The following is a 71,345-nucleotide window of genomic DNA, read 5'->3' on the forward strand; positions in this document are numbered from 1 at the left end:
GTATAGGCAAAGCGGTGGTGTATTCTCATTATTGGAGTTTAGGAGTTCCATGCGCAGGTAGTAGACCCGATAGTCTAATCCCGAATTTATACTTATACTTGATGCAAATATATTGATAACTAGAGGCGAAGTTCAAACTTTTTCCAACGCTCTGCGTACATTTAAATACCCTATGGGTCTATGGCTTCTACGAATATTTGAATTTTGTGTGGTTGGACAAAATTGATATTTCCGTACAAATACCTTTTTTTTTGTCGCGTTGCACTTGGACACTCGACAGTTATATCCAGGGATCTGTAAACTATCAGGATGCAGGGATCAGTCGACAAACTTTTAACATTGCCAATTTCTTCTGCGTGTTCAAATCGATTATGTTCAGACTTACTATAGCTTAGTTCACGTGTTACTCATGAGTGCCGACCTGTCTTAATTGCTCCGATTAGAGCAGTGGTTCCCAACGTGGGCGATATCGCCCCCCAGGAGGCGATTTGGCGGCCTAGGGGGGCGAAAATGACGAAGGGGGCGATAGGAGGGCGAAAATGCACAAAGGGGGCGAACATAGCGAAGGGGGCGATGACGCGTTAAAATGGCTATTTTGGAGTCAATTCAATTTTTTTTTTCAGTCAACCCGCCGATGACTACAGATTGTATACCGATTTTTCGGTTCACAAAATCTGGGGGGCGATGATCGGCCTTGAGCTTGAAAAGGGGGCGATGAGTCGAATAAGGTTGGGAACCACTGGACTAGAAGTAAATTCTTTCGATTGTCAGATACAATAATCTACTTAGAAACCCCCAATGCAAAATATGAAAATGCTTTATCCAAATAGAAGCCCCTTGAAAACATAGGCAGAATGAGATATCTACCTATGTATTTATTTATGCATTCATACGTATAAAATTATAATCATTTAAAAACAACACAAATGCGACAAAATGACAGTGAGCAATGCGTCATAATAATATTTAAAAGCGCCAGTTAGGCCTATACCCTGCACCTAGATCACTGAAATAATCTGAAATCTAAAGGTGATCACTGCAGGAACAAGATATTTCTATACTTTCTTTGAGACTCACGCATGTTTTTCTATAGGTAACCTATTACTATACCTATACAGAAATGGTTGGGTTTTATAGGTTATACCTAGGCCTACATCCAATATTCTTATAGCAGATTTTCAGTCTGACTACTTATTCTAGATATTATAGTCACTTGTATGGGTGCTATTTCCGCAACATCCACATTATATAAAATGTAGCATGTGCATTGTGCAACAATAGGGGAGACCGGGAACAAATGTAACACGGGGCAAATGTAATAATCGACCTCGCCGCTAGTAGGGTGATATTTTCATTGCGCGTGCGGTATAGTTATGTCTCCAATATACTTGCAGTTAGGTTGAGCTACGACGCGAAACCCCGGAATAATTTGAAAAAAACAAACTAAATGTTGGACACTCGAGTAAATATTTTATGGTTTGGAATAATTTGTTCGGAACCAGTATTATTGACCTAATTCATTCAAATCATGTAACGACTAGATGCATATAGTAACCCCCCAGAAGTTGCATCAATTACCCTACGGCGGGCCCAAGATCAGTGTTTATTTGGGGATAAGGGGACTGAAAAAATGTGGCTTCGGCCCTTGTAACAACCTAAAACACACAACCACATACTCCTGAACCGGATCGTGACTAGGGCTGGGCACAATGATTCGAGTACTCGAATCTGAATCGAGTATTAATTTTAATGATTCGAGTCGAGTAGTAAAAGACGATATTTTAGAGCACTGAAATTATGCGGTCCTCGCTACTGTAAGTTAATTTAATAACGAAAGTTAAAGTTATGATACTATTTTCCACTGAGGCGCAGCCTTGAAACCTTGATTGGCCGTGTCGCAGCATACGATTACGAGACATAGTACAAAGCTACAAACATTACTGGAAATAACATATCTCTGAAGTCATGATCATCCTACGACATTTTCAAGAAGTGCAATGAAATCGGTATGGTCGAAAATACACCAAAGTATCTTTAATGTGACGGATAACAGGAATTATGTTCTTTGTTGTGGTATAAAAGGTACATATTTGAACTTTTGTCGTAGTACATTCTGTTGAGACGTCATAATGAGCGATATACGAATACTCGACTCGACTCGAAGCGTAATACGTGATTCAGAATCGAATCACTCAGGTACTCGATTTTGCCCAGCCCGAATCGTGACCACCTCTAGTCGATAGACAAAGCTTTGCTGATGTGACGTCATATTGATCAACAATGTGATCATACCTCATTTTGAAATCCTCTAGTGGGCACGAAAGAGCGTCCAGAATTTGTGTTACAAAAATATTTTAATCTCTATTTAGACTTGTAAATAAGTGTCTTCACAATATGACCATAGGCTATGATATGACTATAATGAAAACTTCTGCAGAAATCACCATTCGTTTTTATCTTTTTATCGTGATAAAAGTGTCGTGGGCATTCCGGTGTAATGTTTGATCATAGCAATTTACAACGGTAGCTGCGTAGCTACGTTGCAAATTGCTATGGTTTGATTAAGATATAAATTTGGTGTAACTATAACGTATTGGTCGTTGATATCAACGGCATCGATTCGAAGCTTGAATTGAAAGTTGTATTTCGAAATCAGACTTGGACAACCATAGTTAAAAGTAGTTGTCTAATAAACTGGAGCCACTTACGCGGGCCGCCCAGGTTCAATTCCCGCTGTTGGAGGCTACTCTGGACTCCTCGACCCCCTTGTAACCACTGGTCCTACGGCGACCAAAAAAAGTCAGGAAAAAAGACCCGCTGAAAAATGAAAGGAAGACAAGAGCAAGAAAGAACAACTAAAAATGGGCCGACGAATAAATATTAACATCGGAAAGACTGACATCGTGCGCTAGGAACAGGTGGAAGCCAGATCGAGAGACCGCAACCGGTCGTTTCGAGACATCTGTTCATTACATATCGTATTGTGTCTTTTACATTGTACTGTGAGTGTCTTGAAAATAGAAACTGACGATTGATGATAGTGCGAAATGAGTGAGTATCCCAGTGCGAAAAATGAGCCAGGCTTGCTGAAGGGACATTTGTCGTTCTCATGGTCATGTATGATGAACTTTGATTTGATATGAACTGGACTTGATTTTTGAATGAATACTAGTCAGACCCAAAGATTACCAGACCACAATCTCGTCCAAGTTATAAACAAAATGCGTATCTATAATTCTAATTCCAATATAATATGGAAAAGCTGAAAATTTTCTCGTTGTCCAGCCAGCCTTCAGGATTACCGGACCACGACCTAACATCGACCTCCGCCACATGACACCTCATTTTGTCGCTCGCGTCTTATATTCTCTCCATTACTTCTCATTCAATGTGCATGCCTCTTCTTTACTTCGCGAAGGCCAGTGGGTCTCAACCTGCGGGGCGTGCCCCCCTTGGGAGGGCGTGAAAGCATCTGAAGGGGGGCGCGAGGAAGCGGTCAACTGAAAAAAATTTCGCGCGATTTACCACCAATTCACGCGTGTTTCTCTATATATAAACCGAATTTCATATTTTTGAATTCTCTCATCCACAGTCATAACCTTCCATGCCATCAAACAATCTGTTGGGGTTGCTATAGCGTCCCGGTTGGAATTTGTGATATGGCGATAAGGGGGGGGGGCGAAATTGCGAACAATGCCGATTTTCAGACTTTAAGGGATGTTTTGACGTGGTTCCATTTCCCTGACAAGATTTTAATTTGTATTCTCAGAATCAGTGCAACAGTAGCTCTCGATTAAGACCAGTTTCATTAAATTTCACCCCTCGGGTCGCAAGTTATAACACTACCAATTATGCTGCTTTTAGATTGCTCAGCAGTAAGTGTAACTGCTTGCCGGAGCGTCACGACGGGACCTGCGTATCTATCCGTAGGTTAGTAATCTATAGACTGACTGACTGACTGACTGAATATTATGATGTTTTGTGTGGACAGACGGCATAAATGATGCGTGACACGAATCAGTCATGCGTTTGCTTCAATTTATGCCATCGTCAGCGTCACCTGCTGCTCCTTATTGTGATTCGCGAGGCGCAATTATTTAGAAGTTATTGAAAGTTGAAATGCCGCCAAAGAAAAAGCAAGAAGAAGAGAAAAAGCCTCTGTTACTGGGTCGGCTTGGCACATCTCTGAAAATAGGCATTGTCGGTTTACCAAATGTGGGCAAATCGACGTTTTTCAATGTATTAACGAAGAGTCAGGTAACGTAATAAATAATTATTAGCCGACATGTCGGATATATAACATCGTTTTCGTTGTAAAATGTGAGATCCCTGGCCAGGCCATATTTTGAGGCTGCTGGTCCCTGAAAATGGTTCTTCAACTGTTGGAATTTTCCATTTCTGATGTCGACACCAATGTTATTTGGCATCATAGAGAATAATGCAGATTTCGAACGATTCGTAATTCTATTCCAGATATAGGGAATGTCAATTTCCCTTCACTAACCATTTCATTTCTAGCAATATACAGTTTCGATACTGTGTGGTTTTAACAAATTGCGTGACTTGAAAGAAATCTTGATGTTTCTAGGCGGCCGCTGAAAATTTCCCCTTCTGTACCATTGACCCGAACGAAAGCAGAGTGCCGGTGCCAGATGAAAGATGGGAATTTCTCTGTGAACATCACAAACCAGCAAGCAAAGTGCGGACTCGTCTTTGATATTTCATCGTTCACTACGCTAAATACCTTCTGTATATAGGTGCCTGCGTTCCTCTCTGTAGTGGATATTGCTGGCTTGGTGAAAGGAGCCAATGAAGGCCAAGGATTAGGAAATGCATTTTTATCTCACATCAGCGGATGCGATGCGATATTTCATATGACACGTGCGTTCGATGACGATGATGTAAGTCTATCTTGGTATTCTTTTAGCAAAAAACATTGAAAAAGAACTGTAGTCACTGAAACTCTGCAATGAACACTCGTGCTCTCCTGGCTTTGAAAACTATCATGGATTGTAGGTTGTAGCTAATTAGGTTTTGGCTCCAGAGTTGTAACCAAGTCACAAGTCAATTTGACTTTTACACTTTTGACTCGAGTCAAGTCGGGGAGCCACGGGCCGAGTCCAAGTCATAGTGTTTCAGTTCAGTATCGAGTTCAAGTCAGCTACAAATCGCTTTGTGAAACTCTTGGGTGATATTGAAGGCCTCTGATTCATAATCTACTCATTTTTTCACATTCCCAACAGGTTTATTCGAGCTGATAAAAGACAGTTTCTGGTCCGTTTTTGCAATTGTGGGTCCTAAAAATGAGACTTGAACAAGTCATATAGAATGTGCCGAGTTATGCGCAATGACTCGAGTCAATGCATAACAGACAGACATATAATTATTGATTAGTCGAACATAAAATTTGACTGGAGGTGACGATATGACCTATAAAGGCCTTATCACTCATCACTACGGCGATTTTTTTTTACCTAATAAAACGGAGATTCTGACCTAAAAAATCAAAATTTTGACATTTTTTTACCTTAAAAAACTTACTTTTGACCTAACGTAATTAGGTGTTTTCCCACATAATGTTAGAATTGTAGCCTACTACTTATCTTCATTTCTGATTGAAACTGTCTCTCATTGGGCAAACATTGGACAATCTGCAACATAGAAGAAAGTAATGAACACAAATATATAATAAAGACCTAAAAGACGGTAGCCATGGTAACATATGAAAACAATAAATAGATGTGCGATATATAAATTAAACGCCTACAAACTCTCAATTCATATTGTAATATGCAAAAAGGTAATCCAGGTATTGGCTTTAAAATTCATGTTGAGGCAGTTCTTTGAAATTGAGTCGATTCGAGTCCTGACACTCCTGTTTGGCTCTTAATTAATATCTCACTTGATTCTATTTCCCACTATTTCTCACCAGACAATGAGCTAGTACAGTGGTTCTCAACCTTTTTGTGTTCGCGGACCCCTTTTGAACCGTCACAGACCCGCGGACCCCCTCAAGTTTTCGTTCGAAATTAGCTCAATTATCGTGCAACCGTCATCTGTCTTGTGCAAATATTAATTGTAGGCTAGTGAGAAATAGCCACAAAATGACCTTTCTTGAAAATAACTCCATACTATATGTGAAAATTGGCTAGGCTTTTATTATTTCGAAAGGAATTTTCCTTGGAAATCCGTGTCTTTGATTTGATATGCATGAGTGCCAAAATCCATTTTCACCAAGATATATTGGTGGCGAATGTAATATTACCGCGTAAAGCCTCCGACGACAGCTTTTGTTGTGAGTTTTGAATGAACATATCATGTCCAGCCTAGTCATTTCTATCTAGCATCTTATTGGAGTTATTTAGTGATTATTTCACAGGAGAAAATGGATTTCGTGGCGAGGTTTCAATTCCTTCATTGGGGCAGATTAGGAAAAAAATTCAGGAATTTATATTTCAGACGACTGGTGACCAATTTCCTGAGACTGATAACTCCAAATCCAAAATGTCTTGCAAACATTTAGAAGTCACCCTGTTTGACCTTGCTATCTCCAACACTTCATTTTTCCACAAACCCCAACAAAAATCTCTAAACAGCAATATATTTGCATCAGCAGGCTATTGGCAATTTGACAATTAAAATGAATTTGCACATTCGGATATTTTATCCCAGACGACCATTTCGATGATGCGAGTCCTAAAGTCTGAGCAATTATGAAGCGAAACTGGCTCATGCTTTTCCTAATTAAAATAAATAAAAAGTAGGTTGTCGATCATTTTAAAAATTTAGAGGCTTCGCGGACCCCCTGAAAATGCTTCACGGACCCCCAGGGGTCCGCGGACCCCCGGTTGAGAACCACTGAGCTAGTGTGTTCACTTGGATTGCTAGCGATTTGGGGGCTTTGAAGTTATAGGAGTCTAATCCTTTCAAGTTATAACAAATCCCGTAACCCTTTCTGAAAGAGATAGTTTCATCCAAGCTTCACTTAGCTTTAAGAGCTATTATTATCGTAACATGCATATGAAGCGTTTGTCTTGGAGTCATTTTATGCTTTCCTTTTAGGTAACTCATGTGGAGGGTGACGTGAACCCTGTTCGCGATATGGAAATTATTCACGAAGAGTTGCGTTTGAAAGATCTGGAATACTTGAACAAGAGACTGGCGGAATTGGAAAAAGTTTTCGTAAGAGGTGGTGAGAAGAAGGTACTCCAGACTCTGCTTGATGTGCTGTGTAGGCTAGATTATGCAACTAGTATTCTTGGATTGTGTCATTGACAGCTATGACGACCCACATTACCCATCGTTATTTTTTGTGACCTGTGTAGTAGGCCTATCCATTGTTAAGTATCTAGGATTATTTTTTCGCGACTAACTTTTTATTGTTGTTACGTGCAGTACAAGGTGGAGTATGACACCTTTGTCAGAATCCAAAAGATGCTAGAAGATGAAAAGAAACCGGTTCGATTTGCGGAATGGAATGAAAAAGAAGTGGAAGTGTTGAACAAGCATTTATTCCTCACGTCAAAACCACAAGTGAGTCAGATGGTTCATTTATCTTAGTGAATGTTAAAAAACTTAATGTGACACACACATTTGTAAAGGAACTAAGATGAATGATGATGTCTGTAGATTTTGTATTGTCAGCGTCCCGCCGTTTGTGATGCTTTGTGCAGTGGTGATCAGTAACGAAGTATTTCTACTGTTTTGCGGTACTCGTGTAGGTTTTAGCTACTTGCACTGCTTGCTCGAGTAATTTCCACTGATATTTTTTAGGCTAGACTACTTACTTTGTAGACTTTGGATTTTGTTAAGTAGAAAGCAGTTCTGGAATATGTTTCCATCACGTTTCTGAGTGAAATTGTCAATGTACGGTAACTAAATATGTTTTTGAAAATTGCACAAATTTGTTGTGGCATTAGTAATTTGCCCTTGGTAATGATGCACCTTGCAATTTCGAAAATGGAAAGGAAAGGAAAGAACGTAGTTTATTTTTGTCCTTGATTAGGCACCTTCGATTGGCTACTGAAAGTCTACCCGAAAAATATGATTTTTTTAAAGTACTGAGTACTTTTGAAACCTTCATATTGTAGTTCTACTTGAAGAAATTATGACATATTTCTGAATTGACGACTGCTTTTAATTGAATATAAATTTACAGCATTAATTCTAGTTCTAGGTGAGTAGCCACGCTGACCACTTTTACCACATCTGGCTATACTGTACTTTACCTTCACAATAGATGAAAATGTCCAAATAATGCCCGTCCTATCATGCTGTGGTTTGATAAATGAAGGTAGGCCTCATCGAGAAACAAAAATTGTAGACTCTGAACCTGCCGAGGTATGGAAAACCTGTCTTGCAGCCCACATCAACTACCATGATGGGTTCGCGATAGGTAGATGCTGAACTGAGCGGCAGCTCATTTGAGTGACAAATAGAAGTTGCGTTCATTTGTGTGACAAATGTTTCTAGTTCTGTTAGGGTCGATTTCATTTGCGTGACACGACCAATGATGGTCATCTGAAAAGCAAATAGTTTGAGGTAGGTTGAGGCATGGCCTACTACTGTTTTTAGTTGGCCATGGTTGGGGTCAGTGATTAGATGGGGCAATGTGTCGCTTTCTGACACTTGGAAATATTAAAACTGGACTTTGAAATGTGTCAGTCAAAATCAAACAATTCTGTCACTGAAAATTATTTGTCCCTCGAACGATATGATTGTATGTATGTTATGTAGGGATATGTATAATCTTCAGACTTAGCCCTTGGCCATGATTTTTTGAGTGGCACCTCAAAAATTTGCAATGCATAACTATGAATTGATCGCTTGTTGTTCTCTTTAGATTTACCTGATCAACCTCAGCAAGAAGGATTATTTGCGGAAGAAAAACAAGTGGTTGCTGAAAATCCACGAGTGGGTGAAGGAACATGACTCGGGGAGTACGATGATTCCGTTTTCTGGAGCTCTCGAGACTGAGGTACGGCACTTGAGTCCGCACTGTTCGTGTCACTCGACCTGTGTAACGTATCATCGATTTGGCGACAGCTCTTGGATATGGGTGAGGAGAAGGCCGCTGAACACCTGAAGGAGTTGAACGCGACGCCTGCCTTGAACAAGATCGTAATCACTGGTTTCAAAGCCTTGGGTCTTCAGTACTTTTTTACGGCCGGTCCCGATGAGGTGAGATTGTGGGAACTTTAACGGAAAGATTTTACGAGACCACGTAAGGCGTCTAGTGATGTCATTATGGGATGTAAACACAGCAACGACCTATTTTTCCGCTTCGCTGAGGCTGGAAACTGGATTGATTCGTGGCAGCGACTAGGATTTCTGGCAGCTGTCGTCCGGAGCGCAGAATTTACTGAATCCGATCTTGATCGAAAGCTGCTGTCGCACCGATTCCGAAAATGTAAAATAAAATATGATCAATGTGCACTTTTGATACCCACAGCCACAGTCGCTGCAGCAAGACATTTCAGGTTCCAGCCTCAACGAAGCTGCAAAATTGGCCGACTAGTGAGTGGAAGTAATATTTTGATGCGGAGATGCAAAACACCCGGCGATAATGTCAGATGTCGAAAGATTGCAGAAAATATGATGATTTTGTCATTTGCCGAGTATTCTCGTTACGTTATTGTTGTTAATCAGCTCGTTTCCCCTATAATTCATGATTTACTCAATACTTTTTGCCTAAATTTCAAAACTAGTGTTATTTAGGTGTAAAATCCAGTGTTTTTTCACGAACCTTGAGTGGCAACACCTTGTCGTTGCCATTCTATGTTAACATTGGATGGTGTCATGTTTCAGTCCAACCCCGCTCTCGGGCCTCATTCCCTTACTGTTCTGCACTAACACGTACACCAGTACAGACGACGGCGCTTTATTTACGATATCGATACACGCTCACAACAGGTTAAAGCTTGGACTATCAAGCTGCATACGAAAGCCCCGCAAGCGGCCGGACGAATCCATAGCGACATGGAGAAAGGTTTCATCATGGCGGAAGTAATGAAGTTCGCCGATTTCAAGGAGCTTGGTTCGGAGAGCGCGTGCAAGGTGAGGCGATTTGTCCATGATCTAACCACTGATCAGTGTTGCGCTGCAAGAAATAGATTTGCGTGAAGGCTGAGACGTTTTGTGTCATTGAGAGTCCACACGTAGAAACGGTCATTGATCCCATTAAACAACGTAATGTTATGTTGGTGTTGAAGATTGCGGGTGTGTTGGGTTAGGCCACTCCCCCTGTGTTCACCGCCAACCGTAAAGAATAATTGAGATCACGTCATGGTCAATTTTTCGATATTGAAATGTGACCCGGTGATGTCATAATTGGTTATACGATTCTTGATGTAGATTGTTCTTTTTAATTGTCTACTAGTTTGTTGACGATTGCCCCTGACGGGTGTGATTCGAAAATATTCAGGTTTGTTTTGGTATGATTATATTATTCGATTGTGTATCAAATTCCTGTGCCTTCAAGGGTCTCTGGAACATTATTAAGCCGTGCGACATTGTTTCAGGCCGGTGGCAAATACAGGCAGCAAGGCAAACAGTACGTTGTGGACGACGGAGATATTTTATTCATTAAATTCAACACCCCGTCGCAAAACAAGAAGAAATGAGAACCGCCGACGTTGTACTCGTGTCGACTGCCGGATGCAGCCTGACGACGTAGTCGTGTTTAAACGGTTTCGAGTTTTTGGTTGGCAATGTTCTTGTGGAACGCCCCGGAAATATTGTGCATGCCTGCTGTTCGTGGAATAAATACGACGATTTTCATCAGGCTCGTGAATTGTTAAGTGAACGCGGTCGACGTAGCGTGCGCTACTATTTGTTGGCATGCGGATTCGGTTATATTTGACAATATCTTTAATTGCCATTCGGCTACTGTTATGCCAGTGGGTATTAGGCTAGTAGCGATAATACATGGACCCCCTCCCCGTGATTAGTAATCGATTACGACGATTATAGCATTTTTCAGTAATCGCAATCGATTACACGCGAAAAAATCGTAATCGACTATGTCACAGAGCTAAGCGATTTCTTTGTGAAAGAGCGATTACTTTTCATTTGTACGAGGACGTTGACCTGGGCTGAACAGCGAACATTCTTGAACAATGAAGAGTGCGATATTATGTCGGGTTATTGATGGCAGAAATCTCGGATTTTCAAATGCCGCTGACAATTATTATGCCACGGGTATTGGCCTTGCTCGTCATTGCGTAACGAATTATCCATGTGGTAGCGTGATTGTTAGGGCTGGGCACAGTGATTAGAGTACTCGAATCTGAATCGAGTAATTTTTTTAATGATTTGAGTCTAGTAACAAATAACAATTTTTTCGAGTTCTCAAATTATAAACTCCTCGCTACTGAAAGTTATTTTTTCAACGAGAGTTATGGTTTCGATACTATTTTCCACCGTGGAAGCCTTGAAACCTTTATTGACCGTATCGCAGCAGACGAAACATGATACAAAGCTATGACCGTTACTGAAAAAAAAAAAATTTCCGAAGTTCTGAACCTCCCACAACATTGTCCCAAAGTGCTATGAAATCGGTAAGATCGGAAAAATACCGAAGTATCTTTAATGTGATGGATAGCAGGCATTATATTTATAGTCGTGGACTCGCGGCACAAAAGGTACTTATTTGAACTTCGACACATTACATTTTGTTATGACGTCATAATGAGTGATGCTCGACTCGAAGCATTGATTCAGAATCGAGTCACTCAGGTACTCGATTTTGCCCAGCCCTAGCGATTGTAAGAACAACCGCGGGCCGAGTTCACTGGTAATCGCCACTATACCTCGCAACAGGATAACAATCACAAGTTTTGAAAGAATGTATTGATGTTTGGATGTCAGGGAGTTATAGATATCCCCGTTGAATATGCTTAGTTAAATGTAGTTTGACCGGTGCGGCTTGACGAGCAGTAGGCCTATTTACGAACACCGGACAAAGATTTGAAATTCTGTACTCGTCAAATTGAACAAAACGATTTCCACATCGCAGCATTAAAAATCAATGATCAATAGATAAGTTATAAGAAGCAAACTAAAAGTAATCGTGATTACGTGTAATCGACTACTTCCTGATTTTGCTGTAATCGCAATCGAATACATTCATGAAGTAATCACCTCATGTCTGGTAGTGATTTTCATTTGTGACGTCACTATTTTGCACCGGCCTCAATTCGACCCACCGGCGAAAAGTGAATTGGGTCCAACGATGTCTTTATCCGACTCTGTGTCTTATGCCAAGTATGAAACCGATCTGCTGCTTCCATCATGCGGTCTGCACACCAGTGACAAATCCGCTTATAGAATGCTTTGTATTTTCGATATTTATTCAAACAACAGTGACAGATATAATTTGGAATATGCAAAACAAGACTGCGTTGCGTAAGGTAAACGGCAACAAAACATAATAATGTTAGCAACTAGCGATGGCCCGTTTCGCGACATTCAGTACTCCATTTGCTTCACTCTCGCGATGTCAGTTCTACCGACCTTTCTGGGCTTGAAAACTAACTGCATCAGTTAACCGGATGGCTCATTTCCAACATGCTTGCTGCGCGTTGAAAATTCTGCAACGGAGCAACGCCCCTTCGAGCCGCAGCCGAGTCGAAGGAAGGACTTCGGAATGGTCGGTCAAGACTTGCATTGCTATTCAAGGTATTTCGTATTACCAAGTCGCTTCCGAATGAGTACCACGAGGAGGATAAATATCGCGGATAATACAATGGCACAGATGAAAGCAATTATCACATACAGATAAGTCTTGAGACCACCATATTCGAATTTTTGTATAAGTTTCACCGTCGCTTCGGCGGTCACTCCATACATGTCGTACTTGACGTGATATGTACCGTAGTCTTCCAACGTCATTTGGCTGAAAAAATATAAACAGCGATGGTGTACAGATAATTTTTTTGCTTCCTTTACAGCTTTGCATAAAATCTGTTCCTTTGCATGGCAATGTCTCTGTCTCATGAAATCCTTGGAACCTCCGCAGTGATTGCATAGAAAGCGCCACTAACAGGCGCTGTCGTCGTATTTCAGACACGTGACATCCTTCGTTTTGGTGGAAGATCATAACTAAATGAATCTGGAACATTCCTTAATAGCTGAGAAGTTTACTCTATTCTAGGGATGGTGTGAACCTCTGAAAGGTTCAGGTTCGTGTGAACGCGAACCTTTGCAAATATATCATTAGTTCTGTGTGAACGCGAACGTGAACGTCATGACGTCATATTGCTAATTTCAACCCTATATTTCAGTGAAGTGATAGCCACTATTAATGTACACGATACCTACCGACGACTCGGGCCACATAGTGCCACAATGCTGAAGTATACGACGTTTCAAACGTCGCCAAATGTATCAGCTGGGGCAATCAAATGACATAATAATCCCATAAAATCAATATCTTCCGTCGCTTTGCCAACAATTTCGACGAGGACTTGCAAGGGAATATAAGCTTACACCAGGGTTACACGTTAGACGTTAGACGTTAGACACGGTCCAGACTGGACAGTGTATTTGGCGTCTAACTATTGCTACGTTGATATTGAACAGAGTGTAAAACGGGTTACTATACCTGCTACCGTTATTACCCCATTAACAAGTTATACAGCAGTAGCCAACACCCCAATCGCACGGATTTGGTTTCTATGATACAATTAACATATACATTTGAAATCAAGATTGACCCTGTACGCCTGCTAGATTTTTTACATCAGACAAAGATATCAACTTGAGTGAGTGGTTGACTAATAAGCATCATTCGCTGACTACCTACAGCTACATGTAGTGTATTTCGCTCTTCATGTTGTGTGATTGCGGGTCAAGCTCGCAGCAGCGAGTTTCTAAATACTTGAGCAAACTGTTGTAACAAAACAAGTAAAATTTTTGAGATTGTCAAGGTGCATGCTCGTTTAGTGTTGATTTTTCTTATGCTACGAGCGCCATGCATATAGTAGCCCGCAGTTGAAATACAATTAATTTCAACCAAATATGTTATAATCAAGTGAACGTTGTAATATGTGAAAAAGGTTCACAGTGCAGAACCTACCAAGGTTCGTTTGTGAACGCGAACCTCTAAAATTCAGAGGTTCACACACAGAACGCGAACGTGAACCTCACGTTCACAGCATCTCAATCTTAATTTAACTATGATGTTGGGCGGAAATTTTCGCCGGACGGTTACGGACCCAGCTGTATAAGTTACGATTCTATGGAGCTTTAACATGTTGTCACTCCTTACCTTAGGGAAAATGTAATGTTTTGTTTTATCCCGCGGGGAAGCTTTTCGTCTTCTGTAGGTTCATATAAATAGCATCTTTCATTATGCGCTTCTTCTGCTTGCGAAAAATTCCTGTACAGAACAATACATTAAAAAACATAACGATGTGAAGAGCACGAAATATATCGGGTATAATCAACGCGGAGTATATAGCGCGGGTTGAGTTTATGTATCATATTTGAAATGTAGGCCAAGTGCCGGTATTCTAATTAACATCAGACCAGCTGTGTCGTAACTATTGATACTTCGATAATTTATTCAGTTATTACAAAGCTTACATGTAGCAATGTCCTTTGCCTTCGAAATCGCCGTATACCAACGTCCTTGAAGTTCCAGTGGTTATGCATCTGGACGAACGACTCTTATTACCTATCTGTAAGGTATATTTTTTCCTTTTATTTTCACAATCAAAATTAGCCTATTCATTGCCTATTGCTTACCCGTGTCCAATAAACTGTCGTAAAGCTCGATTCCGAAGTGGGGCCGACATTCACGTGACATGTGATTGTTGCGTTGCGGCCAAGGGCGATCGGTATTTCCGTTGGACAACTGATCGAAGGCGTGCTGATTGAAGTCGCAGCTACAGAAGAAGAAAATTGTCAACTCTGCGTCGTTGATTATGATCGGAATTTACAGCCTAATCCGGGTACGTATATCACGATTTATGACTCGACATAAGCAGAGTGCGCGCGGGATTTTGCCGTATGCTTCAGGTCATAAAATATTGAGAGAACCAATGGTCCAGCTATTCTCGTATAGTTAATCAGTGCATCTATATCGCGATTTTTGACTCGGCAGAGACGGATCAAGGATTCACATGCGGTATTTTCGCGATTATTTCTCCTCCACCGATGCATGTGCTTCTGGTCACAATCTATTGGGGGAAATACTCGCTTAGACTCTAGAGAACAAGCCAATGAATTGGGTAAAGTATTCATCTACTTCGATACTTGCTAACCAAATAGACCAGTGGTTCCAAACCTTTTTCGACTAATTGCCCCCTTATCAAGCTCGACGCAAATTTTGACCCCCAAATTTTCGTAACCGAAAAAGAGGACGTATAAACGGGGAAGTTTATAAAACTAAACTCTGATCGCTGGTGAAGTGACTAAAAAGGGTCAGTAATTCGACATGACTTCCGAAATACCCGTCTTCACATCAAATTGGAGGGAGTCTAGCCTGCCTTTTATATTTAACATTCGAGGCAGATCCAGAACAACCAGTTTTTCACGTGCATTTCGTGCCGATTAGTTAAATATAGCTATTCTAACATTTCGCCCCCCCCCTATCGCCCCCTTTGTACGCTGTCGCCCGCCTTCGCTATTCGCGCCCCTACTTCTTAAAATCACCCACTCTGGTGATTTCGCCCACGTTGGGAACCACTGGAGTAGACAGTAAATATGGTTTCTTTCCCACTCCAAACATACGAAAATATTCTGGATCGTTAAATATTGCAACTTACGTTTCACGCAGAGTCTAAAATGCTGTATGAATCTCTTTCGGTTCTTGTATTTGATCACGCAACTATAAGTCCCCGATAGACTGAAATCGACCGATGCAATAAGGAGCTGTAGTATATGAAATATCGAAGACATTCTAACACGGGGAACAAGCCATTGTCGAATAGGCTACCTTATTTTCTTTCATACTGTATATCTTGTTGTTGCCTTGTATTCTTTCTGAACAATTCCTGTACCATTCGATTGCGTGATTGTAAGATCCTCTCGAAGGTACTAGCTTGTCTGAAAATACGGGGCTATGATTGGCTCTTTCACGCATCCGGGTAAACAGAATTTATGTTTTTTTCTGGTCAGCTATTAGCATTTCATGCTCAGTCCAGCAAGATGAAGTCTAGTCTTGATTCGTGAACACTTGGCGGCATCTCATCTATTGAATATCCTGGAACCGAAATGGCCGTCTTCGGAATAGCGACGCTAAATGGCCCAGCAGATAAACAGAGAAAGCTTTGAGACTCAAATAGTTCATACATAGAGGGAAGACGCAGCGTTAGAAAATCAATCCATACCATTGTCACAGAGTACAATAAAATAGATAGAAGCCTTTACTCGATTCCGAATCGAATCATTTCGGTACCTTCACAGGTTAGTTGTGACATTCTGTTCGCACGAGTCGTAAGATCCAAAATGCCGTCAGCGCTCATATTACACTTTTCCGTAGTATCTTCAGCGACCAGTAACGTAATATGTTCGTAATAGCAAGCTGAATCTCCTTTCTAAATTTGTGAACACTTTGAATACGTAATACATCACCCAGTACTGACGAGGTGATTCAATGTATGGCTGCGTTGCAATGATCTTGGTGTAGTAATCAGTTTTCCATTTTAAAACCGGAAGTTTTGATAGCAGCAGAAACTTACCGCGATCACTAGATATTGCGTGGAGGAACTGTTATCAATATCAGGTGTGAGGTACTTTGGTTTTGGACTTGAATAGAATCTGCTCATATCCACGTCTCCAGTCGCGAGCGTAATGTTACGCATCGCATCCACAATCGAGCACTGCAAGAAACGTAAAGCTGCATGATTATAAGGTTAAAGATTACATTATCCCCGAGAGGACCTAACGGACTTATCAACCATTTCATTAGGGTTAGTTCGTGATGGCATCGTGACTGTCGCGTCACATTGGAAGACTGGGGGCTTATAGAATATTGAAACATTTTGTGCCAAAATTCCCAGATGACCCACTGATGCTGCAGCTGTAAGCACATTCCATCCTGCGTCAGAAAAGTTTTTCACGGTGCTTATATACGGACAATGCATCGATAAAATCGTGTACAGAGGCTTGACAGTGTCCGAAAGCGTGATGCAACGTATCTATTTCGCACCGAATAATTCCAAGGTGAAAGAATTTGGATAGCTTTTTCTGCAATACGGCGATCCAGCTATAATATGCAGTATATGATCGCCATATTTCGTTTAGAGAGGGTGGGATCACTGTTCTCTATGCCAAATTGAGAATGCATTTGGCAACAGCATTTTCGCTCGATTTGAGAGTTAATTGTCACTTACATCAATCATTTATGCGCAAGACTAGATTATACACAAACCGTTGTATTATCTCCTTGTCCGTACTTGCCATTGGACGCTAAAAACCATCTGTACGTCTGCAGTACTCTAGAACAACTGATTTCAATCGGCCAGCCTTGATATGCGGGTGCTGTCGTGTTGCGATCTAGTGTGCACGCTGAAAGTCCTGAGAAATAATTTGTATATACATGCTCTCATATTCAACTGTCAAGCTGGATATCTCCTGCACATAGAATACACGATAACTTAATTAAGTTCATAGATTATATAATGACTCGATATCATATACCAGGATAAAGGTTGAGGAAACTGAGACAAACAGCCTTGTTTTCAGATAGAGGATATAGGATCATTTAACAATTAATGTAAAGCAACGCATGCATGCATAAATTACATCACAAATCCACGATTCAAGCATTCACGAAATTTATCCATTTAGGAACTGGCTATATGTCTGAAAAAGATATCCATCAAACCATTTTCCGTGAGCTGACAATTGGTTGTTACGTTAATCGCTCATCTCACAACAGAAAAGACAAAGTATATGATATACTAGACACACTTCGTTTCGCAGTAATTTTTTGGCAACCATGTAAAATTCCAAAGGTAACAATTTCCGAACGTGTAGTTACCACCGAAAAACTATGCCTATATCAATTTAACCTGATTCGTTAAAATCTCCCACATTATAAGTCCAGCGCAATGTGACAGTTATGCATAACATAGGACATCACTTTACTCATGGCAAATCGAACTGAGAGTATGGAAATCCATTACAAATGTATTTTTATTACTGTGAAAGTAATTCCTTGGATTATAACAGATTTACGCAATGACCGCATTTCTTGAAATATTTGAAATGTTTCGATCTGAATTTAAAATCCAATCACGTAAGAAATGTGCAGATATATAGTTTAGAAAACTGTTTACAGTTTGAACTGATTGCGACATCTCGAAAATTATTTTAATCACCAGCAAATCAAACGGCCAACTGAATTTTGAAGCGTATATAATTACAAAAATTAATGAAAAAAGAGGCGAGTTTTTAAATTGCCAGAAATTCTGGGTTAAAAAATAACCGCAAGATAAATTTATTACCAACCATCTGTAGCGGCGCATCCAAGGTCTATAGCCAACATTAAGACGAAATAGATCTTCATATTGAGCAATGAATAATGAACATGTACGAAATAGCTACCGGTGCAGTAATGACGGTCAGTACTTGCTTTCTCTTCAATTTATATAAATTTCTTCCCACATGTGTCACATGGCCCACACGTTTGCATACATTAGATTGGAAGTCCCCACCCTTTTAAAAAAAGTCTCTGCATGACATTGTCATACGGGCGGTATCTCCTATATCTCGCGAGCTCATGTCCCGCATCCTTCGATTGTTCCTTGTACCGGTCGTTGCTATTGTATTTCACATGTTTCACCTATTGAGATATTCAATAACCCATTGATGTTATCTCCGATGTCCCGTCGTTTATCTACAATCTTCGGATTGCTTCATTGGTTCAATTGGTGGTCGAGAGGGTGGAATTTTGCCTTCAATATCGCGTGATGATTTATATTAAGTTGCAGTAAAAATTGAAGGTTAAAATTGCAATACGACATCGATTGACGACTCGCTGTATTGATACAACTGATACTACAACTACAACAGTTACGCCGGATGATATGAATTCCTCCAGTGAATTAATTGATAGATGAATAAACTGCTTTAGTCTGTAACACATCGGGGCTTACGATACTTACTACTGAAAATAAATAATATATGTATAGGCCTACTACAACTTTACAGTTCTTAAATCCCGATAAACGTGGATGGATTTAATCATCGTTGAGCAATTAAAATTGATTACCGAAAGCTTTTTATGTTGAATTGAGAATAAAACCGCCTACTGAATGAATACTAAAAGTCTAGCTGATCCATTTTAGTTACTTTTTACCTGATATTTTCTTGCGCATTACAGGATTTACACGTGATTGCATCCATGCAATATGTTGTTCTGCACCTTGTGGGTATACTGGATTCTTAGAAAACTTTCGTAATTCATTTCTTCTAAACTTGAAGATGTGATTTGATGTACTTACACCCGAAGTACACATAGTCAGTCGTAATTCTGCTGTGTCACTTTTGTGCTCGCGACGCAGCCTCGATGTGTCACCACAAACTCATTTTAGGATTAATTATGATGAAAACGTGTAATCATAGTGGCTTTAAATTACGATTGGAAATTTTCAAAGATTGACACAATTTCACCACGACTGCTAATTTCTATAATTGGTTCAGACATGTGGACTTTCGCAGTATCTTGAAATCCCACGCCATTACGAAAAGACTTCTGCGGTACATACCCGTGACAGGAAATTCTCCTTACATTATATGCGTTAATCTCGGAAAATGAGCTGAATAATGATAACACGTAGATGCAGAATAACGCGGTAAGAACTATTTTAATGTTATTGTGACGTGCGACGTGTACGTGTGGGATTTGTGGGCGTCACGTAATATACTTCGCTTTCGCGGTGATTGTAAGCAAATGAATTTTGACTTGAGCCAATCGCTCAATTTTTTCCAAATTATTTAACGTTTGCTGATGAAAAAAGGGAAGAACACACATGAAAAACTATGACTAATAATATGATTTAAAATAGAAATTGTAGAATGCCAAGAGACTTTCGTGTCTTGGTCACTTTTAGTCATGCAATCGTGGATATATTTAGGGTTGCACTTAAAACAAATGGTTGTTTAAAACACTTTGTTTAAAAAATGTTTTAAACAGTGTTTTAAACAAATGCCTTTAAAAGAAATTGTGTATTTTTCAAGTTGTAAGAATATGCCTTAATTGTGTAAATACTTTCTAAGAATATGTTGTATTAATCTGTGGACAGTTACCACCCAATATAGCCGACGTATATTGATATGGGTTGGTTGGAACCATCAAAACAGTCGGTTCAACATCTAGTAAAGATATTTCATTAGGAGCTATATTCACCCTATATTTTCAATTAGCAATGACAATCCACTATGACGTCACAATTCAATATTAGTGACGTCATGGCCGAAAAATAAATAAAAAACATGCTTTAAACAAGGGATTTGTTTTAAACATGCATGTTTTAAATTGATTTTTGCTTTAAATGCAACCCTAGATATATTTAAGTATGAAGCGGGGCCTACGATACTTACGATACTAAGTATCGTAGGCCCCGTATGAAGCAATAGATATTCAAACATATTTAAGCTCTGACTTGCTAAGGCAATTTAAGTATCTTAATGAGGGCAGTTTAACCTCACATAAAGACAGCATCGCCATTTCAAAAATCTGAATGCTTTGAGCATTGCATTTCCTTGGTACATTGCGCATTAAGGCTCTTCAAAAGTGACTTTTTTCTCAAATCGTACTGGCTACTTGATAAATTTGTTAAATTACCTAATTTAAGCCTACACAGAAAAATTGGTTCAGTTCCAGCCAGTAACCGCTTTGCTACAGGAGAAGAAAGTTTCTATTTATTATATAAAATTAAATAATACAGAATTTGAAAATTTTCTGTCCACCCCATGAAAGTGTTAGGCTGTCTATAGAAACGATCCTCACCAAATTTGGTTCAATTCCAACCAGTGGAAGCGGAGTTATTGCCGTCGAAAAATTTAGATTTGAATAAAATAGTATTTACGGCGAGCACAACTATAATAAATAAACAAAGAATCGGTCACCGTAAATAATTGAACCAAATTTGGTGAGGATGGTTTCTATAGACAGCCTAACACTTTCATGGGGTGAACAGAAAATTTTCAAATTTTTTTATCATTTATTTTTATATGATAAATAGAAACTTTCTTCTCCTGTAGCAAAGCGGTTACTGGCCGGAATTGAACCAAATTTTGTGTGTAGGATTAAATTAGGTAACCTAACAATTTTATCAAGTAGCCAGTACGATTTGGGAAAAAAAGTCATTTTTGAAGAGCCCTATTGCGCATGCGCATGTGATCCCCAGCTCAGCCCGAACAAAAATTTTACATAGGCATTGTTGGTCACGGTTCCTGCCTCTGGATTGACTTTTCGACAGAAAAATTTATCGCTTTGACCATTGCCTCGATGTAACTGCTGTAATGGCAAGTTTACAAGTTCACGCTTCAATTATTCTGCCTGACCGTGTTATCGTAGAATAGGTGGGCGCGTCATCATCGCTATCACTATAATCATAGTGTTCTACAATATAGCATATTGTCCTACTATCTGGAGAACACTGTGCTTATGCATTGCGTAGTGGTGGGCGAGAAGGGTAGATGTATATTTGAAGTCAATGACGCATTGCTTAAGATCATTTCATTTTGTGCGAATTGGTCAGGGATATCTAGTTCTAAATATTCCTGGAATTGGCCTATATCTACGAATTATCTGTCGTTTTATCGTGATTAAATTCAAGTCAGTTTACTATCACTGAACCTAAGCTAGTTGATTTTTAATATCAAAGCTGTGCGTGATGTTTTTCATTACTCAGACTAAGATTCAGAGAGACGTTCTATATTTCGCACCTAATGTTGGTAGCTTGTACAATGTACAATGTACAATGTGCATGTTCAATGCATAAAATAAAAGCGTGGACAAAGTGCAGCTAGCAGCTTCGCATCGCATGGGGAAACTACGCAATATCGCGACGGGTGTGCCACTCGGCTGTGATGCATTGTGATAACCAAGGCTCTGAATAGGCTATGTCAGGAAATAAGTCTCTCGGTTGACTAGTCACTGCAAGCTCGTTGCGAAGTAGCTGGTAAATTTTGATACCGGCGTAGGATATATTTCACAATGTATACAGTTGCGAACGAATTGGTAATACCTCGTCATTTTTGTAGTGAGCCGTCGGTAATTGTAATACCATGCAATTAGTTGATTTCTAGTTTATACTATCGACAAAATGTGGAATAATTGTTGATATAAAGTTGATGGGTTTATGCTCTATATGTTGTAATACTTGTAATTGAGTCTAAAAATGATTGTTTACCTCAGATCATGAATAAAGTACGTCACGCATTCCGTTACGGTGGCGTATTTCACCAACCGTACTCGTTGGTTCTGCTAAACTGACTTGATGCTATATATCAGTACGTTTACACTATACGCATTGGCTTTGATGTACCTCACAGTGTTAGTCGGTATTCCGACTTTGTTTATAGTCGGAATATCACGAGCATTGGCAGGTGGTGGAGGAGGCGAGGACCACAATCGGGTAACCGAAGCGATTGTGACAGGTCAGCATTTTCTAGCTACACGCACGGTATTTAATGGCTTTGGGGTATAATTCATATATTAGTAACATCGATTCGTACCATATCTATCGCCCAAAATCGTGCCTACTGTTATTTTACCACTATACAATGCGTATTCTATATACAAGTTATTACAACTGTTAAATTATTCCTGATTCGCGATCACCATGCCAAACTATAGTATTTATTGCTCAATTTTACACCCGCCCCTAGAATGAGCCGTTTTTAATAGCGTAATTTCAAAATTAGCGGTTCTTTTCAGTGCCGCAAGGCAACGCGACTGGTGAATTCACGGCCCAAGCCGCTATCTTTCGTGGAATCCCGTTCAGCCAGCCTCCGACTGGGCAATACCGATGGAAAAAACCACGTGATCCAATCGCTTTCCCCGGAGGTACATGGAACGCCACGTATTTTCGACCGGGATGCCCACAGAGTTGCAATTACATGAGCAAGGAATTTACCTGTCCCACGGAGGTATAATTCCGGCTAGCGTGATAAATACGTGATAAATTCCGTATATAATATATCAAAAGCACGGGGCAGGGCATACACAATTGCCATACGTCACATGAGCTTATATTCCTACCAAGCAGACTCGTGGCAGTCACCTACTCAATTATGATCAATTATTATGTTTAGTATAATACAGTCATGGTTTACATTTTGAGAGTGTGTAATCAAATTAAGAACTAGTCACAATGCCATCCACGCACCGTGACTTCTCCGACACGAACACCTGCAGAGCCCAAATTCCCGGACAAAATTAATTCCGTTAATGGCACTGTACCGAGTGATACGCGAATAAATTCAAAATTCAAATAACATGAAGAACGCTCAAGGCAAATCACGAAGGGGTTTATGACAAAATATAGTGGCAGCATTTTCGCGGCTCCGGATGGAAATTTTTTCGGTACCTTCTAGGGATGGTGTGAACGTGAGGTTCACGTTCGCGTTCTGTGTGTGAACCTCGGAAATTTAGAGGTTCGCGTTCACAACAGAACCTTGGTAGGTTCTGCACTGTGAACCTTTTGGTAAATTGTAATTTTCACTCCATTATAAGATCTTTGACTCAAATTTATTGCATTTCAACTGCGGGCCACTCCATGCATGGTGCTGGCAGCATAAAAAATCTACACTAAGCGAGCATGCACCATGCACCTCGACAACCTTAAAAGTTTTACTTGCTTTGTTGCAAAGATTTTCTCGGAATATCCAGCTTTCCGTTTGTGAATATTTAGTGACTCTCTGCTGTGAGCCTGACCCGCAATCGATATACGTAGTCAGCGAATGATGCTTAGTTAGGCTTACCATACGTCCTCTTTTAAGAGGATTTGTCCTCTTTTTTGACTTTTTTGAAAGTGTCCTCGGAGGACGCCGTTTTGTCCTCTTTTTTGAGATTTTGTCCTCTTTTTTGAAAATTTAGGTCATATTTAGAGGAAATCGCGAGTGATATGCCGCAAATTAGCGCAGAAGTGAAGCTCCGGCGGGTATTTCGGAGGGAAAAGGGGTGATTTCACCTCTGAGCGAAAAAAAGCCCTTTTTTTTTTTTTTTTTTTTTTTTTTTTTTTAGTCATCCAGCTGGTAATGTGGAGTGAAAAACGTGTTTTTGAGCTCTGAGTGGAAGTGATGACCTTTTTTTTTTTTTTTTTTTTTTTTTTAGTCATCCTATCATGAAGCGGGTGAAATTTACCTGTTTTTGAGAATTCTTCTCCAGTTTTGCCTGTCTGAAATTTCTGAAAAAGTGTCCTCTTTTTTCATTTCCGAAATATGGTAAGCCTATGCTTAGTCAACCAATCAATGACATGGATATCGTCTTCTGATGTAAAAAATCGAACTGTCGTACTGGGTCAATCTTGACTTCATATCTTTACTGTATCATTAAAACCAAATCCGTGCGATTAAGGTGCGTGCTACTGCTGCATAACTTATTGTTTGTGGTATCGGTAGCGAGTATAGAAACCCGTTGTACACTTTGCTCAATATCAATGTAGCAATACTCAGACTCCAAACACATTGTCCGGTCTGGCTACGACCGTTAAGGCGTAGCCTAAGCTTATATTCCTTGGTAAGTCCTCGTCGAAATTGTTGGCAAAGCGACGGAATGTACTGATTTTATGCAATTATTATATCCTTTGATTACCGCGGTTGATACATTTAGCGACGTTTAAAACGCCGATATGTACTTCAGCATTGTGGCATTATGTGGGCCGAATCTTCGCTAGGTATCGTGTACATTAATATAGAGCATATTAGGCTATCACTTCATTGAAAGAAAGGGTTGGAATTAGTAATATGACGTCACGTGACGTCACGAGGTTCACGTTCGTGTTCACACAGAACCTTTCGAAAAGGTTCGCGTTCACACGAACCTGAACCTTTCAGAGGTTCACACCATCCCTAGTACCTTCCCCTGCATATCCAGCAGCTCACTGCGATTAATAGTTGATTTCCTGTGCGGGTATGGGGAAATTGCAGTCGGAAATTGACATGCGGTGGCACGTAAACGTGACGAATCATCATTTTACGCGTTCGATGCGGCGAAATTAAATATATTAATTTATATTTAGAGATTTAGGTATGCAGTGCAAGGATATATACATATTTCTTATATAACCCCTTGACACAACTTGTGTAAAAGAATCACTGATGCATGAATTTTTCTACGCCGTGTGTAGTAGATACTGTCGTCGATATTTTTTCTAATTAATCCTTAGAAATGCATTAAAGCTTGCGATTAGGGATTTTTCGAAATAGTGGTGCAAGGCTGAAGTTGAAGCGGATTCCAAATTTCTACAAAACATCGAAGCAAACAAGCATAAAGACCCTTTCGTACTCTATAAATTTAGAATCCTGTCCTGATCTGGATCCGGTAGTTGGTCAGAATTGTGAATCTGGATCCGATTCTGTTTGAGAAAAACTTGCCGAATTCCTGTCCGATTAGAATTCAAAGTCATGATCCTGTGCATCTCTAGTAAGGATAGGAAGTCACGAAACGCATCAGCTCGTAAATCCATATGGAGCAGGCCCGGGCAAAGTGCGGCCCGCGGGCCAAATGCGGCCCGCCGAGCGATTCTGTGCGGCCCGCGAAAGGTTGCTTGAAATTTGAAATATCAAACCTACTTTTCAATGTTGCTGCGTGGACTAAAACCATAGGATGTATAAACTGAACCGGAAATTCGTTTACTATCAAGCCTGTTCATTAACATACCGTGATTACGCACCCTATACGTACGTCACATGCCTAATCCAGATTCAACGTAAAGTCAATGTAGCAAATTATGCCGTTGGAATTAAAGTCACAAGAAGTTACCAAACCTTCTTTGTTGCCATTGTCACATTACGCATTACACGATCTGTGTTTCAAATTGTTACGTGATGTGTTTACAAATCCATAATTCGTGAAACAAGTGAATCAGTGCCCATGATTTTTATGAATATATCACCACACATAAAGGATGTCAAAAAAGAGCTAGCCGAAAGTTGAAATTCAAAGATGGTTAATAACTGCAACCTTGGCTGAACAACGAGGCCATTTCGGCAAGCTGCACACTTCTTGGAAACGAGCTACCAAGAAAATAAGCTATATATTATCCTCAGGACTGTAACTCCCGAATCCCAAGCCCCCTAATTTAGTGGCGAGCTCGACGGGCGCCCAAAATTATTTCGTGAATCAACATAAATTATTGGGTATTTTTTTGAAAATTTATGCAACTTCATTCAAATTTTTCTCGCGCTCCGCGCGATTTAGAGATCAATGTTTTTAGAATTGGGCATTTCGGCGTTAGCCACTACCGCACCACGACGCAACAAGATAAATAAACTTTAGGCCAACACGGGATTCCCAGAAGGCACTGCAATTGCAGCTACTGATCAACTTAACCAAGTAAAGGAAAAAAACTCGACAGCGAGAAAACCTTGGCCAAAAAGGACTGACCTTATGTTGACCGAAAACCACGAAGTCCAATTGTCCATAGGCAATATTTGCCAGTGAAGAAATACCAATCGGGAATCGGCTGCGCCTTCTTAGTTTGGTACGCTCTGGCGATTTCAATATCTTTTCACATAGCAGACGTGAGGTCACGATAAATAACAACATGTAACGAAGCAATTATACCAAGGGGCCCTCCCGAATATTTCCAAGACAGTACCTCACTCAGTTCTAGCGGTAAAACTGAGTAGGCCACTACGTGGGCTGAGAGAGGTTAAAAAATATAACAATATATTTACCAATATTATTGACCGATTGAATCATGAATCATGAAAAAATTCCGCGCTTCGCGCGATTAGGGCATAAACGTTGCCAATTAGTGTATAAAAGACATTTGGTGCATCGTGCATCTTGATGGCGGCTGGTCTGGGGGCGAAGCCACCTGGAGCTTGGTTTAGAACTCTACGGGGGGCCCAAGACCAACGTTTGGGGGGATGACGACGGGTTGTTCCGGCCATTCCAAATACATTTTAATTTATTGATGGAAAACGCGGATAGGGGTTTAAAGAGAGTTCACAATGTATCATGTTTAAAATTGTTTCAAAATATGACGGCAAATAAATATTTTTTGGGGTAATTACCGTCACTTTGTCATTCCCCAATATCAACACATCCACTGAGCACCAATTAGTGCAATTCACTGCTTTCAATTTCGAAATAAAATCAATACGCTGGATATTCTAAAATTTCTTACTCGGCCCGCCAACATATTTCTGCTTCTCATTTGGCCCGCGGGGAAAAATAATTGCCCACCCCTGATATAGAGCGTATTTTTACGAACGAAATTAACAAATTTCAGACCGACGAAGACTGTTTGTATCTGAACGTTTGGGTCCCGCACGCTGCGATATTCGAATCAGAGAACGAAGAAGGCACTGCCGTAAAGGATGGCGTGATCACAATACCGATGCCGCACGACCGACCGGAATCTTATGCGGGGCTTTCTGTGATATTGTATCTGCACGGGGGGAATTTTATGACTGGCGCTGGCTCTGCATTGGTCTACGAAGGCCGGTTTCTGGCGGAATTAGGGAACGTGATCGTTGTTACCGCCAATTACAGGTGGGATTCTATCGTAGTTTCAGATATTATGTTCGATCGGCATATAGGACTGAATTTCTATTAAAAGGAGTTGACTCGCGGAGTAACGCTGTAATTCGAACACTCAGTGTCTGGAACAGGGCAACCTCTGAACCTCGTCAAATCGTGATATTTGATCGTGTCTGTGCAATCCCATGTTTTGCAGATTGGGGCCATTGGGACTGCTCGTCCAGGGCGATGGTGACGATGCCGCAGTTGGAAATTACGCGATATGGGATCAAATCAAAGCACTTCGATGGATACAAAATAATATAAAATATTTTGGCGGAGATCCGAAACAGGTATAAATTACTATTGTACAGAATATTGTAAAATATTTGGACGAAAACCCGACACTGGTAAATTATTGGAAGATTCCGGGCCTTAGACGCTATTCAACAGGAATTCATCGGAACAGACGGAACTGCGATATGACCTCTAATAATGTGGAGGTCATAACGCACATCGTTAAAGGAATAATGCATACCGTTAACCCATAATGCACATCGTTAAATGAAACCTTACACTTCATCCTGACGAAAACTCGACTTGGGAGAGAGTTTTAGTTTTGTATATGCCCCGTTTCAACTGCATAGCTTACTTTACACCAGGCGGTTACCCTGATCGCGTATAGCTAGAAGGAGCCTTCAACATTCAAGTAGGAAACTGGAGTCGAGCGTTGAACTGTCGACGTACCGCTAAGCTATATAGTCTCATGGTATATCCCAATTGTAAGGGAAGAGTGTTCAGTTATCCCACAAAAGATTTGGACGAAGCCTTCCGGCGGACGCTCCACAATATCCAATTACCCGGGACTTGGGGTCGACACCGGATTTGCTCACTAGAGTCGGGGTTCGTGAGCAATCAACGGGACAACCAGCTTGTCGGACTAGAGACGTAACCGGACTGAGCCACGGTGACTGTCGAATCAACTATCATTTACGATCCATAAATTAGTCGCTAGCATATACAATACATACACTACTCGCGAAAAAATCTCGTATTGCCATTTTCGGTATGCCATTCCCTCTTCTTCTCGGGAACGATAGATTTATTTCAGTTCTTATATGTGCAGTGCATACTTTAAGTCTAAATTGAAGTGACGGTAAAGACCTAAGAATAAGCCAGATGCATATAAAAACGATAATTATCTCTGTCAAGGTCACACTGATGGGTCAAAGCTCTGGCGCTGAATCCGTCGCCGTGTTGTTGGCTACAAACTATTCCAAAGGTCTGTTTCATCGCGCCGGACTTATGAGCAATCCATTTTCTATCCCATATCGGGATCTTCGGAACGCGAAAGGATTTGGTAACACCTTCGCGTCCAAAGTAGGATGTAAGGCTGGCGAGATGGACTGTCTTCGCAAAGTGTGAGTCCTATTTCGTCAGTTGATAAAGATCTGTTTTCAAATTTCGATATTACCCATTCCAGTCCAGCGGGAGATATCGTTAAAGCTTCGCTGGGTAACTCGATAAATTTATTCCAACCCGGGAAAAAGCTAATTGGAATACAGCCCTGGGGGCCAGTTATCGATGGGAATGTCTTGTCAGACATGCCCTTGAAAGTTTTTGAGAGGGTGAGTTCACGAACACTGTTGCCCTACCACTAACACTGTTGCCCTACCTCGCCCAGACATTGCTTCATTGATCATTTGCTACCATCGTTTAATTTTTCTTCTATTTTCCTTTTTTAACTAAACATTTTTACAGCCAGACTGTTCAGAGTCAAGTGTACCTGTTTGATGCTGGTGTGATCAGACTAGATGACCTTCACGGTCTTATCGATCATTCCTATCTAATACCGAATACTGTGCATGCATATTTTCTATACCACCATCACTGCCGTTTGTTATGTATTTTGGTTGGATGAAAATAAAGACTCTCTCTCTCTCTCTCTCTCTCTGATAATATTTATTTTTATTCCATTAATGTTATGCTAAATACTGACACATATAGCTATACCCTATACATGTATAGGGCTGCATTTAAAACAAATGGTGTTTTAAAACACTTTGTTTAAAACATATTTTAAACGGTCTTTTTTCAAATGCCCTTACATTTTTTTCAAACGTTGTATAATTATTAGGGATGGTGTGAACGCGAGGTTCACGTTCGCGTTCTGTGTGTGAACCTCGGAAATTTAGAGGTTCACGTTCACAAACGAACCTTGGTAGGTTCTGCACTGTGAACCTTTTTCATATATTACAATTTTCACATCATTATAACATCTTTGGTTGAAATTTATTGCATTTCAACTGCGGACGACTCTATGCGTGGCGCTGGCAGCATAACAAAAAATGGACACTAAACGAGCATACTCCTTGATAATCACAAAAATTTTACGTGCTTTGTTACAAAAGTTTGCTCGAAATATCCAGCTTTCCATTTGTGAATATTTTGTGGCTCTCTGCTGTGAGCTTGACCCGCAATGACACAACATCAAGGGCGAAATACACTAGATGTAGTCAGCGAATGATGCCTATTAAACCAATCAACGCAATTGATATCGTTGTCTGATGGAAAATATCTAGCAGGTGTACGGTGTCAATCTTGACTTCATATGTTTATTGTATCATAACAACAGGATCCACGCTATTGGGATGTTGGTATGCTACTGCTGTATAACTTGTTAATGGGGTAATATCGGTAGTAAGTATAGAAACCCGTTTTACACTGTGCTCAATATCAACGTCGCAATACTCAGACGCCGAATGCATTGTCCGGTCTGGCCTAGACCTTTAAGCTTATACTCCCTTGCAACTCCTCGTCGAAATTGTTGGCAAAGCGACGAAAGAGATTGATTTTATGGGATTATTATATCATTTGATTGCCCCAGTCGATATATTTGGCGACGTTTAAAACGGTAATATGTACTTCAGCATTGTGGCATTATGTGGCCCGAGTTGTCGCTAGGTATCGTGTAGAATAATTATAGACTATCACTTCAATGAAATGTTGGGTTGGAATTAGCAATATGACGTCACGTGACGTCATGAGGTTCACGTTCGCGTTCACACAGAACCTTTCAAAAAGGTTCGCGTTCACACGAACCTGAACCTTTCAGAGGTTCACACCATCCCTAATAATTATGCCATAATTTTCGAAAAAAACATGTAGTATGAGCATACGTACGATTTGCATCCTATATAGTCGAAGTATACGATATGGAATGGTTGGAACTCTAGAAATCGTCGTCGGTTCATGAGTAGGGCTGGGCAAATTCGAGTACCTGAGTGATTCGATTCTGAATCACGTATTATACTTCGAATCGAGTCGAGTATTCGAGTATCACTCATTTTGACGTCATAATAGAATGTAATATGTCACAAAGAATTTAATCACAAAGAATTCAATCTCAGATCTTCATCACATTAACCACACTTAGTATTTTTGCGACCCTACCGATTTCATTGCACTTCGTGACAATGTTGTGGGATGACCATGACTTCGGAAGTGTGGTATTTCCAATAACGTTCGTAGCTTAGTACTGGTACTTTATACCCTGTTTTGTATGCTGCGGTACGGCCATAGGTTTGAAGGCTTCCATTGTGGAAAATTGTATCGAAGCTATAATTTTTTCTGATAAATTAACTTTCAGTGGCGAGAAACGCATATAATATCAGTACTCGAAAAATTCGTCGTTTACTACTCGACTCGAATCATTAAAATAAATACTCGATTAAGATTCGAGTACTCCAATCATTGTGCTCTGCCCTAGATATAGCTCATTGGTATTACGGAATGGGTGTTCTGATAATTGTGAACGCAGACCGTAAGAATGCTGCATAACGAAAGTCCTGGTTAAAGATATTTTCGGTCCGTTTATGACAGGGGTCGGAAGCCTTTATCGTCTAAGGAGCCATATTTACCCCTTCAGAAAAGATTACACACTATACAGATTAAACGATCGCTCACAAGCGCAATTCCGTCTCCAATTTACACCCTTCATGTTAGGACCTATGTTTGGGTAGAAACTTTGAGACCTATATCCTGCGTTAGAGTAATACACTTGAACTTTACTATATTTTACGACGGTGCGCTCTATTGCAGGGTGGTCTACATCCCATGCCGTTGATCATGGGCACCACTAGTGCAGAAGGAATGTATTTCATTGCAGTCGCCTTGGAGCAGCCTCTATCGCAGACATTCTATAAATTTGGAGTGTTGACCTTGTTAGGCGCGAATGCAAACGCCGTTCTCGCTGAATACCCGTCGAATGTAAGTATGGTGTCATAACTTATAGATGGTATCACGTGTAAACGATTTCACGTCCTCGCGTAGTCGAATGTATTGTCCAAGACAAAAATTGTATGTCGGTTGCGGTGATTTCCGTCAATGGAGAGTAGGCTACGTTCTTGTGTGTATGTATATGCGAATGACTATTATCTTCTAAACTTTTCACATGGTTCAGTTGCTGGCACGATGTTTAAACTATTCTGTGCTGAGTGATAAATTTGTGCACTATGAAGGACTTTGTACTATGTTTAATAGAAATAAAGGCTACTGACTGTATCATTGGTTTTGATCCATGATTTGCAGCGTGTGCGTTTAGTTCAACTTTAAGTCACACAAATAACAAAAGTAGACGCAATATGCAGCGTCTGATCTTTCAACACATTTCTTCCATTTCCCACTATGTCCGGGCTAATATGCCGTTGTGATTGTTTGGCTGCTGCGTCGAGCCATTTCGATTACTTCCCCTTTCTTATCACTGAGTTGGATCTCTTGTACTATCGTGAATTGACAGAAATGCAGGTATATATATATCTGCAAAAATATTATTAAATTTTGCTGATGCCAGTGTTGGGATGACTCTGGCCGCGTTATGCAAATGACTGAACTTGACCCCGAGTACTAAAATGATTTGATTTTACTTGACTCGAAGTAGAACAGTTGACCATGCCTCGACGTATGGGAAATGAAAATTGCCTCTCAACTTGACGACCAAACCTGAAGTCAGTCTTAGGCCTCATGCAGGATGGCAAATATATCGGACTTGCGAGCACCAATGATGGGCGATAATATAGATTATGGAAAACGATGCTTTGCGCTGTTTCGGAAGTCGATCGGTGAATTCGAAACCATTCAACCACAGAAGCACAAATGTTTAATATTCAATAGAATCGATGTTGATGAAATGTTCTGTTTTACGAAGAACTAAAGTTGGTCGTTTATTGGTCGTATCGACGAAATTTTCGGGTAACAATTTTCTCCTAAACGCTTAAACATCATTTCTCCTTTACACATATGAGTTCGGCACTGCACTGCCTATACACTATACAGCCTTAAAGCATCAATGCAGTTTATAATCGTTGCCTACTTTGAATTACACTCGTGCGGTGTTTACAGCAGGGAACTTCTAGGCGACTTCCATGGATAACCCGTTACTCATATCGTCTTAGCAGTTTAGAAATAGGCGGCATGAAATCAAATCTTACAGGTTTGGCGAGGTCGAGCCAACATGCACCTGCATCCGCACATTAAATCAAACGAGACAAACTAAAAATATGTGGATGACTTGGAAATGACTCGAAAACGCAAAATTTGAGAGGGCATGACTTGACACGAATCACTTTGAAAATTTTAGTGACTTGACTCGAATCAAAATTTGCTGTGACTCGAAGGTAGATATCTGATCCCAACACTGACTTTACCTGCAATGCAGTCGCTGACTGTGTCGTCGTAGCCAGGCACGAACGTGATTTCATTGATTTTCTTTCGCATTTTAGTGCTCTGTGTTTTGCGACTATCGCGGCAATCTGGGGCGGATTGTGAACGATTACGTCTTCACGTGTCCTACCAGAAGGGCTTTGCTATCACAAATGCCAACGAACACGCAGCAATGGTTCTACATCTTCGACCAGGCGCTTCCGTTTATGGTGAGTAGCGAGCGACTTCACCAAAATGTGTGGTAGTAAACAATGAAATGGGCATGACTGCCCTTTGCGATATCACATAAAATACAGTGCCTTAATTTCGATTATGCATGCATGCAGTTTTGTACAACTAGATATTTCTAATTGTCGTATTAGATTTATTAGAGCGAACTGCCGGTAATCTATATATTATAATAAATATAATAATTCTAATCTGATTTGTGACATGTATCTTTGCTCTAATTCTACTTCTAATCCAATTTCTGGTTTTCCTGAAAATATTTGGAGAAATGTATAGTGCCCATACCCAGACATACTTATGAGAATGAGCTCTAATTGGATATGAACTGAACTCGAGTTTTGTTGAGTTTCTTTCTGACGCGGAATTCAATTTCATTTCCAAGTTTCTTTGCGAAATTAAAAATTCTGATTGTAATCTAATTTGGAAAAAACTGTATAGCTATAATTCTAATTCTAATCTAATTAGGAAAAGATGATTATTTTAGTTTTCAACTCTGGGTGCATGTGGTATTCTTGTTTAACAGGGATTCTGGGATTCTGATTTATGCAACGACCTGCCTTGTCATAGCTCTGATTTGCCGTTTCTATTTAACAATTTGGACCTCACGTCCAACCTTCGATTTAACGAAGAGGAATCGTCATTGGCGAATAGAATCGGGGTGTATTGGACAAATTTCGCAAACTATGGGAATCCAAACGGAAAGGTATGAATCTTTTCCACCGGGTCGTATAGACCGCCCACACCCGACCCATCGGTACAGGAATGAAAGTAATATGTAATATGAAAATTTTCTCGCTCGACTGAACGCCATTGCGTCCTCTCACTTTAAAGGATTTCCATCGTGAATCGAGAGAGTTCTTTACGTCCGGCCTTTACAACGTCGAGTATTGGCCAAGTTTCGGAGAGTCGGGATACGGGTCGTACGCCGCGTTGCAGTTTCAAGCGAAAGGCGACGCCATTTGGGTGGAACCATATGAACATATATGCGATTTTTGGGATGGCTTACAATCATACGGGGAATATAAGCGATAGCAGTACAAGATATCATTCGGTTTGCGATTGATCATGTGCTCGCTCTTCACTATTCCTTAGTAGATATTTATAGCACTTCGAGGATCGAAAAATTCATTGCTGTAATGTCGTCCAATAGCCTGATGTATAACTTGAATGTAGTTTTCATGTAAAGTTTCATACGTAAAATATACCTTAACATCGTTGGGTTATATTTTTCATCTGAACAAGTAACACACAATGTGCAATGCGATAAGACACAATGCGTAATATAATGTTATATCATTCCGCCGTACCATTTTATACGTATACGTCAAGTCGGGTGGTCGCTCCAGATGCAGCAAGAATATCTCCTTTCGATAGACGAACACGATTTCAAATTCGCATTTCGACACGGGGCTCCATATTTTCCTCGGCTGGTCTCATTTGATACGTGTGGCTCAAGCTGGGGGCGATAGACTATTCGGCACTGGTCATTTCGGCGCCTTGACAGTGGACATATCAATGTCGAACGTTTATTAGACCATCATGCTGCGGTTAAATTGTTTCGAGGTTTTATCGCCTTCAGTCATTTTCGCAACGCATACACCACATGGGAGTCGCATGTTGTCCGAAACTTCATGTCTAGGCCGCGTCTGCTATAGCGTGAAAATGCCCAGTACCGGAATGCCGGTTCATAAGCTGCGCTCTCGTAGGCTGCACAGTGAATAACACTCCTAGACTAAAGCATCCAAACGGTTTCATACGATACTCGGTTGAATTTCTTTCTTAACTGCTAATACAGTTGATTAATTTCTATACATTATGCATAGTTTTCAAAAACATTTTCTATATACATATATATTTATTTATTAGGGGTTCCCACATTATAATCAAAACATCAGGTTTTAAGTAATCGCGCGAAGCGCAGAAAAATTTCAAGACGAGTAAAATATGCCCTAAAAGACCCTATTTTATGTTGATTTACGAAATAATTTTGGATTGCCTACGAGCTTTGTACATTTTGAAAACCTCTGTTTCACTTTTTGCAAAAACATGGTCTCAATATGCCGTTTGCGTGAAATCATTTGGCGTACCATGAAAAATCATCTCGCGTGCCACAAATATGGCACGCGTGCCGGAGTTTGCCGACCCCTGCCTTACGCCATACGCTTACGTCGAGGTCGGGCCAGACAGTGTATTCGGCGTCTGACTATTGCTGCATTGATATTGTGCGGAGTGTAAAACGGGTTTCTATACTTGATAGCGATATTACCCCATTAACAAGTTATATACACTAGACAACACCCCAATCGTACAGATTTGGTTTTTGTGATACAATAAACATATCAAATCAAGATGGATCCCGTATGCCTGCTGGATTTTTTAGATTAGGCAACGACGTATACTTTATATCAATTTCAATGATTGGTTGAATATGAATAAGCATCATTCGATGACTATACCTACATGTAGTGTATTTTGTTCTTGATATTGTGTGATTGCGAGTCAAGCTCACAGCAGAGAGCCGCTAAATATTCACAAACGAAAAGCTGAATATTTCGAGCAAAAACCTTTGTAACAAGGCAAGTACAAATTCTGAGATTGGCAACGTGCATGCTCAATGCTCATGCTCATTTAGTGTTGATTTATTTATACTACCAGGACCTTGCATAGAGTAGTCCGAAGTTGAGATGCATATAATTTAAACCAAAGATGTTATAATGACGTGAAAAGTTGTAATACATGAAAAAGGTTCACAGTGCAGAGCCTCCCAAGGTTCGTTTGTGACTTGTCCGCGACGCCTGATTTGTACAAATGTTTAATTAGATTTACAGCCACCCTATAGTGTGAAACCATAAATCAACTCCACCATTTTAGTGTCATTATTACAAGATCTGGGGATAGGTGCTTTTATTCATGTTAGTTACGTATGTTCCAGTCACGTTTACACTTCCCAACTATCGTTTCGACACCTTCTTATCTTTTCATTGTATCGCATTTTTTGCTGTATTGAACAGATAAAATTGCTCATAAACCGAACTTTACTGAAGGAGAACCACACCCAACGCCCGATACGAGTCGAATGTGATTAATGGAATTGTTTTACAGAGCACATAGACCGTGACGACTGATACCAATATAGTTTATAGTATAGCTAGCTAGCGCCTGCGTCGGTGATGAAATGTCCGATGACGGTGAGCGAACTTTCAAGGGCTAGACGGCAATACAGCCATTAGTTTTGATCCATTCTAAAATAATGGTTATAGTGGCAAACGTCAAAACTCTATGCCTATGTCAAGCCCAGCTGTTGACTGCATGGCAGATTATTATGATTAAATAAATTTAACTTTGCGATATATGTGGATTTGGGATCGGGATCTCGGTAAGTCCCGCTGCCGGGCGGAGAACAAACGCAGCTTTCGACGCAATGTGTTCGAAGCATGGAAAACTTCTCACCGTATTTTTGAGCGGATCCATCACAATACTGGCGTGCGGTTACTTGGTTGAGGACAGGTATGCAGTTGGTATGAGTTGAACTAACGCAACATAGTTGTATCCAACAGACCATACTCCGATGTAAACAACTGGGAATCCGAGTATAAATTACAGCCGTGTTTGTCGACAGTGACCGACTGAAAACCGATTAGTTGTCGATGCTGGTAAGACAGCGACTTCGTCAGGATAGGCCAGGGATATCTAGATCCCTGGGGTAGACCGCATAAATTAAATATCACGAGCAAAACAGCTTATATGTGATCGGTGCAGAGTGCAGACATTCAAATCATCCTTTTGTGTGGGCCGTTGGTCGGTATATTATCTAGCTGTGCACAACTACTGAATAGACCAAAGTAGCAAGTTGTCACTGAGTAGAGATTTGTTGACTTAGAAGAGTGTCTTCTTGGAAGATAAGTTGAAATACCCGGTGCATATTTTAAAGCTGGGGTGCATCGAAGCGTCTCAAGTATACCACTCGGCCAATTCAAAATTCAATCAGTGATCGCATCATCGTAATCAAGGCTATTTTAAATAGTGCACATCGAATGAGGTGTCTTTATCGATTGCAATGATGGAAATCGATCCCAAAAGCCAAAACTATATTGCACTAGTCAAATTTGAAACATATAACGTAAATAGCGCATATAGCTTCGAACATCTCTTCAGTTAAAGGAGTCTATAAATTAAATCGCACAAAGTAACGAACGTTTGGAGACGATTTACTGAATCAACAAAAAGCGCTTGCTTAGATAATAACCTCTACAGATCAACAACCGGCGACAATTTTCATTTATTGTATTAAGCTTCTACGTATCTTCCATCGGAACTCTATCTCGCCGAAATGTCTCACCTACTGCTGACGTGATGTCAAAGGCAACAACTTCGCCAACATTCATACGCGTTTCAGACGAAGTACAGCAATATTTGGATGTGCCTGTCGTCAGCGATAATGCAAGAAATAGATTACCGTATAATTTTACAATTACACCGTGGAAAATACGATGGGATGCTCCAAGGTCTTCTGAAGTGAATGAAAAACGTAAGTAAATGCAATTTGTATAGGCCAACCTGTCAAACAGCGAACACTCGTTATTGATGCGTATCATATTCATGTGGTATCACGGGGAGTGCATCTTGCAACTATGGCTGGGCACAATGATTCGAGTAGCCTACTCGAATCTGAATCGAGTATTAATTTTAATGACTCGAGTCGAGTAGTAAAAGACGATCTTTTCGAGTACTGACATTATACGCTTCTCGCCACTGAAAGTCAATTTATCAACTATAGAATTATAGTTTCGATACTAATTTCCACTGTTGAAGCCTTGAAACCTTGATTGGCGGTATCGTAGCATACGGAACAGTACAAAGCTACGAAGGTTACTGGACGTAGCACATTTCCGAAGTGGAATGTGGAATGAAATCGGTATGGTCGAAAAAATACCATTAAATAAGATATATGAGATGTATAAGAGGCATTATATTCTTTATGGTGGCATAAACGGTACAATGGGTACATATTTGAACTTTGACCTACATTCCGTTAGGACGTCATAATGAGTGATACTCGATTACTCGACTCGACTCGGAGCATATTACGTGATTTAGAATCGAATCACTCAGGTACTAGATTCTGCCCAAGCCTTATACTTGCAACCCCGAGGTATCGCTGCAGTTGGTGACAAAGTAGATTTTTGTCGTTTAGATATCCAGTGCTCTATGGTTGCGGTCATAAAATCAAAAGCCGGACATTTCGCGCAAAGAGACACAGCTCGGTCAACCTGGGTCGGATTCGAGTTCATCGATGGTTTGCGATTGGAAGTGATTTTCATAGTAGGAAAGGTCGGGGGAAAGTTGCGGGATCAAATTTTGCAAGAAAGCGAGCGTCATGGTGATATTCTGCAGATTGAAGTGGAAGACACATATTCGTAAGAATGATATCTATGCAATCATTTAGTTACGTCTCTAGACCGCGTCTTTGAATGAATAGTCACGTTTTCGTTAAAACGGTCATAAGCATGGTTCCATTGCACAAGTCGTTACTGTTTTATCTAATGCTAATCTAATCGGACTGAGGTGAAATAGCAATGTAAATGCCTCGAACTTCGGTGCCGAGGGTTCGCAAAATGGTTATGGTATTTTGTTTTTGTGTTTGTTTGTTTTGTTTGTTTGTTCAAAAGCGGTTCTTCAAAGTTCACACCTATATTTTATTGTCTCGAGTATTTTAGTCGGGGTGTCCGAGCTGACTTTGTAGTTAATTGAGAGCAAAAACTCCGTCGTACTGAGCAACAAATAATGCCTCACGTTTGGAGAGGTTGGACAAGAGCATATTTCAGACTAACTCATCATATAACTTACTTTGGTAATAATTTGCAGGAATCTGGTTCATAAAACCGTTGCGGGAATGCAATTCGCCTCGCAGAATTTCCCGAATACGTGGTTTTACGCATCAGGAGATGACGATATCATGCCCGATCTCGTTAGATTGAAAGATCAGTTGTTTCAAATGAAGAGATCGACCAACTTCACGGTGTCTGCAGTTAAGCAATCTGATTGCAAGTTTGAAAATATTTACCCTATCATGAGCGGTTACGGATACAACTATAACGCAATGGTAATGCGCGCTACCGTTAGTAAATGGTACATATCCAAGGACGTGTATTCGCATAGTTCGTATCCAACTTACTGTAGTGGTGGCTGGTATATGATGTCTATAAAACTTGTTGAGGAATTGTATTATTTATCCCAACGTAGCAAATATTTTTGGATCGATGATGTCTGGATCACCGGAATTCTAAGGTTGAAATACTTCTCAAGTTTAGTGAAAAACTGTTATTTGGATGATATCAATGTGGGGTTATGGAAGCCGTCGCGAAGAGTCGTTTACTTGACCAATAATGGCCGTACTGCGTGGTCGAGTCTAGTTGCGAAGATTCATGGTAGATCATACGTGCATGTGTGACAAACCGCTATAACTGTTATCACAAATATACTCATTCTTGTTGCACAGACTCCGTTGTGATTATAGCTTTTTTATGTATGTTCATTGTTCAGATTGAGGCGTTCGGAGCAGCCAGTGATGTTACTCAGGGTCAGGGATATAAGTATAAGGGCAACGATTTCAGAAGCACCCGCAAATATTTTAATTGAAGGAGGGGGAACCGAAACAGTACTAAATAGTGAGTAGTTCGCCACGATGCAGACTTCAAAAACCTGCGTAGAGTTACGTGGTCGCAACTTTCAAGGGACTATATGCAGGTTCAAACTGCCGAGTGCTTCGCTATTTTTTATATATTTATTGTATACATTTTCAGTGTAAATCGTTAAACGCACTACTAGATCCATGTAACATAACAGAAGCTAACTCAGAACGATATCGTTGTCAGAAATCCTACTTGATTACGCGCATACCATCCTACGCTCCTACTGCAAGCGCCCTGCTCTCTCTCTCCTATCCGTTATGGAATATTACCACATCACGTGACCTATATTCACCGTTGGTATAGGCTAAAACCAAGTTTATCGTATATTTATCCTTTTGAGAAGATGAGACTTAGGTGTAATACAAAACCTACTGTTTGATTCATCCGTACAATATATCTGGAAAAGGCAATGTTATAGTCTGTGATGTTTTTAACTGATTAAAGTTTTGATAAAACGAGCTAGCGCGGTGATAATATCATGCAAACTATGGCTACTAGCGATGGAGATAGTGTAGTGACATCGGGCAATAGGTCGAGGTGGATCCAGCTCAAGCAAGAGGCCCCAACTGGTTGTTAGCTCGGCACCCCTATCTGTTCCGCATTGTGTGTCTTGTATGTCGCATTATACATAGTGTGTGTGTCTTGGGCAGATGAAAATAGAATCTGTCCAATGTCCATTGATTGATAATAGCCTACCGCCCAGGCGGCCCGGGTTCGATTCCGCGTCGGAGGTTATGCTGCGGGCTCCTCTACCCCCGCGTCGCTGTTTCTTTCAACAATAATATAATAATAATTTTAATGTGAACAAGTCACACACAATGTACAAAGCGATAAGACACAATGCGATGTCATGATGTCATCAGTTCCATTGCGGTCAATGTCCCTCAAATTTCAAGAGAGAGAGAGAGAGAGAGATGATATTCTTTCTCGCCTGCACCATCGAGATGCTTTGGCGACGGAGTTGCGATACGGCCCCATGAGGTCATTTAGTCTGCGCCCCCGTTTTTTTTCTCCTCCATGCTATCCGTGATTGCTGAGCGCCTAGCAGGATAGCTGCGGATACCATTTTTCGAGTCTTTGGTATGACCCGGCCGGGGATCTAACCCACGACCTACCGCTCGAGAAGCCGGACGCATAACCATTACACTATCTCGCAAGGACTACTTCAGTAGTATAGTCGATCGCTCGCATGCGGCTATTGGCTCTTATGGCGGGGTGGCGATTCGTATTGAAAACCGGGGGTGGCGACTCGTACTTTCAGACCCCCCGCGGGGCCGCGATTCGTAATGGGTTCTTATGGGTGCGGCCGTGATTCGTACTTTCGGGTATAGGCTGGGGCGGTGACTCGTATTGAAAACTCGGGGTCGTGACTCGTACTTTTGGGTATAGGCTGCGGCGGTGACTCGTATTGAAAACTCGGGGTCGTGACTCGTACTTTCAGGTATAGGCTGCGGCGGTGAATCGTAATGAGAACTCGTGGTCGTGATTCGCACTTTCAGACATCTCTCGCGTGGTGTTGAATATGTACGAGTCACCGACAATAACCGCGCAGACGGAAACGTGGCTTGTTGTGAGGATTAAGCAGTGCGTCCTATATTCCGAATGACCTGCGCGCTGAATTGTTTCCGTGCAGTTGTGTGCTACTATCGATTATACACTAGACCGATCAGTGTGAAATAGTTTGATCGTAAATTATGATATATGATGTAGTTTAGTCGTACCAGATGACCGATCGTGTTCTCTTTCGCTATTGATTGCTTCCTGAATAATACTTTCGGCTTATTAGCTGTTTCGCGCCTACAGAATAGTCTGCTGTTCACAGTCACAACTTCATCGCGATAGCACAATTTTCACACCTCGATCAGTAGAACAACACCGCACTAACCCAGTTGTCGAATCACATAGGTCATACATTTTACGCGAAATGAAATATTGTATTGTGGTATACAAATATGCAAACTATTCTTTCAATTCAACAAGTCTAGTTAACGAATCGATTTTCAAGCTGCCGACACAGTTTTTAACACGAGTGAGTTGATATTTCTTCCCGGGTACGAGCGAGGCTTTGTTCCATTGGTCCAAAACCACCTCACCAGTATCATCCTTCAATGTAAAACTGTATAATTTCAACTCCTTTCCGGCACCAGAATTGACCGTCTTCTCCTTTCGAGAAACACAAGTAGCGGCGATCGAGACGTATTCATCTTTATTTCCGTATACCGATTCACAGGTCAATAATGGGTATTCTTCAGTCGTATGTCTCGATTTTCCATGCAGAGTTACTGACGAAGCCCGTCCCAGTAATACAGCAGGTTTTCCAGTAAACTTGTCAATTTGGACCCAACCGGATTTGACCATGAGTTTTCTTCGTCTGGAGAATGCTTTCTCAATGACCCCGAACAATTCACGATTGAAACATGTGAAAGATATCTCTTCGTTATTGCCGTCGATGAATATACCTTTGAGATATTGGCTAACGCCACCTCTTTTGGGTGATGAGACGAATTTGACACCGACGTGAAAATTTGAAGTTGCTCCGACTTGCATAGTGTTGACGCTGTTCGATGTCATATCGTTTGATAAAGTGGGAGTCATCAGTGTAACTCACTACACAAATCAAGTTGAATCGTATTTGAATGTATTGATTCGACCCAACTCAAATCCTATTAACGCGATCTGTTGAATCGAACGTAACCTGAATATTACTGACGCCAACATTCACCCTCATCGGATCATTCACACATTCCACGCCGCTGTTTTAACACTTATAGAATCAATACCAACTATCTCTGACCCGATATTATTCAATCATTTTGGTAATTTGCCAACTTTAAATCCATTCGCGGGATGTACTAAAGGTAAATCCAAATAATCCAGAATGAAATATTTGGACTTTGACATTGTGTGAATTGAAATAGGATTGACAAACATGACTACCAACTTTGATCCAGCCACATTTCAAACTCAAAAGAATTATTCACAACATTAACAATAGTTAAAAATCTAGTTTCACTTACTTGATTATATCATTACAACTCACAAATTTGAATTAATTCATCCTGGTTGTATTCGTATGCTCTATCTTTTTATTCAATTGTAAAGGTTGTTACTATTCTGAAGACAAAGTATTTACTAATCGGCGCATACACGATTTGACTTGGACATATTATATTTTGAGTATACGAGATTTGAATGTCTGAACAATAACTGAGAATTAATTTATCACAAATAAATCCGTATATTACAGCGTAAAAGATATTGGGGTGTCAGCAACTCTGTACGGTCGTAGTTACAACCACATTAACTAATCTACCCAGGCAACTCGTCATGATCATTCCTGAAATCAACACAAACACGACCACTGACTTGAGTTAACCGCGAAACACCATCAAGTTTTAAATCCGCTTGCAGCTGACGGATTATTCGAATGCATCGATGGGGAATATTATTGAACTCGTCGGTATTGTTACTTCAACAAATTACACCGACTGCGAAAGTTAATATCGAATGGTAAGACTTGATCACATATTTGTTGATCACAGACATGACGGAAAAAAACCATTACCGAGATTTTATAAACTAGTCATATTACTCTACACATCTATCAATATCAAAATGCGAGTCATCCAATTTTTCTACTAAAGTAACATTGCACTTTCGGATTCGAATTCGGTATAGTCATACAAATTGTATTAAATCCAACATCAAAACAAAAGGAATTTTTTTTTTAGTTTATTGAAATCAAATCATTCGTCTTCGACTTGTGCTTTTCTAGATTACCCGCGACAATTCGTTTCGAGTGAGTTGTAACCAAAGTCAAGATATCTTTTGTGTCCACAGATATGGAAGATGAATATAGCTAACACAATCACGAATCGACGTTTCAGAGTATTTCACGGGTGTAATAAACTTGTTAGTGTCACCTATCTAAAAGTACGCACGCGTTCGATTTCCATACCGACTGTTGCGATGTTTAGGATTCACTTACAATAACCACGGGTGAGGATTTAACATCAATGTCGTTACTGTCGGAATTTGCGACAGAGAATTGAAACATATGCACTTTACAGAGTGTGAAAATATCACTTTGAGTATCGAGTACCGTTCGAAGCTAGCGATCAATTCTTAATCATTTCAGTAACTCCCCATTGTGCGTGCTAAATGTAAAATATAGCGAGGTTATACACTCTAAGACTTTGATTATTGTAAAAGTAAATTGTGATATGTTTGTTAGATGCATCCAATTCAACTAGAAGTGTCTAGTATCCAACACTCGTAATATCAAAAAAGTACTTGCTACACTGTTATTTGCTAAACGTGTTTTGCATTGTTGTTCATTTCTAGTATTGATTGAAATTGTTTTTGAACCCTCAAATAATAATTCCCGACATGAAACTAAGCCGCCGAAAGTCGTTACCATCACAAAGAAACAATTTGCACGATGTTTACTAAATGTATCCTATAGTTAGGTGTACTGGAATTTTTTTGTAAAACACACACACACACACACACACACACACACACACGATCAGAGAAATTGGAAATTTTTCCGTTGTCATTCGCTAAAGTAAATGTCATCACAATACTCTGTCACTAAAAGACGTTACTTGGACGTGCTTGAATTCTAGACATAGTTCTGATTTACCCAACACAAGACCCAAGGACAACCCTAGTTTCAGCCGAACACAGATATCCAAAATATCACACACTTCGCTATTCCTAAAGCACAAACACACGATACAAAATAATACTTGTTGTGTTGTTGCGGCATCATCACTCAACAATATCACCCTCAATACAAATGATGTTTATGTGTAACATGCTATTGATTTGAACCACACCCACCTGACGGAAGAGGATTTACTCAATCTTTACAAAATGGATATTGACCAACATCACATCACCGGATTGTATCTGTTTCGCTGGATACGAGTTATGTTAGTTTAACAGTATACAAATTTCACCCTCTTGGATTATGAACTCAATGCGTTAGCAGTCATTCAATATTTTGTTTGTGTCAACTAGTTACTTGGTATGTTACTCCACAACTCTTACAAAAGTACGAAGGATATTAACATCGCACTAAGTAATTAACTTTACTCGATATTCTCGCATTACGAAACTAAAGAATGGTTGGTTGGACTCTACAAACTGTTTCGATATCACAAGACCTTTATTGTCTGAATGGGTGTTCATGTGTCTTAAGAACCAAATAGTTCAACACAGCACTAGTACCAACAGAAACATCAGAGTTGTTTACACAAAAGTTTGTATGCGTGCAGTATGCGAATACCATGTGTAAGTCCAGCACAATTGTGGTAGCCATCCGGGTTTAGTTAACACAATTTACGACACCGAGGTCACCTCATCTTTCGTAAGACAACAAACCAACCAAGGTTTCAGGATATGTCCGTGTCATAGCAATAAATCAGCTACTCCAACAACAGAGTACATATGTTTTCTAGTTACGGCGCTTACATCTTACACACAAATCAATCTACTTTGCTAACAAAAAGTGCTGGGTCATCAAGTGATTACCCTAACAACAAAACAGCTAAACGTACTATCATACAAAATGGCCGTTATAGTCACCAACGGTACATGGTACAAGTAACAAGTCTCGAGAATCCAGTTATTGAAAAAAACATGAAAGTGTTTCTCCTGCGCCAAGTCGTTATGTTGACGAAAGCGTATATTGTAATATCATGATCGATTTGCATTCGTTGGTCACAAAATGTCACTACTCTAAATAATTATTTTTCACTCAAACACAAACGCATACTTGTCGCCAATCGTTTTCATCAAGCACGAGTTCAAGAAACCTGCTACGACATGAATTGTTATTTTTTTATGTTGTGTAAATAGGTAATAATTAATTTTAGTAACACTATATCAACATCATCTAGTTGCGCGAATAGATTTACACGTGGTCTTGTGGTTTTAATCGAAGTATACAGCACGGTCTAATGTAGAGTCATCTCTACTGTACAGCAACTCGGTAATCGAAATGCATTAAAATTTAAACAACGATCTTGTTTCGTCGCACCAAAAATATGTTTACTATCGCGATACTCTGCACAGGCCGTGTAAATCCTTTTCACACTCGTAATAGTATACCAACAGCTACCGGCGACAACGTTTAACAATACCAACGACACTAAAAAACGATACCTACCCAAGTAAAATTACCATTTTCACCTGGAGGTCGGTCGTTACCCGAGTAGAAATACCATTGGCCTTTGGAGATTTATCGTTTACCCAGTGTAACAATCCCCTTTTCACTTGGAAATATATTATTGACCTGGATAACAAACCCCTTTTCACTTGGAAATCTATTTTTGCCCTGGATAACAAACCTTTTTCACTTGGAAATATATTTTTTCTATTTGTAACAAACCTTTTTCACTTGGAAATATATTTTTTCTCTGGGTAACAAACCCCTTTTCCTTTGGAAATCTATTTTTTCTCTGGGTAACAAACCTTTTTCACTTGGAAATATATTTTTTCTCTGGTTAACAAACCTTTTTCACTTGGAAATATATTTTTTCTCTGGTTAACAAACCTTTTTCACTTGGAAATATATTTTTTCTCTGGGTAACAAACCTTTTTCACTTGGAAATATATTTTTTCCCCGGGTAACAAACCTTTTTCCCTGAGCAACAAACCATTTTCACTTGGTGGTCCGTCGTTTACCCGAGTAAAAATATCATTTTCCTTTAGAGATCCGGCGTTTACCCAGTGTAACAATACATTTTCACTTGGAAATCTGTCATTTACCTGAGTACCAATACCGTTTCACTTGGAAATCTATCATTTTCCTGGGTAACAATACCATTTTCGTTTTGAAAACTAACCACCACACCGGGTCAATTTGATATTTTTGGATATTGTTACAACGGACAGTGACAACATATACACCAACAGCGACTCCGATACATTTGTGTAATCGCATTTTCACTTGTTCTGGTGCATCCCATCAAAATCGACGGTTAGCCACACACACACACACACACACACACACAATAACAACGCGCTATTTCGATATGACTGCAATGTCCGGGTTCGTGCTTTAGATTTTCCAGAATCAATCCGTCTAAAGTTGTAATCCCCCCGACTTTGTTAACTGGTTGATACATGGATAACAATCTTCGGAAAATGTAGGAACGCATGCTACCCATCGTGCGCACGATTCCAGGTTACTTGTGATTAATTTCCTTGCTCACACTATACAGATTATACGTACAGGGATATGTAGCGGTAATCGGTTTGGTCAATACATATCGCCCCATCCAGTATGGAATTACAAACCCAATACAGGCCAGTTCATAACCGGATCCGGATATTCAATGCAAAGCGATAAAGCAGAACCAATGACCAAATGTAATTAAACATATAGATTCACAACCCTTGATTTTTTTTTCGTGAAAAATGACAATACATATCGAATATACTTTACGATTGTTCAACCCTACCAAGTATTCACGTAAATGTGGTTTATGACATTGCATACAATGTGTCGGTGTACAAATGTTGGGTGTTTATGCACACATCGGTATGACCCATAGACAACATCATCATACCCTCCAGGACTTCAGTCAACTACCATTGGTCTCTCGATACAGCGAACGATACAGTATGCAACACATATCATTAGAGTGATATATCCACAGGTAAATATGGGGACTGGCCACAATAATTGTATCGAGATTTAACCGAGATTACTATCCGTTCACTGATTCACTCGATGGTTTTAGCAACTTGAAACATCACAAGATAGACACGACTCGAATTACTAATATTCACAATGTTTATAAGTGTCGTTACTGATCGCGCACTAAGCCTATATTATTATTCGAAAAATCGGGTATCGCTACTCTCAACACCAGTGATTCGGTTTAAGTTTGAAATCGATTTGGTAAAGTAATCCGAAATGGTGTGTTTCTGCGGGATCTGTTAACCTTTACAAGAGAGTGCTGTCTCTTTGACGCATGAAACAATTATTATCAACCACACCTTGCGTGCATCGATTTGTCGGCGTCGTACAATTATTGTGGCCAGTCCCCATATTTACCTGTGGATATATCACTCTAATGATATGTGTTGCATACTGTATCGTTCGCTGTATCGAGAGACCAATGGTAGTTGACTGAAGTCCTGGAGGGTATGATGATGTTGTCTATGGGTCATACCGATGTGTGCATAAACACCCAACATTTGTACACCGACACATTGTATGCAATGTCATAAACCACATTTACGTGAATACTTGGTAGGGTTGAACAATCGTAAAGTATATTCGATATGTATTGTCATTTTTCACGAAAAAAAAATCAAGGGTTGTGAATCTATATGTTTAATTACATTTGGTCATTGGTTCTGCTTTATCGCTTTGCATTGAATATCCGGATCCGGTTATGAACTGGCCTGTATTGGGTTTGTAATTCCATACTGGATGGGGCGATATGTATTGACCAAACCGATTACCGCTACATATCCCTGTACGTATAATCTGTATAGTGTGAGCAAGGAAATTAATCACAAGTAACCTGGAATCGTGCGCACGATGGGTAGCATGCGTTCCTACATTTTCCGAAGATTGTTATCCATGTATCAACCAGTTAACAAAGTCGGGGGGATTACAACTTTAGACGGATTGATTCTGGAAAATCTAAAGCACGAACCCGGACATTGCAGTCATATCGAAATAGCGCGTTGTTATTGTGTGTGTGTGTGTGTGTGTGTGTGTGGCTAACCGTCGATTTTGATGGGATGCACCAGAACAAGTGAAAATGCGATTACACAAATGTATCGGAGTCGCTGTTGGTGTATATGTTGTCACTGTCCGTTGTAACAATATCCAAAAATATCAAATTGACCCGGTGTGGTGGTTAGTTTTCAAAACGAAAATGGTATTGTTACCCAGGAAAATGATAGATTTCCAAGTGAAACGGTATTGGTACTCAGGTAAATGACAGATTTCCAAGTGAAAATGTATTGTTACACTGGGTAAACGCCGGATCTCTAAAGGAAAATGATATTTTTACTCGGGTAAACGACGGACCACCAAGTGAAAATGGTTTGTTGCTCAGGGAAAAAGGTTTGTTACCCGGGGAAAAAATATATTTCCAAGTGAAAAAGGTTTGTTACCCAGAGAAAAAATATATTTCCAAGTGAAAAAGGTTTGTTAACCAGAGAAAAAATATATTTCCAAGTGAAAAAGGTTTGTTACCCAGAGAAAAAATAGATTTCCAAAGGAAAAGGGGTTTGTTACCCAGAGAAAAAATATATTTCCAAGTGAAAAAGGTTTGTTACAAATAGAAAAAATATATTTCCAAGTGAAAAAGGTTTGTTATCCAGGGCAAAAATAGATTTCCAAGTGAAAAGGGGTTTGTTATCCAGGTCAATAATATATTTCCAAGTGAAAAGGGGATTGTTACACTGGGTAAACGATAAATCTCCAAAGGCCAATGGTATTTCTACTCGGGTAACGACCGACCTCCAGGTGAAAATGGTAATTTTACTTGGGTAGGTATCGTTTTTTAGTGTCGTTGGTATTGTTAAACGTTGTCGCCGGTAGCTGTTGGTATACTATTACGAGTGTGAAAAGGATTTACACGGCCTGTGCAGAGTATCGCGATAGTAAACATATTTTTGGTGCGACGAAACAAGATCGTTGTTTAAATTTTAATGCATTTCGATTACCGAGTTGCTGTACAGTAGAGATGACTCTACATTAGACCGTGCTGTATACTTCGATTAAAACCACAAGACCACGTGTAAATCTATTCGCGCAACTAGATGATGTTGATATAGTGTTACTAAAATTAATTATTACCTATTTACACAACATAAAAAAATAACAATTCATGTCGTAGCAGGTTTCTTGAACTCGTGCTTGATGAAAACGATTGGCGACAAGTATGCGTTTGTGTTTGAGTGAAAAATAATTATTTAGAGTAGTGACATTTTGTGACCAACGAATGCAAATCGATCATGATATTACAATATACGCTTTCGTCAACATAACGACTTGGCGCAGGAGAAACACTTTCATGTTTTTTTCAATAACTGGATTCTCGAGACTTGTTACTTGTACCATGTACCGTTGGTGACTATAACGGCCATTTTGTATGATAGTACGTTTAGCTGTTTTGTTGTTAGGGTAATCACTTGATGACCCAGCACTTTTTGTTAGCAAAGTAGATTGATTTGTGTGTAAGATGTAAGCGCCGTAACTAGAAAACATATGTACTCTGTTGTTGGAGTAGCTGATTTATTGCTATGACACGGACATATCCTGAAACCTTGGTTGGTTTGTTGTCTTACGAAAGATGAGGTGACCTCGGTGTCGTAAATTGTGTTAACTAAACCCGGATGGCTACCACAATTGTGCTGGACTTACACATGGTATTCGCATACTGCACGCATACAAACTTTTGTGTAAACAACTCTGATGTTTCTGTTGGTACTAGTGCTGTGTTGAACTATTTGGTTCTTAAGACACATGAACACCCATTCAGACAATAAAGGTCTTGTGATATCGAAACAGTTTGTAGAGTCCAACCAACCATTCTTTAGTTTCGTAATGCGAGAATATCGAGTAAAGTTAATTACTTAGTGCGATGTTAATATCCTTCGTACTTTTGTAAGAGTTGTGGAGTAACATACCAAGTAACTAGTTGACACAAACAAAATATTGAATGACTGCTAACGCATTGAGTTCATAATCCAAGAGGGTGAAATTTGTATACTGTTAAACTAACATAACTCGTATCCAGCGAAACAGATACAATCCGGTGATGTGATGTTGGTCAATATCCATTTTGTAAAGATTGAGTAAATCCTCTTCCGTCAGGTGGGTGTGGTTCAAATCAATAGCATGTTACACATAAACATCATTTGTATTGAGGGTGATATTGTTGAGTGATGATGCCGCAACAACACAACAAGTATTATTTTGTATCGTGTGTTTGTGCTTTAGGAATAGCGAAGTGTGTGATATTTTGGATATCTGTGTTCGGCTGAAACTAGGGTTGTCCTTGGGTCTTGTGTTGGGTAAATCAGAACTATGTCTAGAATTCAAGCACGTCCAAGTAACGTCTTTTAGTGACAGAGTATTGTGATGACATTTACTTTAGCGAATGACAACGGAAAAATTTCCAATTTCTCTGATCGTGTGTGTGTGTGTGTGTGTGTGTGTGTGTGTGTTTTACAAAAAAATTCCAGTACACCTAACTATAGGATACATTTAGTAAACATCGTGCAAATTGTTTCTTTGTGATGGTAACGACTTTCGGCGGCTTAGTTTCATGTCGGGAATTATTATTTGAGGGTTCAAAAACAATTTCAATCAATACTAGAAATGAACAACAATGCAAAACACGTTTAGCAAATAACAGTGTAGCAAGTACTTTTTTGATATTACGAGTGTTGGATACTAGACACTTCTAGTTGAATTGGATGCATCTAACAAACATATCACAATTTACTTTTACAATAATCAAAGTCTTAGAGTGTATAACCTCGCTATATTTTACATTTAGCACGCACAATGGGGAGTTACTGAAATGATTAAGAATTGATCGCTAGCTTCGAACGGTACTCGATACTCAAAGTGATATTTTCACACTCTGTAAAGTGCATATGTTTCAATTCTCTGTCGCAAATTCCGACAGTAACGACATTGATGTTAAATCCTCACCCGTGGTTATTGTAAGTGAATCCTAAACATCGCAACAGTCGGTATGGAAATCGAACGCGTGCGTACTTTTAGATAGGTGACACTAACAAGTTTATTACACCCGTGAAATACTCTGAAACGTCGATTCGTGATTGTGTTAGCTATATTCATCTTCCATATCTGTGGACACAAAAGATATCTTGACTTTGGTTACAACTCACTCGAAACGAATTGTCGCGGGTAATCTAGAAAAGCACAAGTCGAAGACGAATGATTTGATTTCAATAAACTAAAAAAAAAATTCCTTTTGTTTTGATGTTGGATTTAATACAATTTGTATGACTATACCGAATTCGAATCCGAAAGTGCAATGTTACTTTAGTAGAAAAATTGGATGACTCGCATTTTGATATTGATAGATGTGTAGAGTAATATGACTAGTTTATAAAATCTCGGTAATGGTTTTTTTCCGTCATGTCTGTGATCAACAAATATGTGATCAAGTCTTACCATTCGATATTAACTTTCGCAGTCGGTGTAATTTGTTGAAGTAACAATACCGACGAGTTCAATAATATTCCCCATCGATGCATTCGAATAATCCGTCAGCTGCAAGCGGATTTAAAACTTGATGGTGTTTCGCGGTTAACTCAAGTCAGTGGTCGTGTTTGTGTTGATTTCAGGAATGATCATGACGAGTTGCCTGGGTAGATTAGTTAATGTGGTTGTAACTACGACCGTACAGAGTTGCTGACACCCCAATATCTTTTACGCTGTAATATACGGATTTATTTGTGATAAATTAATTCTCAGTTATTGTTCAGACATTCAAATCTCGTATACTCAAAATATAATATGTCCAAGTCAAATCGTGTATGCGCCGATTAGTAAATACTTTGTCTTCAGAATAGTAACAACCTTTACAATTGAATAAAAAGATAGAGCATACGAATACAACCAGGATGAATTAATTCAAATTTGTGAGTTGTAATGATATAATCAAGTAAGTGAAACTAGATTTTTAACTATTGTTAATGTTGTGAATAATTCTTTTGAGTTTGAAATGTGGCTGGATCAAAGTTGGTAGTCATGTTTGTCAATCCTATTTCAATTCACACAATGTCAAAGTCCAAATATTTCATTCTGGATTATTTGGATTTACCTTTAGTACATCCCGCGAATGGATTTAAAGTTGGCAAATTACCAAAATGATTGAATAATATCGGGTCAGAGATAGTTGGTATTGATTCTATAAGTGTTAAAACAGCGGCGTGGAATGTGTGAATGATCCGATGAGGGTGAATGTTGGCGTCAGTAATATTCAGGTTACGTTCGATTCAACAGATCGCGTTAATAGGATTTGAGTTGGGTCGAATCAATACATTCAAATACGATTCAACTTGATTTGTGTAGTGAGTTACACTGATGACTCCCACTTTATCAAACGATATGACATCGAACAGCGTCAACACTATGCAAGTCGGAGCAACTTCAAATTTTCACGTCGGTGTCAAATTCGTCTCATCACCCAAAAGAGGTGGCGTTAGCCAATATCTCAAAGGTATATTCATCGACGGCAATAACGAAGAGATATCTTTCACATGTTTCAATCGTGAATTGTTCGGGGTCATTGAGAAAGCATTCTCCAGACGAAGAAAACTCATGGTCAAATCCGGTTGGGTCCAAATTGACAAGTTTACTGGAAAACCTGCTGTATTACTGGGACGGGCTTCGTCAGTAACTCTGCATGGAAAATCGAGACATACGACTGAAGAATACCCATTATTGACCTGTGAATCGGTATACGGAAATAAAGATGAATACGTCTCGATCGCCGCTACTTGTGTTTCTCGAAAGGAGAAGACGGTCAATTCTGGTGCCGGAAAGGAGTTGAAATTATACAGTTTTACATTGAAGGATGATACTGGTGAGGTGGTTTTGGACCAATGGAACAAAGCCTCGCTCGTACCCGGGAAGAAATATCAACTCACTCGTGTTAAAAACTGTGTCGGCAGCTTGAAAATCGATTCGTTAACTAGACTTGTTGAATTGAAAGAATAGTTTGCATATTTGTATACCACAATACAATATTTCATTTCGCGTAAAATGTATGACCTATGTGATTCGACAACTGGGTTAGTGCGGTGTTGTTCTACTGATCGAGGTGTGAAAATTGTGCTATCGCGATGAAGTTGTGACTGTGAACAGCAGACTATTCTGTAGGCGCGAAACAGCTAATAAGCCGAAAGTATTATTCAGGAAGCAATCAATAGCGAAAGAGAACACGATCGGTCATCTGGTACGACTAAACTACATCATATATCATAATTTACGATCAAACTATTTCACACTGATCGGTCTAGTGTATAATCGATAGTAGCACACAACTGCACGGAAACAATTCAGCGCGCAGGTCATTCGGAATATAGGACGCACTGCTTAATCCTCACAACAAGCCACGTTTCCGTCTGCGCGGTTATTGTCGGTGACTCGTACATATTCAACACCACGCGAGAGATGTCTGAAAGTGCGAATCACGACCACGAGTTCTCATTACGATTCACCGCCGCAGCCTATACCTGAAAGTACGAGTCACGACCCCGAGTTTTCAATACGAGTCACCGCCGCAGCCTATACCCAAAAGTACGAGTCACGACCCCGAGTTTTCAATACGAGTCACCGCCCCAGCCTATACCCGAAAGTACGAATCACGGCCGCACCCATAAGAACCCATTACGAATCGCGGCCCCGCGGGGGGTCTGAAAGTACGAGTCGCCACCCCCGGTTTTCAATACGAATCGCCACCCCGCCATAAGAGCCAATAGCCGCATGCGAGCGATCGACTATACTACTTACTTCACCTCGGAGACAAAAGCGCACAAGCACAGCACACGCGCGTCAACGAAGAACAACTACCATATGATCAGGACTGAATACAAGAAAACGCATTGCTCTATCAAGTATGCCGGACCCCAATTGTGGAACAGCATCTCGCCGGCTATCCGACAGTCGTCGAGCATGTCCGCATTCAAGTCGAAATACAAGCAATTTCTTCTAAATCAATATAGCCAGTCTTCAGGATTACAGGACCACGACCTAACATCGACCTCGCCCTCCGCCACATGCCACCCCATTTTGTCGCTTGCGTCTTATATTCTCTGCATTACTTTTCATTCAGTGTGCATGCCTCTTATTTACTTCGCCTAGGTGGGTGGCTACTCCAAGTTGTTTCGACACCTTCCTATCTTTTTATTGTATCGCAGTCTTGTGATGTTTTGAAACGATGAAAATATTAATAAACCTGACTGATGAACAGATAGGAGGATGTCGAACGACACGCATGCAGTTGCGATCCATTTAATCCAGCATCCACCTCGGCCTCGGGGCCTCCGAGTGCCCGATGCGCAGTTCTTTTCGATGTTGATCTTGTTGAAGCCGCGGCCCTTTCTACTAGTTCTCGCCATTCCTTGTGAGTGCTTTCTTTCGTCTGGTCTTTTTCGTCGCGCCGCAAGAACGGCAACGCGTTGGGGCAAGAGGAGCCCAGATAAAATTCCGACATGAATCGAAGTGGATCCGCCAGATTGGTGGGCGCTTATCGTTACAACTACGCTATCTCCCTCGCCTAAAATAGGTATCGAACATCTCCGCCGGGACTCGAACCCGGAACCTCTGGATTAGAAGTCCAGCGCGCTATCCATTGCGCTACGGAGACCCACAAAAGTACAAGCAATTTTTGCTGCGTGAATACTAGTCAGCCCTCACCATTTACCGGACCACGACCTGGCATAACGCTCTCGCCTTCCGTCACTTGTCACTTTATATTAGCTTCTTTTACTTTCATTCAGTGTGCAATTGTGCATGCCCCTCTTTACATCGCCTAGGCCCAGGTGGGTGTCTGATCTTAAGACTACTCCTAGTCGTTTCGATATCTTCCTGTCATTCATTGTATTGCAGTCTTGTGATGTTTTGAAGTGATGAAATTTTATGAATAAACTTGAACTTGACATCGGGCACTAGGCCGAGGTGGATGCCAGACCGCAACTGCAACTGTAAACGAAACTGGTCGGTTCGGCATCCTCCTATCTGCTAATTACCAGTGTTGGGATCAAGTCACTACCTTCGAGTCACGAGTCATTTCGAGTCATTGCAGATTTTGACTCGAGTCAAGTCAAGTCAATCGATTTTCGAAAGTGACTCGAGTCAAGTAAAGTTACTCGATTTTTGGAGGTGACTCGAGTCAAGTCGAGTCAAGTCAAGTCAAGTCACGAGTCAAGTCACAATTCAAGTCAAGTTCCCTTTTCGAAGTATGAGTCATGCTTACGTCATTGCATTTTGCTCGCTGTCTGAAATACAGATTGCGTGGTCATTGATTCTGAACCGATGAACGAATAATATAGAGGTAAATATACGAGCAAGAAGGCACTGTATCGCTCACATACATTACATAGCATCATTTCAGTTACCCGTCAAAATAGAGACTAGAGAAACGAATTATTAAGATGTAATACATTACCCATTTACAAATTGATATGATACTATTCGAGCCTGCGCCATTGGTTGAGTACTATATAACCTATATTCGAATTCAATTTCAATAAAGCAAGAACAGATAACAGAAATATAGATTTTGCTACTAAATTATTCTACTGTACTAGTTTACGACAGCGTAAGCTGTATGCTTCGATCACTTAATTTGTGGTCAATTTAATTGTGAGAGAACAATGGAGGTTCAGTAAAACGCACGATCATTGAATGATTGGTCGCTTTCACGGGTTACACCAGCGTTTGGCGAAAAATCCGACCATATGAAAGATAGTGATTTTATCGACATCGATTGCTTGATGACTTGAAATTGACTCGTGAATTTTGCTCCGAGTCACGAGTCAATGCGCATCAGTCAAGCAAAGTGACTCGAGTCAAGTCAAGTCATACGAAGAAGGTGACTCGAGTCTGACTCGAGTCATCCCATCACTGCTAATTACATCGCATTGTACATTGTGTGTGCCTTGTTCAGATGAAAATATAATTTGACGATTTTTGATTATTTGATTTTTGATTTTGTGTTCACTACGTTTCTTTTCATGCATGGGTGGATGTTGGTTGACGTGTGGTCAGCGTTTGGAACTTTGCGCATAAAATGGATTGTAAATTGTAATGCTCTGTTGTTGCTGCGCTTTTGTGTTACGGAATAAGAAACATTTTGGTATTAATTTATATCTAGGATTAAGCACTATGACTTCGTCTCCTGATGAGAAACGACTAAAAGGCGATTCTGGGAACGGCCATTCTCTTGCTGCCGTAAAAATAGGTACTCATAACGGGACATTTCATTGCGATGAAGTATTGGGATGTTACATGCTGAAGCAGCTTCCAAGTTATAAAGACGCAGTTATAGTTCGAAGTCGGGATAACAAAATACTTGCCGATTGCGATATTGTTATTGACGTTGGGGGAGTATTTGATCCGGCTAGTGACAGATATGATCACCATCAAAGAGATTTTGCCGAGACTATGAACAGTCTCGATTCAAAGTACAAATGGACCACAAAATTGAGCAGTGCTGGTCTCGTTTACTTTCATTTCGGAAGAGACGTACTGAAGGAAATTCTCGCACCAAAAGTGTTGGATACAGAAATCATTGATAAAATATATTCCAAAATATATGAAGGCTTTATTGAAGAAGTGGATGCCGTTGATAATGGGATTGATCAATATGACGGAACCCCAAAATATCATGTTACGACCACCCTCGGGGCTCGTGTAAGCAGAATGAATCCTAGCTGGATTGAAGAGAAATATGATGAAGATGGTCTCTTCCATAATGCAATGGATATGGTTGGGAATGAATTCAAGTCCCGTGTTTTGTCTCTTGTTGATGTATGGCTTCCTGCACGATCGATAGTCGAAAAATCTATAGCGAACCGATTTGATGTCCACAAATCGGGTGAAATAATAAAATTACCCAGATTCTGCCCATGGAAAAACCATCTTTTTGATCTCGAAGAGGAATCTGAGATTAAACCAGTGATAAAGTACGTGATATACGAGGATGCTGGCAAAAACTGGAGGGTGCAATGTGTGCCGAATGGAAGAGACACATTCGAAAATAGACTCTCTCTGTGCGCGGATTGGAGGGGCATACGAGACGACAAGCTGTCAGAATTATCCGGCATCAAAGGTTGCATTTTTGTTCATGCAAGTGGATTTATTGGAGGAAATAAAACGATGGATGGTGCCTTGAAAATGGCCATAAAATCCCTCTCGGGGTAACACTAACACACTTATCACGTTTGAATATGTGGAGTAAATGCAATTACATGTTCAATCAAATCTACAGGTGGAGTTTTCGGTATGGATTGTTGCATCTCAAAATCTCTTCCAATAGCATGACGACTTCAATAGTTCTACGTGTTCCAGAGGCTTTGGAGTAACATTCATTAACGAATTGATCTGATAAGCAAGAATCCAAACAATGTATCCAAAAACATCGCCGGCTATTTATCCTGTGATATCTATATATCTGTTTGCTCACACATTATTGCTGACCGATTGGACTTTTTGGACTTTGTACCTCACAGTTGAGGAGTGCTTGTTTTGAAACAATAGTCGCCGGTATGACACGGTGTAAGCTGTGATATTTTGTACAAGATAACCACCGCAGCATTTGTTTTTTGCAGCTATTATTCGGTTACGTCCCGTTTAAGATTTTTGTCAATTAGATATTTCACTACTGATATGCCACCACTTCCGACCATTCAGAATCAAAAGGGAAAAAATGAGCGGGGACGTAACACAGTGGAAAGATCCGGGCTTGTGACTCGAGTTAGATATTGCAACAACTTGCCGGACATACCCTTCGATCCGAAGTTCATATCGTATCCTTTCGAAGCAAATCGTTTCGTAGAGTACAAGCCTACTACGCTCGAGAAATTGCACAAAATCGACTTACACACGGATCATGATCTCGGCGTCACAATAGACTTAATCAGTCCTGATACGTACAAAATTCCACCAGTCGGAAGCCGCAAGTTAGATCCAGCCGATGAAGCCTTGTTGATGGAAGATCCGATCGCCCCACAAGACTCAAAACGGTCGAAACAACACAGCATTAACGTTTCGTGGCTTAGAAGGAGCGAATACATATCACAAGAGTTCAACAGGTACGGCGCAAATAACACAAACGTAGAGACTCGATTAGGCGCCGGCATTAAGGAACTGTTCAAAGAGGAAGAGCTGTACAAAGACAGAGACAGCCAAATCGCGGCCATACAAAAAACTTTCGAAGACGCCAAAATCGAGATTAAAACACACCACAGCAAGAAAAACGTGTACCCGACTGAAGTCCTTCCGATCTATCCGGACTTTAAAATGTGGCAGCATCCCAGCGCTCAAGTCATTTTCGACACAGATCCAGCGGTGAAAGGTAGCGATCAGCAAAAGCAATTACAAGAAATGTCGCAGGCAATGATTCGTGGTATGGTTGATGAAGAAGGAGACCAGTTTGTTGCATATTTCCTACCGACAGGAGACACGCTGAAAAAGCGTGAAGAGGACTCAAGCGAGGGCCTTGATTACAATCCAGAAGAGTCGTATGACTACAAGCTTGCACGCGAATACAACTGGAACGTAAAAAACAAGGCATCGAAGGGATACGAAGAAAATTACTATTTTGTAATGCGCGAAGACGGCATTTTTTATAACGAATTGGAAACGAGAGTGAGACTGAGCAAGCGTCGTGCCAAAGGCGGCGGCGGCGTGCAATCTGCGACCAACGCGGTATTGGCTGTGCATCACCGCGAGCTTAACGAACAAGAGATGGCCGCGCAGGAGATGCGCAGGATGCAGTTGGAGCCTCTCGAGGCCGACGAGGAATTTGACGAGAAGCCCGACGACGAGTGGGACGAAGAAAAGGAAGGGGTTGCGGAAGAATCCGGGGAGGAGAAAGCGGAAGGCGATGAAGAGGTTGAGAAGGAAACGAAAGATGATGATTCGAATGAATCTGCTTCCGAATCGGGCGGGGAAGAGAAGAAAGACGCACAGGAAGATGCGGAGGACAAAAGTGATCAGAGTGGTGGTGAGGAGGAGGAGGAGGCGAAGAGCGTTAAGGATGAATCCTCCTCGTCATCCAGTGATGATGATGATGAAGGCAATACCGCAGGTGGTAATGCGGCTGAAGAGATTTTTGGTAGCGCGAGTGACTCTTCGATGGACTCTAGCTGATTCTCCAAGCGGAATTTACGCGAGATAAACAAATACAGGCTGCTGGGAAGCGTGCGTTGCTCGTGAACAGTGCATTATGCAGTACCGGTACTGTGAAACTGGAAATGTCGACTGAAGTGTTGCTGCTTTGTCATGACTGGGTAGGCATGTTATCAGAGGTGGTCAGTAAGGATGTACTAATACTAAAGTAGGTTATTCTAAGCACTATTTACTCGAAGATGATACTTATAAATTACTTGCACTTGTTTCGCCGAGGCTGCTTGCTTTTCCTACTTGGGGAAAGCAGATATTGTCATCAGAATCGTATGAAGTAGCCACTGTATCATGGTAACTGAATATATCGTCGGAGATTGGAACTCTTTGTAGTGTCATTTGTCATTGTGCGTTTGTCGTGCAATTACGAAAGTAGCCACCTCCGACAACCTGCTGAAAGTTTGCAAACCCTTGACCAAATGTACTTTTTGAAACTACTTGAGTAGGCTACTCTTCCGACCTTACATTTTCCACATCAAGTATTTTGGGCATGTCTTGGAAATCTGTACTTCTACTTGTAATTGAGTATGTGCTTGATTGATTGTCTACTTGAGTAGGCCTACCAAGACCAAATACTTTGACCACCTGTGCTTATTACGTTCCGACGGAAACGTAAGAGTTGTTTTTCCGCTGCCTATCCCTAGGTCTCTTTCGCTTCTATAGCGTTAGCCATATTTTCTAATATTGAGTTTGCTCTATGAATGACTAAGGTCTTGCATTGGAAAATACTCGTCGCAGTTTTAGCTTCTTGCAGTTTAATAATGGCAGGGAATTTACGCGGCACCACTGTTTTCATTGATAAACTTTCCTATCAAGACTTTATAGGACTGTTATTGTGCTGTTTGAGTATAGAATTACCCATACAGCACAATGGCATAGCATAGGCCTAGGGTTTGTTTTGATACTTAGCTTGGATGATCATGATCACCCTTTATCGCCTATTCACCCAATGCACAGCAGCTTGGGCTTCATATTTTAGTAGTCAATATGTGTCGCTGGCTGCAAAGATTTTTCATCAATGGGTTTTCTTGTAGAATACCAATCATTCAATCATTGCATGGAGTTAAAATGCTTGTACTATATGACATATGCTTAGATAAAGGCCATGCATATGTTTCTTTGAATATCTTTCTTTTTATAGAACAGTTTCGTATTTATTTACTCGTGTGTAGGTGGCACTGTTGTAGATTTACGCTTGCGGAAATAATTCTTCAATACAATGGATAATTCTGGGCATTTCCGAAAAGGTTTGTTATGAAATTTTTCACCTGGCCTTGTTTGAGTAATATTTCTTATCCAGGAGCTAAGCCGAGACGGAATCAGCAGCAGCAAGAAATGCCTTTGTTTGACGATACGAGCGGTGCCGGTCAGGGGTTTTCGGCGTACGGCAATCCGCAAATGATGCCACCAAATCAAGGGCAGTACGGAATGAATCCGCAGCAAAACTTCCCGGGATCGCAAATGTTGGCAGATCCGATGGCGAATATGGCGATGCAATACGGTCAGACGTTGGCCGGCCAGGGAAAGGAAATGCTGGAGAAGAATGTAAACATAAAATGATGCTCTTGCGGTGGTAATTGCAAGCTTCATCTTTATTTTGTTGCAGGTTGATCGGTATATATCTGTTTCGAAGCTGAAGTATTACTTTGCGGTTGACACGACTTATGTGGCCCGAAAACTTGGGTTGCTTGCTTTTCCATTTACTCATCAGGTGAGTTTTGCAGAATGCTTAAGCCTGTGGATTGACACTAAATTCTTAATGACTCAGTTCTTGGGTCGCAGAGTATTCGATAGGTGTGTCACTAACTAACTGTTTAGCTCACGACTCCATCTAATCGAGACTGTGAATGTGCTCTTGGTCTGTCCGATAAAAAATCGCGACTCCTGTTGTGACTTTTTCCATTACTGACTCTTCAATTCCTAACTGCTGACTCTGGTTCGGCCTTCTGACTTCTTCAGACAGATAATGGTGACTGTGTACTTTTACCCTAATTTCTATGTCGTGTCACAACTGCCCAAAGAAGCTAAAAAGTGTTGAGTGAAAAGTGACCAAATCTAGCGTTTTAAACTACTTTCTTGATCACTTTTTGGACATTTCATTTTCGACCTCCAATTGAAGAAGTTTTGAGATGTCTTGGAAATTGATACGTCAAATTTGCGACATTACTTCTGCGCGAGTACACCTCTGCTTCCGCAACTGACTCGGCCTCAGATTCACGATACCCCAGAATTTTTCAAGCGATTTCCAAGCTCCATCTGTTTGTTTCTTGAAATAATAATCTTTACAGGAATGGGGAGTGCAATATCAGCAAGACACACCCGTCGCTCCTAGGTTTGACGTGAATGCCCCAGATTTATATATACCAGGTAAATTGTTACGCTGCAAACTGATAAATTGCTACTTAACTTTGCAATATCTTATAATTATTTGCGAATGCCGAATAGTGGAAAATTTTCCTAAGCACTTTCTATCTTGGTAAGCTTTCGGCGTGGTATTGTGATTTTTTGAAATCTTCTGACAACTGTGTATTTCGACTATTCCACGCCATTATTGCAATAGACAGTACTGGTATATGCGCGTTTGGGGTGTTCAAAAACACTTTTTTTCCAAATTTCATCGGCTTAGTTGTCAAATCGTCAGGTTGATTAAAAAAATGTTGCACACCAAATTTGACTCGATTCCAACCTGTAGAAGCCTAGGTCAGTCAAATTAAAATTTCGGTCATTTTTGAAATAAGCAAAATATAGATATTGACTATCACTTGAGAAATATATTTGTCCTTACTTTACGTGCTTATTATCAGTTCATTTCCTTTTTGTGGTCGTTAATTTCAGTGTGTAAAGTACTTTAATTGAAAATTATCTCGCCATTGTTTAAACGTGGCTATTTCTATGAAGTGAGCTAATATTCAGCTAATCCGTGTCATATATCTTTTTTCGTTTACTGGCGATGTCTTCGTTCAAACTCCACCATAGGGCCTTCTCAAGATCAAAACAAGTGGAAAAGACATCCCTGCCTCTTCAGGCATACCTAGGACACGTTTTTTGGTCATGACGGTGTGACGAAATTGGTCACCGTAAATACTATTATTTCAAAAATGACCGAAATGTCAATTTGACTGACCTCGGCTTCTACTAGTTGGATTTGAGTCAAATTTGGTGTGCAACGATTTTTTAGGTAACCTGACGATTTGACAACTAAGCCGATGAAATTTGAAAAAGTATTTTTTTTAACACCTCTAATGCACATTGCTATACATTTGATCATGTTGGTTTATTATTTATACACTTATTAGGGAGATTCGCTGCACTTAGCACATACTTGCCGCATTGAGTAACTGGCATATATGGCTCAGTATTGTTAACATTGCCCGTAATTTTAGCGATGGCGTACATCACCTACATACTGTTTTCCGGGATCTCGCTAGGCATTTTGAACAAGTGAGCTATTTGTGGCTTCGCTCTTTTTGAATCCTGCCATTTCTGATTTCACCTTCGCCTCGTAGATTCTCGCCTGAAGAACTTGGCATGCAAGCGAGCAGCACGTGCGTGTGGCTGGCTATCGAAATTGCGATCGTGATGTTCAGTCTCTATCTGGTAAACGTTCGGACGGATTTGGGAACGTGGGATATTGTTGCATTTTCAGGGTACAAGTATTTCGGGTCAGTGCGATTCCTGTTTTTTTTATATTGTATTGTCTGTACAAAGTGGTCAGTCATTTTATGCATCATGAGTGTAAAGTATCATTTCTGTAACAACTCCTGCTAGCACTATTGAGATGCACGGTGATATCCGTGTGCTTATTTTTCAGGATGATAGTGATATTAGCTGCTGGATTGTCACTCGGATCGACGGGTTACTGGGCCGCCCTGGCTTATATGAGTCTCACTATAGCATATTTCCTTGTGAGTATCTCTTTTCCTGTTGTATTTAGCCAAGCAAGGTTTCTGCTGGCTTAGGGTATACAAGAGACATTTCCTCCAATATCAGATATTGCTTTGTGATTATTCAACCTCAGTGGTATGCCGTATTGGAAGCACATACTCGTGTGATTACTGACTAATATCATCCACATCCACCTGCTATTTTCTATATTCTATAATTTGTTTTTGTGTGCTTTGTCGTGATAACTGTCTTGTCCACAGGTCAAAACGTTACGTTTGAAGATATTACCACACAGTGCGTCAACGGACGATTTCACTCAAGGCCATGGTGGCAAGAGGAGACTCTATCTCACCCTTTCTATTTCCATGGTGCAGCCCGTGTTTATGTATTTTCTGACGCGGCAACTAGTCCCGGGGTCAAGCTAATGCCGCCGAAGCAACCTTGAGCGTTATGTGCTGTTTCACGGGAACGGTTCTTGATATGGGGTGGCTGGAGTCACATCTTGTCGGTTGTTTTAGAGACGTGGCCATGCACGAGAGACTGCTGCTGGCAACGTATGGTCATATTATAGATGTTATCAAATTTTGCGTATTGCAGCGTTTATTGCTTGATTGTATGTGGCATAATATATTTCACACTTTTTTGGTGAAAGGTATCCTGTTGAAACTACCTTCTCTGCCTGAAAGTGCAATGATAAAGTATTTTTGTATAAGGCTTGTGCGCAATGCTTCACATTACCACAGTTAGTGAAAGTCTGTGGGTGCTATTGAAGGGGTATTAATTTCTTTGAAAAATGTCACTTCAATCGTCTGAACACCTGTGGGTTTGCTGCGGAGGATATGCACCCTACCAACGAATGGTCTATTATATATTTTGTTGGGAATTTCGTTGAACATATATTTATGTAGGTGACCATTTCTATGTGCGATTGATGTACTTGTGCTTTTACTAGGTTGTATCATATAAATTCTGACTAACATAAAATATGTATATTAGATCGTGCATTGTGCTGTAGCGTGTCCGTGCTGCTTGATGAAATGTTATGCTTGGTGTGATGCCTGTCAGTGTCTGGATTGTCCAGGGATTATAGAACGTATCTAGTAGCAGGTTGCCATCTGCAGCCTTGACTTGGTAGACTCATTTTGTCATGTCTATTTGTGGCTACAATATTATGATATATACCTATTGCTTTGACGCTGGAATCTTCTCTTGCTGTTCGAAGGAAATATAATCACTTCCTATTTTCCCGCGAATCTTACTTTCTGGGTTGTGTGTGCAGGGTTGTAACTTAGTCACAAGGCTCCGAGTCACTAGTCAATCTCACTTTTATAGTGTCGAATCGAATCATTTTCGATTCACCGTCAAGTCTGAGTCGAATGCAGCGAGCAGGGGGTCGAGTCCGAGTCGTTGTGTTCACTGCTCATTTTCCAGGAAAAGTCTTGTTGAATCCATTTTATAACTCTGTTGGTGATTCGAATGGTTCGCCTTTGCATAAACGCCTCGAAATCGCAATTGCTGACAGTTAATTCAAAAAATAACCTAACCGTTAATATCGCTGGTCAGCCCGTTTCCAACACAGATAATGCCAAATATCTCGGAGTTTTACTGGACTCGAACATGTCCTGGAAGAGTCATATTCAGTCCCTAGAAACTAAATTATCACCGAAGTGCGGCCTGTTCTACAGCCTTGGGCGCTTCATGCCAGCATGGGTTCTTCTGATACTCTTTAAATCCTTAATCCAATCGAAATTACATTATGGCATCCTCTGTTGGGGGGCTGCCAGTAAAACTGCACTCAAGCCACTGCAGAAACTACAGCATAAAGTGCTCCGAATCATAGCTAGGGCCCCAAAGGGGCCTGGCTGCCCATCCAATAAGTCGCTGCTGAAGAGATTCGGCGTCCTAAACATAGAAGATATGCGGAAACTAGAAATCGCCAAGTTTATGTATCAGTTTCACTGCGGTCGTTGCCCCGAATATTTCAATGACTTCTTTACCTCTGAATCAAAAGCGCACAAGCACAACACACGCGCGTCCACGTCGTCCAAATATCGCTCCATCAAATGTGCCGGACCTGATGTGTGGAACAGTATCCCGCCGGCCATCCGACAGTCGACGAGCATGTCCACATTCAAGTCGAAATACAAGCAACTACTACTAAATAAATACAGTCCATCCTCAAGATTACCGGACCACGACTGACCTATCGATCTCGCTTCCCATGACATGCCGCCCTATTTCTTGTCGCATTCTTCTTCTATACTATCTTCTTTACTTTCATTCAGTGTGCATGCCTCCTCTTTACATCGCCTAGGCCAGGGGTGGGCAAACTACGGCCCGCGGGCCGCATGCGGCCCGCAACACCGTTCAGTGCGGCCCGCGAGAGTCTAAAGAAACTTATAAAAAATACTGATAAAATGCGTACTAAAATCGAATTAATCCAGGGACTTGATCAAACTTTTTCTTGTTATATTTCGCCATGATAATTCTACGGCAGTGGTTCTCAAACTGGGGGCACACACCCCTTAGGGGTGTGGAAGCATCTAAAGGGGGCCGCGAAGCTGATCTCAACTGATTTTTTTTTTCGCGCTTCGCGCGATTTTCATCACATTTTTATTATTGCTTTGTATTCAGGCTTGCATATTTAGAGATCTCTCATCCACAGTCGTAACCGTCCATGCCATCAAACTATCCGTTAACTTTGGTAGCATCCTGGTTGGGTTTTGTGATATGACGATAAGGCTAGGGTGCGAAATCTTAAGGGCGCGAAACCATAATGGGGAGGGGGGGCGTCTATTAAAAAGTTTGAGAAACACTCTTCTAAGGTAAATATTTCGTATTTTAATTTTTGTATGTTTAATTTCTGGAGCGACAGCCCGATCTCAAGGCCTACGCAGTTTGAAATATTTCAACTGCTAAACATCACAGAAATCCTAAACGAGATGATTCGACATGAATCGGATACCGAGTGTGATTTCAGATTGGTCATTGCAGTTTTAATTATTTCAGTTCTGCTTATAAGAAACGATTCGCGCGTGTCGTAGGTAGATTCTTTACCTGTATGCGTAAAATTAGAGTACAGATAGTAGAAACGTATTTGAAGCTAACTTGGTTATGATGCTGTTAGCATCGTGTGTCCAGGAACTGAACCAAAAGTGGAATTAGTAAATCTATGAACAGATCGCTGCTCATAAATTTATAAATTTCAATCCTTTTCCAAGAATCGGAACAAGCGACTTTCCTCTCTGTAGTTTTGACAAATTGGTTATTGAGGTCGACCAGCCCATGAAATGTCGCCACTGTTCCTGACGCGTGTACGATATCAAAGCAATGTTTGTTTTCTGTTACATAAGCACATATATTATCTCCTTGTCCTCACTATATATTCAAATACCAATATAGGGAAGCGAGTGGCGCAGTGTGCTAAGCGACACCGTCACGACACCAATGGTTGGTGGTTCGAGTCTCGGCTCTGCCATGTTTCTATGTGTCGGAGGTTTATCTGGGCTCCTCATCGCCGACCCCGCTGTTAACGCAGCGCCTGGAAAAAGCCCAGAGAAAGAGTGAGCCGAGCTCCGTAGTCGGCAGCAGAGACCAGCAAGAGGACGCATGAAAGCGAGAGCGAATGGAAGAGTGGATGTGCGCGAGCATGAAAGTCGTCCTGACTATACAAAAACAGCAAAGAAACTGAACTTTACGAATGCATTGTCGTGGCGCACAAGGCCTAAAACAGGCGATAAGCGCCACTGTCGTTGTTGTGTCATTATAATAAATAAATAAATAAAATACCAATATTGCGTTTTGGTTTATAATCCCAATTTTATATAGTGCGGCCCGCGAATGGATTCAGATGTTGCATGCGGCCCGCGAGCTCAAAAGTTTGCCCACCCCTGGCCTAGGCCAAGGTGGGTGTCAGATTCCATAGACTACTCCTTGTCGCTTCGACATCTTCCTGTCTTTTCATTGTATCGCATTTTTGTGGTGTATTGAACTGATAAAATTGATAATAAACCAATGATGATGATTATAATATACTAATTTCCCTCACTTCTAGCAGTTTCTGGTCGCATTTTCAAGTACCAATACTGTGGTTACTTTACTATTCTTCGAAATTACAGTGAAATGCTGGTTTTGGCCGTCTGAGTCAAGAGTAATATGACTTGGTTGGAGTCATGCTCGATAACTCGATTCCAAGTCGAGTCAATACACAGATCGAGTCGAGTCATTTCTGTATTTTGAGAAAATCACTCGAGTCATCAGAAATTCGTGACTCGAGTCATTATACAGCCCTGGATATACGACGTGGTCTTTTCTACTTCGTCACCGCATCGTACTGTATATCGTGTGCCAATGAACGGATGAAATTAATAGAATACTGTTCCTGATACTATTTTATATTTGAGGCAATGACCAAAGTAGCTGGATGTTTTCCTTCGGTTTTATTCGTTCCATATCATTGAACACACGCCGACTTATTGTTTATGTCAAATCCACTCAACTATTGGGCTCGAAAGTCACGTGACTTCTGGTTCGCTGGGGCCAAACAACTATCTTAGATAGCCGCTGCCTGTGTTAATTTGCGATATTGGTCTGTTTTTAAATCGTATTTTCTGTCTCAGTGAGGTTGTTTGAAGTACAGTTCTGGGTTTTATGTTATCTTCTATGACTTATTAGCTAGTTTCAGGACTTTTAGATACTAACTAGGTAGGATTATGTTGTTTCGCAGCCGCGCAAAATGCCAGGGTATAACGTGCCAATTTGTTATAATGGATGAGAAAACAATCCGGAGTAGTCTTTCCATCGACTTCTGAATTGCCAGAAAACGACAGGAAAGTGACTGAAATTAATAAAGCTAGTGAGAATGATAAATATAATTAACATTTGAACTATGTTGACTTGTTTGTTTGGTGGTATCAAATGTCATACCGGTATCTCGTGTGCCCCAAGACAGCGTAATCGAGTCAGCTTCAATAGCAAATGATTTAAGATAAGCCACAATTATTAGATTTTTTTAAAAGTGTTTATATAGTGAAAGTGGCCTAAGAATAGATGCATCAATTGCAGGCATCGGTTAGCTTTTAAGATATCTGTGCCATTTATCGAAAAAGATAATCAAGAATTTCGGTCAGCCAAATTTAAATTTAACCATGCCAATCAGAAGGAAGTTATTGATTGTTTCAAGGATAGTGCTGAGAAGACTGCTATTCCCGGACAAGGACAAGAGTACCGTACTTTCGACTTGTTTTTTTTTTGATGATGCAGCGATTTACAATTTGGTATCATTCTAACTGGAATGTAACCAGGTCTTGCTGTTACTCATGACACTACTTCCTCTAATTTAGTACTGGCACTGTTGCCAATGTTTTTCTAAATTTTGGTCAAGTTTCTATACATCAGTGTTGTTCAAAAATAACTTTTTTTTCCAAATTTCACTGGCTCATGAACAAAATTGTTAGGTGGCTTGAAAAAAGGTTGCACACTAGATTTGGCTCAATTCCAACATGCAGAAGTGAAGCTATCAGATTTAAAAAAATTGAATTTATTGAAAAAATAAAAGTTTTATTAAATTTTACTGGCTATGCCATGAAATTGTTGAGTTTTCAAAAAATGTATAGCAAATTTGGCTAGTTGAGCCAAATTAAAAATTTTCTACTTTCAGTAGCTTTTGCATTGCTCTATACAAAATTTACACAAATTTCTCGAACAAAAATCAGAGGGTAATTCATAACTATTTTATTCTCTTTATAGATACTTTTAGATGTTTAACAAATCAATGCAAACATTGATGCTAGCCTCACTAATCTGTACCTGATTGCTGTGCTAGTGAAGTTGCACTGTGCGCTATATGTAAACCATATCCGGGGCATCTCTGATCCCGGCATCTTGTATGATGCAATTGGTATCTCTGCCAAAAACTGCTCTCCAGAAGACACCATCTCCTTTATCGCAAGAACGAGAAGCACACGCACGCTATTTACCCCATGAACTGTGAGAAAATGCAGCTCAACTGTCTATGGAATGACGTCACCGTAGGGAGGTGAAGCAACTCACTTCAAGACGCTACCGGCCTTAAAAGTCGGGACCACATATACTTCCTGAACTTGTAGAAATCCACCCAAAACGCTGGGAAGGAACTGACATTGTTGTCGACATATGGTACATCAATGCCACCAGTAGGTCATTTGTGTGAGACCAGCCTCGTAACCATACGGACCCAACAACACTGGTATCCCTTACCGTCGTTCTCAGGGCCAGAGCACCGTAAATTTACACAAACGCCGTTCAGGATCATGGCTTGTCAATGGAAGATAGTTACGTCGACGCGATGCAGAAACGCAATAACTACAGATTGCCATGGAGTACTCACAGTTACACTGCTTGCTGTTATTCCCGTCAATTTCGATATACCAACACAGTCCTATCAATTGTATTGCTTATGGCTGCCCATTTTCAAGCCAGCTCTGTGTGTTTAAGTGAGTCGTCAGTTTAAGACTACCTCCACAGTAGCAGTGTATAGCTTAAGTCAAAACTGCATCCGTTTATGGCAAGTTGGCGACATTAATCAGGAATACCTAATCTGTGACCAATACCTACATTCTATTTGTTTCACTCTCGGTACAAAGGAAATACATTCTCAAGTTGTGAATTTGTCGAATTTATTGGCCAGTTATTGATTTCGTCAGCACTCTTAGAATTTTGTAAAATCAAGCGAGAGTATGCAACTATGCAAGATTAAGAAAGTATTGTTGTGGAAATATTATTATATCAGAATTAGGTAGTTCTTCTATTCAGAATCTTGAGGGAATCGTCGGGTCCAAAACGAAGAAATGGCATAAGTTTTGAGTATGCAATGCACAAGCTGCCCTGCACTTGTCAAAGTACTATAGTATCACCGACTCATTTCAAAATGAAGACTTTCTTCTAAACGCTCAAGTCTATTAATGATCTTGATTTGGTAGAATAGGGACACTTGATATCTATCAATACACACATCACAAAAGTGCCGCAAACATGTCCTAAAACTACTTTAAAAAATATAACACTCCGGCAAGTATGCAATATTACATAGTACTCTGAAAAGGTGGAAATACTATCTTCTTTACTTTCATTCAGTGTGCATGCCTCCTCTTTACATCGCCTAGGTCAAGATGGGTGTCTTGATTCCATAGACTACTCCAAGTCGCTTCAACATCTTCCTGTCTTTTCATTGTATCGCAGTGTATTGAACTGATAA

The 71,345-nt window shown here is 40.4% G+C and overlaps 7 protein-coding genes and 1 non-coding gene across 9 annotated transcripts; 6 read left to right on the top strand and 2 right to left on the bottom strand.

The window, feature by feature from the left end:
- Window positions 1-4,035: 4,035 nt before the first annotated feature.
- Window positions 4,036-10,779, top strand: LOC145441724 (obg-like ATPase 1). Its single transcript, XM_080319659.1, has 9 exons — window positions 4,036-4,257; window positions 4,589-4,699; window positions 4,758-4,901; window positions 7,063-7,203; window positions 7,396-7,533; window positions 8,843-8,977; window positions 9,046-9,180; window positions 9,913-10,056; window positions 10,521-10,779. Exons 1-9 carry the CDS (start codon window positions 4,120-4,122, stop codon window positions 10,620-10,622), a joined length of 1,188 nt encoding a protein of 395 aa, XP_080175785.1. The 5' UTR covers window positions 4,036-4,119; the 3' UTR covers window positions 10,623-10,779.
- A 1,542-nt stretch (window positions 10,780-12,321) lies between these two features.
- LOC145441723 (uncharacterized) lies at window positions 12,322-18,725 on the bottom strand. Its single transcript, XM_080319658.1, has 10 exons — window positions 18,460-18,725; window positions 17,378-17,523; window positions 16,686-16,826; window positions 16,403-16,541; window positions 15,941-16,050; window positions 15,771-15,876; window positions 14,749-14,888; window positions 14,587-14,681; window positions 14,270-14,380; window positions 12,322-12,895 (listed from the first exon to the last, which is right to left on the bottom strand). The coding sequence occupies exons 1-10, from the start codon at window positions 18,515-18,517 to the stop codon at window positions 12,670-12,672; spliced, it is 1,272 nt and encodes a 423-aa protein (XP_080175784.1). The 5' UTR covers window positions 18,518-18,725; the 3' UTR covers window positions 12,322-12,669.
- A 3,358-nt stretch (window positions 18,726-22,083) lies between these two features.
- LOC145441746 (crystal protein-like) lies at window positions 22,084-34,664 on the top strand. 2 transcript variants are annotated; one of them, XM_080319685.1, is made up of 10 exons: window positions 22,248-22,617; window positions 22,898-23,109; window positions 27,423-27,685; window positions 27,870-28,005; window positions 28,865-29,073; window positions 29,136-29,280; window positions 31,754-31,921; window positions 33,433-33,582; window positions 34,125-34,304; window positions 34,433-34,664. In XM_080319685.1, the coding sequence occupies exons 1-10, from the start codon at window positions 22,458-22,460 to the stop codon at window positions 34,631-34,633; spliced, it is 1,824 nt and encodes a 607-aa protein (XP_080175811.1). In that variant the 5' UTR covers window positions 22,248-22,457; the 3' UTR covers window positions 34,634-34,664. The 2 variants fall into 2 exon arrangements, with proteins under 2 accessions (XP_080175812.1, XP_080175811.1); XM_080319686.1 differs by lacking the exons at window positions 28,865-29,073; window positions 29,136-29,280 and having other exon boundaries at window positions 22,084-22,617.
- A 397-nt stretch (window positions 34,665-35,061) lies between these two features.
- Window positions 35,062-40,101, top strand: LOC145441747 (beta-1,4-mannosylglycolipid beta-1,3-N-acetylglucosaminyltransferase brn-like). The gene is made up of 4 exons (XM_080319687.1): window positions 35,062-37,108; window positions 37,894-38,129; window positions 38,796-39,018; window positions 39,467-40,101. The coding sequence occupies exons 1-4, from the start codon at window positions 37,023-37,025 to the stop codon at window positions 40,050-40,052; spliced, it is 1,131 nt and encodes a 376-aa protein (XP_080175813.1). The 5' UTR covers window positions 35,062-37,022; the 3' UTR covers window positions 40,053-40,101.
- Window positions 40,102-55,612: 15,511 nt separating this feature from the next.
- On the bottom strand, window positions 55,613-55,685 carry Trnar-ucu (transfer RNA arginine (anticodon UCU)). Its single transcript has one exon. It is a non-coding gene; the product is annotated as a tRNA-Arg (tRNA).
- A 1,387-nt stretch (window positions 55,686-57,072) lies between these two features.
- LOC145441726 (MYG1 exonuclease-like) lies at window positions 57,073-58,650 on the top strand. The gene has a single exon (XM_080319661.1). It carries the CDS (start codon window positions 57,128-57,130, stop codon window positions 58,241-58,243), a length of 1,116 nt encoding a protein of 371 aa, XP_080175787.1. The 5' UTR covers window positions 57,073-57,127; the 3' UTR covers window positions 58,244-58,650.
- A 58-nt stretch (window positions 58,651-58,708) lies between these two features.
- LOC145441725 (RNA polymerase II-associated factor 1 homolog) lies at window positions 58,709-61,369 on the top strand. The gene has a single exon (XM_080319660.1). It carries the CDS (start codon window positions 58,709-58,711, stop codon window positions 60,191-60,193), a length of 1,485 nt encoding a protein of 494 aa, XP_080175786.1. The 3' UTR covers window positions 60,194-61,369.
- LOC145441727 (protein YIF1B-B-like) lies at window positions 61,333-65,356 on the top strand. The gene is made up of 8 exons (XM_080319662.1): window positions 61,333-61,473; window positions 61,527-61,771; window positions 61,833-61,937; window positions 62,515-62,593; window positions 63,610-63,667; window positions 63,733-63,888; window positions 64,038-64,131; window positions 64,372-65,356. The coding sequence occupies exons 1-8, from the start codon at window positions 61,446-61,448 to the stop codon at window positions 64,534-64,536; spliced, it is 930 nt and encodes a 309-aa protein (XP_080175788.1). The 5' UTR covers window positions 61,333-61,445; the 3' UTR covers window positions 64,537-65,356.
- Window positions 65,357-71,345: the final 5,989 nt, after the last annotated feature.

Source organism: Botryllus schlosseri, chromosome 6 (assembly GCF_051294905.1).
Source record: "Botryllus schlosseri isolate E-star chromosome 6, Bs_hap1, whole genome shotgun sequence".
NCBI classification, from domain to species: domain Eukaryota; kingdom Metazoa; phylum Chordata; class Ascidiacea; order Stolidobranchia; family Styelidae; genus Botryllus; species Botryllus schlosseri.

Excerpts from the sequence above, each read along its gene's own strand:
- LOC145441724 (XM_080319659.1), top strand. The coding sequence starts at position 4,120 with ATGCCGCCAAAGAAAAAGCAAGAAGAAGAGAAAAAGCCTCTGTTACTG. Across the intron at positions 7,204-7,395 it reads TAAGAGGTGGTGAGAAGAAG|TACAAGGTGGAGTATGACAC; the intron begins GTACTCCAGACT and ends TGTTACGTGCAG. Across the intron at positions 10,057-10,520 it reads GTTCGGAGAGCGCGTGCAAG|GCCGGTGGCAAATACAGGCA; the intron begins GTGAGGCGATTT and ends ACATTGTTTCAG.
- LOC145441723 (XM_080319658.1), bottom strand. The coding sequence starts at position 18,517 with ATGAAGATCTATTTCGTCTTAATGTTGGCTATAGACCTTGGATGCGCC. Across the intron at positions 16,051-16,402 it reads GTCACAACTAACCTGTGAAG|ACAAGCTAGTACCTTCGAGA; the intron begins GTACCGAAATGA and ends CCGTATTTTCAG. Across the intron at positions 14,381-14,586 it reads GGCAAAGGACATTGCTACAT|GAATTTTTCGCAAGCAGAAG; the intron begins GTAAGCTTTGTA and ends TGTTCTGTACAG.
- LOC145441746 (XM_080319685.1), top strand. The coding sequence starts at position 22,458 with ATGCTATATATCAGTACGTTTACACTATACGCATTGGCTTTGATGTAC. Across the intron at positions 28,006-28,864 it reads TTGGCGGAGATCCGAAACAG|GTCACACTGATGGGTCAAAG; the intron begins GTATAAATTACT and ends ATCTCTGTCAAG. Across the intron at positions 33,583-34,124 it reads ACCAGGCGCTTCCGTTTATG|GGATTCTGGGATTCTGATTT; the intron begins GTGAGTAGCGAG and ends CTTGTTTAACAG.
- LOC145441747 (XM_080319687.1), top strand. The coding sequence starts at position 37,023 with ATGTGTTCGAAGCATGGAAAACTTCTCACCGTATTTTTGAGCGGATCC. Across the intron at positions 37,109-37,893 it reads GGTTACTTGGTTGAGGACAG|CTTCTACGTATCTTCCATCG; the intron begins GTATGCAGTTGG and ends TATTGTATTAAG. Across the intron at positions 39,019-39,466 it reads GAAGTGGAAGACACATATTC|GAATCTGGTTCATAAAACCG; the intron begins GTAAGAATGATA and ends AATAATTTGCAG.
- LOC145441726 (XM_080319661.1), top strand. The coding sequence starts at position 57,128 with ATGCTCTGTTGTTGCTGCGCTTTTGTGTTACGGAATAAGAAACATTTT.
- LOC145441725 (XM_080319660.1), top strand. The coding sequence starts at position 58,709 with ATGCCACCACTTCCGACCATTCAGAATCAAAAGGGAAAAAATGAGCGG.
- LOC145441727 (XM_080319662.1), top strand. The coding sequence starts at position 61,446 with ATGGATAATTCTGGGCATTTCCGAAAAG. Across the intron at positions 61,772-61,832 it reads AGGAAATGCTGGAGAAGAAT|GTTGATCGGTATATATCTGT; the intron begins GTAAACATAAAA and ends ATTTTGTTGCAG. Across the intron at positions 62,594-63,609 it reads CCCAGATTTATATATACCAG|CGATGGCGTACATCACCTAC; the intron begins GTAAATTGTTAC and ends CCGTAATTTTAG.